The sequence below is a fragment of the Schistocerca nitens genome, chromosome 8 (assembly GCF_023898315.1).
Source record: "Schistocerca nitens isolate TAMUIC-IGC-003100 chromosome 8, iqSchNite1.1, whole genome shotgun sequence".
NCBI lineage: Eukaryota > Metazoa > Arthropoda > Insecta > Orthoptera > Acrididae > Schistocerca > Schistocerca nitens.
The window spans coordinates 237,353,079-237,425,167 of record NC_064621.1 but is presented as its reverse complement, the minus strand read 5'-3'; the positions used below and the strand labels follow the sequence as shown (position 1 = coordinate 237,425,167).

Below are 72,089 nucleotides of genomic sequence, written 5' to 3'. Positions count from 1 at the left end.
TGAGTGAGCTGATGGTTAATCAACTGATAACAGTAACTGTACTTATACAGAGTGTTCAAAAAATGTGTCGACTGCTTTGAGAGGTGGTAATACTCATCGAAACAAGAAAACTAAATCCACTAAACATGGGTCCAGGAACGCTTACTTTCCGAGATAAAAACGTGTTTATAGGAAGGGCTGTGCAAGGCTTGATTGCTGATATTAGCACTGTCGTTGCAGTGGCGCTCCGTCAAATGTGTCAGAAGGCTATTATGATGTCTTACTCACAGTGTGTATTGTGTATTGAACCGGAGATCTAGAAACGACGGAGAGGCTTCATCCCGCTGTAGCCCTCAGTAGTTCAAACCGCACAACAGGCCACAGCAGTCCACCCACCCTACCGCCGCCCCACACCCCACACCGAACCCAGGGTTATTCTGTGGTTCAGCCCCAAGTGTACCCCCCCTCCCCCCCCCCCTGCGCGCCCCCGGGAACGTCTCATACCAAACGAATATAACCCCAAATGTTTGTTATGTTGCACGTGTACATGGAGACGGTGTCTGCGCAACAATCGCCCGCACAGTGTAACTGAGGCGGAATAAGAGGAACCAGCCCGCATTCGCCGAGGCAGATGGAAAACCACATTAAAAATCATCCACAGCGCCGGCCGCGGTGGTCTCGCGGTTCTAGGCGCTTAGTCCGGAACCTACGGTCGCAGGTTCGAATCCTGCCTCGGGCATGGATGTGTGTGATGTCCTTAGGTTAGTTAGGTTTAAGTAGTTCTAAGTTCTAGGGGACTGATGACCACAGATGTTAAGTCCCATAGTGCTCAGAGCCATTTGAACCATTTGAATCATCCACAGCGCGGCCAGCATACCAGACCTCGACACTAATTCGCCGGGTGGATTCGTGCCGGGGACCGGCACGCCTTCCCGCTCGGGAAGCAGCACGTTAGACCGTGCGGCTAGCCGGGCGAGTCACACTTACTCACAGTACTCTACCTAGCGATAGGTGATCTGCAGTCAGTTGTGTGGTTCGAGTTGTGTTGTAGGCTACCTTAGTTTCCGTCGTGTTTGTGTTCCTTATTGTACAGTACTGTCAACCCTGGGCAGGCATCATGGTGTTTTACCTTCTTCCAAACGCGGATTCGGTTATGTGTTTTCTATTATTGCGCTGTTTGTACGTACAGATGGTGTAGTACATTTACATTTTCTCTCTTCCACCACTTGTTAGCAATGGAAGGAAGCCTTCTACTCAAAAAGTGAAATGGCGGATATGATATTCTGCTGTGGTTTAGCAAATCGACGTAGCCTACTAGCCCATGCCCTCTGCGCCGGAAAATATCCACATCACAGAGTGCCCTCTGATAAGCTGTTCGGTAGAACTTTCCAGCGTCTGTGGGACACAGGTACCCTTGCATCTCGAAAGACTGAAGTGGATGGCCCCACACAGAGAAGCCTGTGCTACGCTTGTTGGAAGAAACCCCTAGGACCAGTGTGCGACGACTTAGCAGCATCAGAAGGCGAGTCTCACACTCTTGTCGGTGGGAGGGGCGTACTTCGTGGTCAACTGCTGTACCCACATCCTTTACAGCGCTTTCGTGCCCTAAGGCCACGGGATCATCATGGCAGGCGGCGGTTCTCTCAATGGTCGTTGCAGAAGTGTGCCGCAGATCTACTGTTCACACCCGAGATCTAATTTACTAATGAGGCAGGGTTCACAAGAGATGGCGTTGTGAACTGAATTTCCATAACCAGCATGTATGGGCAGATGTAAATCCCCAAGCAATTCAGGAAAGAGGACATTACTACCGACTCACAATCAACGTATGGGCAGGCGTACTTGGTGATACATAAAAAGTCGCTCTAATCCTGTAACTGATTAGGTCCTAACTATTCATGGAATGTGTGGCCAGAATATATGATTTTATTTATTGACTGTTAATATGTTGCTTAAACGTTTTCTGTGGGAGACATATCACGATGTATGTAAAGCTCTCTAGTGGTTAAGGATTGCATTTTAGAGATGGGTGTGGCCGGTTTTAATGTTTCACGTCGAGGTTGGAGCAGATATCCACCTTGGCTCCTCCAGAGGCCCAGACTGAGTTTAGATTTGGCAAATTTTTGAAAGACAGTACATCAGATTTTACTTTCAAATCTTTGTTTTTTAACATTTTAGACAGGCATCATGATTTTACAGTAGTCTACACTGATGGATCCCAACAGGGGGATTTTCTTGCCTGCTCAGTCGTGTTCCCCGAACGTGTCATCAGGATTCGCCTTCCCCAGGAGTACACTGTTTTTTTCCGCAGAACTTCACGCGATCCTGAAGGCAATGGAGCAGATACGGTTTACTCAGGGCAAACACTTCCTAATTTGCTCTGACTCACTGAGCGCATTACAGTCACTGCAGAACCTGTACCCAGCGGAGAAGTTGGAACAGCTGATTTACGACCAACTGTACATCCTCCAACGAAAGGGAAAGCAAGTGTCCTTTTGCTGGGTGCCAGGGCATGTGGGCATACGGGGAAATGAACAAGCTGATAGAGCTGCCAAGGATACCTGCAGATTACCGGAGGTGACACAGTGTTCTATTCCTTTGCAAGGTGTCGTTTCTGTGCTGCGGCGGAAGTATATGCAATTGTGGGAGGAGGAATGGCTGGCGGTGAGGGAAAATAAGCTGCGGTTGGTGAAACCCACCATCCAGCCGTGGTGTTCCTCCTGCCGGCCACCTAGGCGGGACGAAGTGACCCTTACACGTCTTCGCATAGGGCACTGTCCTCTTACGCATGCCTTCTTACTACGGCGAGAGGAACCCCCGCTGTGTGATGCCTGTGGCGTACGAATAACTGTTCGCCATATTTTAGTTGAGTGTGATTTATATCGTTCTGTCAGGGCGGAAGTTAATATTAGTGGGGACCTGCCCTCGATTTTAGCCGATGACGAGGCGAGTGTCAAGAAAGTTTTAAGGTACTGTGATGTGTCTGGGCTTCAGCCTAAACTTTTAGGTTGGAATTTTTAGTGTGTTGCCGAGTGGCTTACCACTCCTTTTTATTCTTGTAATAGGCCAGTTCCAAACATGTGCTATGTGTTTCATTTTAACCCCTTCCCCTACGTTCTCTTTCAGTTCTCCTCTTTATGTGCTGCTTCCCACTTTGTTACTGTTGACGTGCAAACTGCCTATGTAGACTTTCACCTTTAATTTTAGTCCTATTTTTGCACTTGCCGCATTTTAGTGACACTCGTCCGTTGTTGTTTCCGTTCGGGCGCTAAAGACTACACTGTTGAGCGCCCATAACACCATATCCATCCATCTAGTGGTTAAGTTCTTACGATCAGTGCGCGCCTAATAACATCCTGACAGCCGACCCAACAGAGGGCAATGATCATTGATCTGTCTTTTTCAGCTGTCATATAGACATTTTATGTTTCATAGGTAATTTATAGGTTTCTACAGGCAATGTATCACGTATATTAATTTTTGACCGTAAATTCACCAAAAAGGGTCGGACCTGTTCTCTTCATATATTTCCTTTTCATAATTTTAAATGGGTAACTATATTCGTCTTTTGCTGTATCACAATTGGTTTCTATGATAGTTATCAATATTTAAAAGTGTGCTACATATATTTTACCTAATGTGTTCTTATCAGATTATGTTTCTTGCGTAAATCATGACTACATTTAAGCTCACATTAGCGACATCTAGGTAGGATGTAGGGAAACAGATTTCTGGTAGCTACTGTGCTTCAGTAGCCAGTTGCAATAATGACTGTGTGGACGATGTGGCCTATTCTACACCTCATTTTAGATCCATGTGACGATGCTGTGCTGATTATATTTATATGTTTTGACGATGCCATTACGGCTTTATCACTTCAGGACATGGTGTAGAAAAGGTACGTTTTACCGTATTTTTTCTGTACATTTCCCTGGTTGTATGATAGTATATTGCGATACGTATTTCTGTATTGTGTTCAAAGACACACTGCTCACTAGGTGTATATATTTTTATATTGTAGATCTGAGGATGGTCATTACGGACTGAAACCGGTCATCGTCAAAAGAATTGATATTGTGATCAAACACTGGAATAAAAAACATTTGATAGATAAAAATAGCTATACATGCTACCGCAAAGGTTAATTGGGGCACTTTATCTGGAATTGCCACGCCAGTCATTCCTTACGCCGGAGGGCGAAGGGTGCACGCTTGTCCAGATCAGGCGTGCGGACACCATGTAGAACACCTCCGGTAAATACGTGTATATCGCAGAAAGTATGCATTTCCAGAACCATGTTTATTGGACTTATCTCAGAAAGAATGGATTTCCGGATCCAAGTTTATTGGATTTATTTTTCTTGTTTCGATGAGTACTCCCACCTCTGAAAGTATTCGACACTTTTTTGTACACCCTGTTTTTAAATGCATTGTATAATATGGGACTCGATAACAAAGGTTTACTAAATGCTTAGAATGTCATTTTTCTTCTCTTCACTGCGTGGTATTAAACAGTCTTAATTAATGTAATGTTCCTTGCCACAAATAAGTACCGCGTTTAAAGGTGATCGTCTCTCTAATGTTCATTCACGAATCCATGTTACTTCCATGTAAAATTTTATACAACAGCAGCTGGTCCATAAGAACCGCGCACCTCCGTGAGAAGACAAACAATAGAACATTTCTCCTCTCACATCCTGTAACGCTGCAGTGACCTTGCTACTTACACGTGTACACCTGAGATAAGCGGCCAACTTTGCTTAGTTGACACCGGAATTCACCTACGTCCATTAAAATTAAGCACATCTCAAAATATTATATTTTTAATTGTCACTGAGCATGAAAAGTACACTCTTCAGAAGTTCTTAACCGTTAGCTGACGTTTTAGATTCGACTGTTGGTTGTTAGCTGCATATTATTGTAAAAAAAACTGGTGAGAACCGCGGACCGCACGAAAACATGCATCGGGCCACTGATCTGTCACAATACGGTTAAAAAGTATCTGGCGCTGTTGAACAAATTATAGCACACAAGCCTACGTACGTGCATCGGAGCTATGCTTTCCTTCCCCACTAACGCCTTTCTTCTGGAAGCAACATCTTTGCAGGACAATGCTGTGTGATCATGTTTTACACAGAATGGTAGATACTTTCTATCCACTGATCACAAAGTCGGAAATGCTCTCTCTCTCTCTCATCGGGAATAATAGGCATCCAAGGAAAACAGTTTTTTCACTATGAACGATACGAACACTGAAAATACCTGCAAACTAAATTCACGTAACTGACGTCGTTCCAATGTTCTCGTATGATTATCATGGCTCTTCTCAATTCAGTCATGCAACCTACGTTGATTGTTCCAGCAACGGAAAAGGATATGGGCAGTTTTCACCTATGTCGTACCGGAGAAGTGGGCAAGCTATACTCAAATGTATACCAATGGCTCAAAAATGGATGCGGAACCTTGTACGAGATGCGCTTTCTTCTGCGCACAAACAGCGGAGAAAGAAAGTTTCAGCTGTTAGGCGATGCTTCGGTATTTCTCGTTGAAATGTTCGCTGTTCTACAGGCGGTACAATACGTAAAATCTCTCAAAATCCTCAAAGCAGTAATAATCACTGATTCGCAAAGCGTTCTGAAATCTGTTAGCTACCAGAACTGGCACAAAGATACTTCTAAATACACCCTCGACCAAATGGATTACTATTCTCAAGCAAGAAAGTCTGATCACGTTATAGAATTCGTTTGTATACAATCAAATTCTGGCACTGAATGTAAGGACAAAGCAGATCAACTAGCGACAGAAGCGAGTAGCAGCGGAAGACCCATGGACATAAAACTCCCGTACACAGATTACCTTTTGCAAATAAAACGACAAGCGATTTTTTCTTGGCAGAAAGAATGGACCGATAGTCAGAAAACAAGGGGTTATAGCTGCACAGCCCATCATATCAAGACAGCCATGGTTTCTACTGTACAGTACAAACGCTCAAGGAAAATAATACCGTATATCGTGCGCATGCGTCTCAGCCCTGGATCTCTCCCTGACCGCTCACAAAGAATCGGCGTATTGGATACATCCTACTGTCAATGTGATGACTCACAGTTTCTGATGTAAATCACATTCTATTTCAGTGCAACCGTTTGAAACTGGCAGAGCCAAATTTTTGCAGGAACTTTCGAGACTTGGTCACTGCCAACCACTCAGTAGGGGCTCCTATCCCAGTTCTCGAAGATACAGTCAGTAGTGCATATGATGCCGTACCCAAGTTTATAGCTCAAGAAGATCATCATCATCATTTTACTTTCACGGATAAGGCTGCTGCTAGATCAGTACTCACAAACAAACTAATTCCCATCTTTTACGAGGTCTTCCAATATCTCTTTTTCCCATTCGGCTTGTAGTTTTAGGATCTTCTGGGGAATTCTGTGAGCTGGAATTCTCATGAGGTGTTGTCTCCAATATTCATGAATTTTTAATTTTTTTTCATTCGTAATGTAGGGAGCGCTCTAGAGGCGCGGTGAAGCCATCTTCACTAATGGGGACAACCCCAACAGAAAATCAACCACGTCGCGATACCTTAATCTGCACAGCGCTCGTAACGCGCGAAGTGTGTCTGATCAAGGTAATACTTTAGATTCCTATAACTGTCATTTTTTAAAAATTATACAAAAACAAAAAAGTAATTTGTGGCCTCTCTGCATAGTCTTTCATTGTATCTGCTTGTGGCTGCCAGTACCTGAGCAGTCTCCTGTTGGCTGCAAAGCATGTTCCGCAAAAACTGATATGTTTCTCCCCGTCTACAGTTGCTCTTGGATATTCGCCCACTGAGATAAAAAGAAAAAGTGTTAAGCCAGCCAGGAAAAGATCTTAGCGATTTACAGGCATCAGCAAAACCCAAGGTTTTCCTGCCGTTCCAAACACGGATGCGACCATCATGATGCTGTAAACAGAACCTGGACGTTTTGCCATTCGTGCACCCAGGTTCGTCGTTGAGTACACCATCGCAGGTGCTCCTGTCTGTGATGCAGCGTCAAGGGTAACCGCAGCCATGGTCTCCGAGCTGATAGTCCATGCTGCTGCAAACGTCGTCGAACTGTTCGTGCAGATGGTTGTTGTCTTGCAAACGTCCCCATCTGTTGACTCAGGCATCGAGACGTGGCTGCACGATCCGTTTCAGCCATGCGTATAAGATGCCTGTCATCTCGACTGCTAGTGATACGAGGCCGTTGGGATCCAGCACGGCGTTCCGTATTACCCTCCTGAACCCACCGATTCCATATTCTGCTAACAGTTATTGGATCTCGACCAACGCGAGCAGCAATGTCGCGATACGATAAACCGCAATCGCGATAGGCTACAATCCGACCTTTATCAAAGTCGGAAACGTGGTGGTACGCATTTCACCTCCTTACACGAGGCATCACGACAACGTTTCACCAGGCAACGCCGGTCAACTGCTGTTTGTGTACGAGAAATCGGTTGGAAACTTTCCTCATGTCAGCACGTTGTAAGTGTCGCCACCGGCGCCAACCTTGTGTGAATGCTCTGAAAAGCTAATCATTTGCATATCACAGCATCTTCTTCCTGTCGGTTAAACTTCGCGTCTGTAGCACACCTTCGTGGTGTAGGAATTTTAATGGCCAGTAGTGTAGTTGCCACTATTTAAGTTCCAACCCTCGTACTTTGCAGCCAGGACACCACCGGATTTGATTTGACAAGACTCATGTGCTGGCAGCCACAGGCAAATATTACAGCAAGACTATACAGACAAGTCATAGAGACTTACTAACCACCCTAATAATTTTAATCTGAAAGAGTAAGGTGTGAAACTGAATGGTAAATGTGTTCATTGAATTTAAATAATTGTGGAACTACCAAATGCTGGTGTAACGAGTAAATATTTCCAGACAATTTCAGTTAAGCGACCATCTTTAAGTCACCACAAACATTACACCAAGTTTATGGAAGCTTCCTCGGCGTCAAATACATAACTCTTTTACAGTTGCAGCATCTGGCACGTACATGTGCGTCTTTTATACATTATTTGATGCCAAGAAACATTCTGTAAACTTGACGTGTTAATACGTGAAGTGCTCGCTTGACCGAAGCTTATTTGTCTGGAAGCAAATATTTCTTGCAACAACTTTTGGTGGTTTCACGGTGCCATTCTTTAGATATGGAACTGTTGAGTACCTTTCGTGGCCAAACCACAAACATCCAGCGATTCCTCCTTCTCTGTTCAGCATTTTCCTGTTTGGAATGTCACAGCTATTCTATACTGCACTGAGCAAGGAGCTGCGACTAGCACCTGGCGTTTTTCCTTGAGCGCGTTTAATGTTATTCATACCGTAACACCTTTAGGCTGTTGCATGGTTAAACCTGTGTTCAACAGTTCTGTCTGTAAACTGCCTCTGAGTACAGTAGATTTAATAAATCACTTAAGCGGCAGGCCAAAATGGTCTCTTTCAATTAGACAATAGATTTCTTTGATCCCCATCACCAGCTGAGTAAATGCTAGAAATGGTAAAAACTGACCGGTTAAAATCGATACCAGTATTTTAGCACTGAATAGTCGGTACTTTTCATTATTTGTTTGGTCTCGGTTTTAACAAGTTTTTTATTTTTATTTTTTCTAATAACCTTATAAAAAAAGCGAAGTAGTCGATCTATTACTCAAAGCAACAGTGCTAATTTTTTCGTTTTTAAATTAACATTTTTAAAAAACGAGCAATTTTTATGCATAAAATTTCCATTGCTTTGAAATATTGTGTTATTATAGAAAATGAGAAATGCGGTCATTGCTGTTTGGTAAAACGTTGCTGACGCAATAATGTAGCTATTATCTCTGCCTTGCTGACGCAATAATGTAGCTATTATCTCTGCCTTGCTGACGCAATAATGTAGCTATTATCTCTGTCGTGGCCTATTGGATGGTACACTAGATCACGCAATGTGCGCGACTTGCCCCATCTGATTTATATGATACACTGAGTGACAAAAGTCATGTGCTAGCGATATGTACATAAACAAATGGCAGTAGTATCGCGTACACAAGCTGTAAAAGGCAGTGCATTAGCGGAGATGTCTTTTGTACTCAGCTGATTCATGTGAAATTGTTACAGACAAGCAAAACTGCTTGAAATGACCACAGAAATCAATGTGGGACATAGGAGGAACCTGTCCTGTAGAACAGTGCTGCAAAATTCGGCGTTAATGGGCTATGGCAGCAGACGACCGACGCGAGTGCCTTTGCTAAAAGCACGACATCGCCTGCAGCGGCTCCTGGGTTCGTGACCGTATCGTTTGGACCCTAGACGACAGGAAAACCGTGGCCGGACCAGACGAGTCTCGATTTCAGTTGGAAAGAACTGATGGTGTTGTCAATAAGGCACTGTGCAAATTGGTGGCGGCTCCGTAATGGTGTGGGCTGTGTTCGCATGGAATAAAACACATCATTGACTGGAAATGGTTATGTTCGGCTACTCGGAGATCATTTGCAGCCATTCACGGACTTAATACTCCCAAACAACGGTGGAATTTTTATGGATGACAATGCACCATGCCACCGGGCCACAATTGTTCATGACTGGTTTGAAGAACATGCTGGACAATTCGACAAATTGATTTGGCTGCTCAGATCGCCCAACATGAATCCCAGCGAATATTTATGGGACAAAATCGAGAGGTCAGTATATGCACGAAATCGTGCACCGGCAACGCTTTCGTAATTATGGACGGCTATAGAGGCAGCATGGCCCAGTATTTCTGCAGGGGACTTCCAACGACTGTTTGAGACCCTGCGACGTCGAATTTCTGTACAATGCCGGGTAAAGGGGGGTCGACACTATATTGGGAGGTATCCTATGATATTTGTCACCTCAGTGTAGGTTCATCCTGTTGTCTTCGGTCATTAGTTGTCTTACAGAATGGCAACATCTCTAGTCTGGAATAATTTTACGAAGTGCGGTGCCAACGAAGTACAATGCTCCATTTCCTTTAACACCTTAAGAACCGGAGGAGCCCCAACATACTTACATAGTAGAAGAAGAAAACTTACAACTTAACAATTCATTCATAGTATACGGTAAAAATTGAAAGCCGACCTGGTGCCTGTGTTTACGTAATATGCTCTTATCTGCTTGTAGCGCTTGAAAACGGACAAATTAACACGAAAAATAGAGCCTTTAGCACTGACTATTCGTAATGCCGAAGTATACGATAAATCGCACAAATCTAATGGCTGTCAATTCCACTAAATACCTAGGAATTACAATTACGAGCAACTTAAATTGGTAAGACTACAGAGATAATACTGTGGGGAAGGCGAAACAAAGACTGCGCTTTGTTGGCAGAACACGTAGAAGATGCGACAAACCCACTAAAGAGACAGCCTACAATACGCTTGTCCGTTCTCTGCTGGAATACTGCTGCGCGGTGTGGGATCCTTACCAGGTAGGATTGACGGAGGACATCGAAAAAGTGCAAAGAAGGGCAGCTCGTTTCGTGTTATCGCGCAGTAGGTGTGAGAGTGTCACTGATATCATATGCGAGTTGGGGTGCCAGTCACTGAAACAAAGGCGGTTTTCTTTGCAGCGAGATCTATTTACGAAATTTCCATCACCAACTTTCTCTTCCGAATGCGAAAATATTTTGTTGACACCCACCTACGTAGGGAGAAATGATCATCATAATAAAATAAGAGAAATCAGAGCTCGAACGGAAAGATTTAGGTGTTCCTTTTTCCCACGCGCCATTCGTGAGTGGAATGGTAGAGAAGTAGTATAAAAATGGTTCGATGAACCCTCTGCCAGGCCCTTAAGTGTGAATTGCAGAGTAACGATGTAGATGTAGTGGTGTGATCCTCGATTAGAACGTGGTTTTTGAGCAGTTTCAGAAAATTAGAATCAACAGAAGAATGGAATGGGAATGAAGTCTCACGCTTCTCAACAGAGCGTAGGGGAACGATGCGGAAGACCCGCACCGCCGTACTAGGCAAGGTCCTAATAGAGGTGGTTTCCTGTTTCTTCCTCCGACTGTCCCTGACAGCGCCGGGAATCGAACCCGGGACCCCGTGATCGGGAAGCGAGAACGCTACCGCGAGACCACGAGCGGCGGACAACAGAAACATATTGGTGGTTTTTTATAGTATTCAGGCATTTATCAATTTTCGAAAAGAGCAGTGAACGGTGGACAGACTTATTTTTATTTGCTTGTTTCATTTAGTATTTTGATTCCACGTGTCTTGAAACTGAGGAAGGCAAGATTTTTCTATCTTTGTTCGATTTTTACTTTATTTCATGAAATAATGGAGATAAAAAACCAAAAACCGTTTATTTCAGAAACCTGTTATTTTAGGCGGTTTTAACACTCGGGTTAAACATACGTTGAAAAATAACAATATAACCGAAAACCGGTTGTTGTAGCGATTCCGCCATCCATATTAAATGATCCTTCTCTAATGACCAGACTGTCGACATGACATTAATGACGTTAAAATTTTAATCTTGTTTTCTTTGCGCTAAATGAGATCAGAGTTTTTGAAATCCCAAGCACTGTTAAAGAAATTGTTACTTACAAATCGACTTGTACGACCTTTATATCTAAAGTCCATGAGCGATTTTATTCTCAAGTATTTAAATTGTGACGGTGTTGTGGTTGCTCACCATTCATTCAGTCGTGGTAACATTCCTTTTCACGTTTAATAATGGAGACTAATTCGCCATTCTCCCTCCCTCCCCTTTTAGTTTTCAGCGTCGATCATTCCATGATGATTCATTCGGCAGCTCTCCTTGCAAGAGTTTCTTAGTAACTCGTTACTCAACTCGAGTGGAAAAAATTCTACCGCAGTCGAGTTACATTTCTAAATAAGTGAAAGACGCAACCGATTTCCAGGTTAGTTTGAAGCGAAGACAGTGACTGTTCGTAAGTTGTGGACTACCTGGAAACAACGAGCATAAATAAACTGAGTTGAAATCCTTGAGTGTCTTTTCGAATATTGTCGACAGTCGGTGTTGTGCTGAAGTCGACTCACAACAGGTCGTCTTGCAGTTTCTCCGTAAAAACCATGACATGAGCATCCGCCAGTGCCGAATGAGCTTGCGTTGCAGAACTTTAGACTGATGTGGATGTCATTTAGCAGAAGTTTACTCTTCACTGCTGCGAGTGAAACAGGTTTCAGGGGCTCCGGAACGCCCTATACTTGCAATGTTAAAATAACGCTTATAAATTACATCTTTCCTCACAAAGTATTTGAGGTAGGAAGTTGAACTTTTTACAGATTATTTATTGGAATATAGGCTACAACTTAACACAGGGATTTTACAAAATTTTAGTTCAGTTATTAAAGATTATTTTTTTTCAATTGTAATGAAAATTCGCAACATTTTTTTGCAATTTTTTATTTATATATTCAAAAATATACAGTTTTTTGGAAAAAGGCTGTGTTAAATTATGCAGAAGGTACTGTGTAACATTTACTGAAAATTTGAAACAAATATGTTTGGAAGATCCTTAGAAAACATGTAATTAGTATGAGAAAATAAAAGTTTTGGGAATCGAGCGACAAAGATTGGATTAACTTTTTAGTGCATTCCAGGTCCATAGGATGGATTATCTTCATCCTCTGCAAACTCCTCTTCCAGCTTCCTCTTGTTCCTCCTCCCGTTTACTCTTGCTTGTATTTCTAGACTCTTTACAGCCCTGTCTGCAGCCCGAAGGCGTTCCTTGTCTAAAGCAAGCATCGCTCGTACCATGTTAGAACCTATCTTCATTCCCATACGAGGTGCGGCTAGAAGAAAACCGGACTGATGCTGGAAAAAACATTTATTTACAATTATTTACAATTTCATGTTATCTCCTTCAATGTACTCTCCTCCTCGGTCTCTACACCGCTCCATACGAATTTTCCACTGTTCATAGCAATGCTGCAGATCATTTTCGGTAAGTCCATACATTACTTCCGTCGCTTTTTCTTTTACTACTTCAACAGTCTCAAATCTAGTTCCTTTCAAAGCTGACTTGACTTCAGGGAAAAGAAAAAAGTCACAGGGGGCCAAATCAGGTGAGTAGGGTGGATGATCTAAGATGGGAATGTTGTGTTTTGCCAAAAACGTCTTCACTGACAACGCACTGTGATCTGGGGCATTGTCTTGGTGAAGGATCCATGACTTTTTTCTCCACAAATCGTTCCGTTTTCTCCGTACTCGCTCACGTAGGGTAGCCAGGACGCTAATGTAGTAACGCTGATTCACTGTTTGTCCCTCTGGTACCCAATCAATGTGCACAATCCCTTTGATGTCAAAAAAAAAAAAACAATCATCATTGCCTTGAATTTCGATTTTGACATCCGTGCTTTTTTTTGTCGTGGAGAACCAGGAGTTTTCCCATGCATCGATTGGCGTTTAGTTTCGGGATCGTAAGTAAAAAACCACGATTCATCGCAAGTAATAACATTTTGTAAGAAGGTGGGATCACTTTCAATGTTTTCCAGGATGTCAGAACAAATCATTCTTCGGCGTTCCTTCTGTTCAATTGTGAGACACTTTGGAACCATTTTTGAACACACTTTGTTCATGTTGAAACTTTCATGAAGAATCTGCCTAATACATTCCTTGTCAACTCCTGTTAACTCAGACACTGCTCTGATTGTTAAACGGCGATCTTGTCGAACAAGTTTACCGATTTTTTCAATGTTTGCATCAGTTTTTGCTGACAATGGTCTGCCAGTGCGAGTGTCATCACTGGTGTCTTCGCGGCCATCTTTAAATCGTTTAAACCACTCAAACACTTGTGTTCGCGATAAACAATCATCGCCGTACACTTGTTGTAACATTACAAACGTTTCACTTGCAGATTTTCCTAGTTTGAAACAAAATTTGATGTTAACACGCTGTTCTTTCTGTACACTCAACATTTTCCGACGCACAGACAAAACGTCAACTACTTAAAACAGACGCCACGGGCAGACTGAGTGCAGGAGGCAGATGAAACTCGAGCAGTAGGCGGAGCGAGAGTCACGTGACAGGCCACGCGACTTTCAGCCTTATTGCATTCGTTTTATTGTTTCACCAGTACATAGGAGTTGCCAGGCGACAACTTGAAAGGGGAGTGCAAATGCAAGATTTGTGTACAGTGTGCATCACAATTAGTGGCGAAAACTGAAATGGATGAGAGTGTCCGAGGGAAAAAGAAGGGCGTCAAATCATAAATCGCGTCTGTGGAAAAATGTTCTCGAACCAGCCCTGCGAGAGCCACCATATCGAAGATTTATATCGCTTGCAGGGATAGCAGAAAAATATCATACGTTAAGTCATAATGCGGACGAAAGTGTGTGCTGAGTGGTCGTGAGAGCCGAGCCATCACTGAAGAGAACTGTGACGAAAAATACGAGGACGACAGCTGCAAAAGTCACTGCATATCTGAAAGTCTCACTCGCAAACCCTGTCAGCACCAAAACAAAAGGAGCTCCATAAGTTGGAAATTCCAGGGCGAGCTGGAATTCCAAAACGGTATATCTGTGATGCAAATGACTGTGACAGGAAAATATGGTTCCAAAACAATAAAACCTGGACAGTGGAGCAATGGAAGGAAGTAATTTGGTCGGATGAGTTTTGTTTCACACTGTTTCCAACTTCCGGCCAATTTACGTCCAAAAAGAGAAACTTGGCGCGTTGATGATTTGGTGCTCCGTCGCTCTCATGTTTAGTCTGCAACGTCGTATTACTGTCAAGGATTATATGATCATTTTGACTGATCAGATCCGTCCGATGGTACAATGTTTGTTCCCCAGGGGTGATGAAGTGTTCCAAGACGACAGGACCCCTGTCCACTAAGCTTGCATAATCCATGACTGGTTTTATGAGCACTAGGATTAATTTTTGCATCCAGATCCCAATATTATTGAGCCTTTGTTGTCTGCTTTGGAAAGAATGGTGTGTGATTGCTGTCCACTTGCATCATTGTTACCTAAACTTGCACCTATTTTGCAAGAAGAACAGTATAACGTTCTCTTGAAAACTTACAGGACCCATATTTATCTATTCAGAGTCGACTGGAGGCTGTTTTGAACACCAACTTTTTTCCTACACTGAATTAGGCATGGTAATGTGTTGTTTTGGTGTCCCAAACATCTTACATAAAATATCCTAACACACTTTCCATAGCTCGGGAAACAAATTCTTTCATCACATCAATAATATTAGTTTTCCCAGCCCTATCTTGATAAACATGAAGGAAGCGAGATGGGTGTCCAGCTGTTTCGGCAAGTTTTAAGTCGTCTCCATGAAACAGTTCTTTAACCGTACCACGTTCAGAAATTAGTAGTCTACCAATAGAATACATCGTTGTATACCATTCGCAGTGGTTTGCAGCATTTCGAACTATGCATGAAGTTTATTTAGGTTAAAGTCTGTGGTGTTTGTACTCCAAGAACTCGTCCAAAAATTACCTAGATGGAAAATTTGTTTCAGAAGACGTAACAAGTACAGGGTGTCCGAAAAGTCTTTCCCTGATTACATAAACTGATAACTCAGGCTAGAAGTATGACACACATATGACACTGGTGTCTAATTGTTTACAAACTATCAAAGTTTTTTTCACACATCAGTAAACTTCCACATGAGCACCCTTGGTAGCACGTAGCACATCTAGGCGTTATTCAATTTCCATCCACACATTAGCCAACATCACTGGAGGGATAGATTCAACGACTGTGGTTATCCGTTGCCACAGGGTTTCAAGATCTGGTACACGTGTTCGGTAGACATCGTCCTTGACATAACCCCACAAAAAAAAGTCTAATGGGGTTATGTCAGGAGAGCGTGGAGGCTAAACCATTGGCCCATCACGACAAATCCATCGCCTAGGAAAGGTCATATCGAGATAGGCACAGACGTCCAAACCCCAATGAGGCAGTGCATCATGTTGCTGAAACAAGACATCGGGGTGATACTGAAGCAGCTGAGGAACAGCATACAGTATCAACATGTCCAGATACACTGCAGATGTGATTGCAGCCTCAGCGAAGAAGAATGGCCCGATAATTCGATCGTGCAATAGCGCGCACAAAACATTCACCTTTGGACTGCCTCTGGTGCACTCCATGACCTCGCCAGGAGGTTGTGAACCCCAAATGCGCACATTATGGCGATTCACTAATCCACAGACAAAAAAAGGTCGCTTCAGCGGAAAAGGCAATTCGTCTGAGATAGCCATCATCGTCCTCAATACATGATAGCATTTCGACGGCAAAGTCATATCGACGTGTACTGTCATTGGGCAACAAGGCCTGAACGATTTGCACTTTGTATGCAAGAAACAATAAACGTTTGTGTAAAATGTCATGAAGAGCGCTTCTTGACATCTGTAATTGAAGTGAGGACCTGCGCACCGATTTCTTCGGACTTCGCAGAAAAGTCTGCCTTACAGCTTCCACCCTGTCTGCTGAGCTTGTTGGTCGACCAGGCATCGGAAGGTCAGCAACCGATCCTGTGTTCTTGAACTTCTCATACCAGGCTTTAATGCTCTTGACATCAGGTGGATTCCTTCCAAATGTTGTCTGGAAGTGTCTCTGCACTGTGGTTGGTGATCGTATCTCATGGTACCACAGGACACACTGTGCCTTCTCCTGATTGGTTAACATGGCTTCTTGGGCACTGCACCTCATCCACTACTTACGTACTGCGAACCTAAAACAGAAACAAACTTTGATAGTTATAAACAATTCAACACAAGTTTTATATTTGTATCTTACTTCTAGCCTGAGTTATCAATTTATGTAATCAGGGAAAGTCTTTTCGGACACCCTGTGTTTCTACAACTAAGAATATCCGCTTCACATCCTTATGGCTGAACCAACACTCAATCTCGTTCAGAAACAGATCAAGAATTTCAGCGAAACGTTTCTTAAATCTTCATTCATGATACAATTATGCAGAAACAGACAATGTTGCTGCGTCTCTTAATCTCGCTGGGAGTTTTCATGCCCATGAGATATTTGGGTTTTGCAGAGATAGGGTCTTCCAATAATCTTTGGCTTTCTCTAGTAGTATCTCCAACTTTTTCACAGTCATAATATTCGCAAGAACTGCTTTTAAAGGATCTACACAATGTTTCATTCTGGATGCATTAAAAATTGGATTCTGTTGAGATACGACGAGTTCTCCGCATGGTTCAAACAGTTCAAAAGGGGCTCTCATATAAAAAAAGTCTCAAACTTTTCGAGCCACTTCGCATAGCCCCACAGGACTGACAATTTTTCATCTCTAATTGACCTCTATGCATTCAATACATTGGTCACTATTTTCTGGACCTGATCACTGCTTTCCCTGAAATGTTTCAAAGGTGTTACAGCTTATCACACACACTGATATCAGTTGTTGAGCTTTCAGATCTGGATTCGTCTTGTCGGCATCAAATAATAGTGTAACACCAACATATACGTTTCTGCATAATTATATTTGAGACGTCTACCGCAATTACAAAGACACCAAACAATAGATCACAGCTTCTTCAAACTACTATTTTAGTGGAAGTAACAGCTCCTTGGCTGGCCTTGAAGAATAATTTTCTTCAAACTCTTGTTCCACCCAGAAATATTAGCTCCATCATCGAAACAATGAGCGCTTGTGTCTTGGAGGCTGATGGATTCTGTAAACCAAGGAAAGATTTTTACCTTCAAGTGTCTCAGGATTCCTGAAATGTACAAAAAATGTTAACTGCTCCTAGCCAGCCATGTGCGGCATTGAATCTGCCGTAATTCCATAAATTGGAGAATTTCTATTTGAAATGCAGTGTCTCATGTGAGCCATAATTTCCACTATTTCGTTTTGTATCGATGGTGCCAACCAACCGTCGCAGCACTTCAACCTCATCTTCATTTTTAGTATGTCATCCTTCATCTCACTGCGAAGTGTAATGAGGTTTGCAATGATCTTTTCATGACCTCTCAGTGCATTTCCTTGTCAATCCAGGAATCTGATAGAAGTGGTAATTAGAAGTAAAGCAGCTCTATCTTTCTACTGATTGGCAAGCAGATGTTGCATGTGCTGGCAGGTCGCAGGTGTGCTATTTTCACTTGGTGAATTATTGTGACAGACTCACAATAAAAGGCAGTCATAACAGAGAACACCATTTCTTCATAATGTAGACACAAGTAAGATACAAACCATTTTGATTTGCAAGATCTTCAATTCCTTCATGGAAATTTATGACATGCTGGAGGGTAGTTCGAATTGTAAGATGTGTGGTGGCATCGAGCTTGGCAATCGATATACACACAAAATTGACATTAAGAAAATGAACGAGTTTATCTCTTTGTGTTGATTATTGTTTCATATGTTTATTTATTAACCATTCAGCATGTTTACCATGCAATTAGCTTCTTCAAAATACATTTTACATATTCGTAATAGTTGTCACTTCACCCATTACAGGACCTCACACTTCATGGGCGTTTGGTGAAATGTGAAGAACCTACAGATGAGTAAAAACATTCATAAATAATTATGGGGATGACAATGAATGTATTATTTGAACTAAATGGACCCTAAATGTGACAACATTTCTCCTGAAGAGAAGCTGTGCAAACCGGTCAACATCGTATCACTTTCATTTCCTCATTTAAGTGCCCTATTTGGAAAGAATCGCAGACCTGCACCTGCACAACACAGTTCTTATATTCTTGTGCATGTTCCAGTGTTTCTCGTGCTCTCCTTACTGTTGGGCTTTGCGTAATACTTCCGTAATTAAATGTACAACATACTCTTCTTCATTTGTATTCAAGGCATTGATAACACACACTCCTTGTGTATTACATACTAGAATGTATGTTCCCTTTAGTGCTTCTTGCTCTGGCTTTATAATTTCTTCACCGTCAGAAATATTCCCGTGTTTCTTTATTCGCATCTCATGACTTTCTCTTCCGGTGGCCCGAACATTCCCTTCCAGTTGCGAAGTTCACTTTTCCTACTGTGCCTCATCCCATATTACTCTCTCTCACCTGACCGATGCTTCAGTCTGTGCTTTCACTGACAAAATTCTGCCATAACAAATTCCTTTGGCCCTACTGTTCAACCGTCCTTTCCCCTTGTATGTGTTTGGTGTCTCATTAATCATGCACTAATCATCATGACGTCCCTTTCACCTATCCTGCACATAACCATTCCACAATAATACCCTCTCATGGTTCCATTGGTGCTACTGGTGCCTCACTTTTGGGTACCATCAACAATGGAGGGTCCCATCCTTTGACTTCTAACCCTCTGGACTTAGAGCTAATGATCACTCTGTCTTTTTACGAAATCCCTTCCTATCAAACCATTATAAGGGATACATTAAATGTATTAGCAGTTGCGAATATGGAAATTCATTAGCTGTAGAATGGAATGACAACAATGGAAATCTGTGCCACACTGGAACTTGAACCTGGATTTTCTGCTTATCACGAGTAGTCACCTTATCGTCTGGCTATCCATGCACAACTCACGGCCAGAGCCAAACTTCCTTATGTCATCAACCATGTGTCTACAACCTGTACTTCTATATCCACTGTTCATGTTTCTGTATAGGTGAGACATTTTACTTGGAAGTTGCTCGCCCAGTGTCGGTGGATAAATATGATATTGCAGTGCCTGTGTTATTCTGAATTACGATGTGAAGTTCCTTTGGGCATGCATATATGCACAAAGGAAGAGGCACTATGGCGACTACAGGCATTATGAAATACATTAAATGTATTTGCAATTGCAAATATGGACAACCATCAGCTGTCGATTGGAATGACAACAATGAAAATCTGTTCCAGACCAGGACTTGAACTCAGATTTTCCACTTATCACGAGCAGTCGCCGTACCATTTGGCATGACTCACAACTGTGGCATGACTCACAACTAGACCTAAACTTCCATAAGTCATTAGCCATGCATCTACATGCATGTCCAAAGGAACTTTGTATTGTAATTCAGAATAATACAGGCACTGTAATACAGTATTTATCTGCCGACATGAGCAAGTGACTTCCAAGTAAAATGTCTCACCTGTACGGGAATATACATAATGGATGTGCAATTACAAGCCAGGAGTCGTGCATTGATAGCCAAATTGTAAGCCAACCGCTCGTGATAAGCAGGAAATACGGGTTTGAGTCCTGATCCAGCACAGATTTTTCATTGTTGTAATTCCACTCTACAGCTGATAGTTGTCCATATTCACAATTGTGAATACATTTTATGAATTTCATAATGGCTGTAGTCGGCACAGTGCCTGTTCCTTTCGGCACGCATGCTCTCCTAAAAACATTACCTGCTATTCTTAACTTGAGTATCATCCCAAACATGCTCACTGTTCCACGTGTGACTCCTTGCAATCTTTGAACCTCACAACTATTAACTAGTATATGTACATTCATAGCTTTTTCCTGTTATGTGCTACTGCATCTAATAGAAAAAAATCAAACTCTTTATATAATTCTTTGCAATTCACCTTCACTACTACATTCTCTCCTTCAGTCTATAACACATTTAATTTTTCATCTTTTTTTCCAGATTCCTTCTCAGATTTTTCCTACATTGGGATCCTATGTGTTTACACTTATCGCATCTGTAACATTTGAAAGTCCAACATTCCTGTAACTTCGGCCTAGAATCTCACTGAATGGAGCAGAATCGTCTACAGTGATGAGTCCTGCTTCGAACTGAGCCCCAATGACGAGCAAAGACATGTCTGGAAACACCCCAGACTGTGGTGGGATAGCAACCTGACTGTCACTGGTCTTATGGCCCGACAACCAGTGTCGGTTTGGGGTGGTGCCACTTCATTTCATAGCAGGACCCCTTTGGTTGTAATCTGCAGCATCCTTACAACACAGGAGATCAATGATACTCTATACCCCATTTCGTTGCCCTTCATGGCAAGCCATCCTGGGCTTTCATTTCAGCAAGATAATGCCTGCCCACACACAGCAATAGTTTCTACTGCTTGTCTTCATGCTTGCCAGACCCTACCTTGGCCAGCAAGGTCACCAGATCTCTCCCCAATCGAGAACATTTGGAGTATTATCGGCAGGGTCCTCCTACCAGCTCCGAAGTTTGATGACCTAACACACCAGTCAGATATAATTTGGCACTATATCCCTTGGATGATATCCAGCAGCTCTATTAATCAATTCCAAGCTGAATAACTGCTCGTATAAGGGCTAGAAGTGGACCATCATGTTACTACTTGCTCAATCTGTGAAGCCTCTTCTCTTGAATAAACCATCAAATTTTTCTGAAACAGTAATCATTTGTTTGTCTGTGCATGTACATCACACCTACCAATTTCTGTCTACATTTGGATAATTCCTTTGCAGTGTCTCTCTTTTTGGTCTTAATGTATTTTAACCTCTGACATTTACAATGCAGTCACAAGGAAAGAGAATGTCACAGCTGTCTTTCTTGATGTTGTAGGTACAGTCCTTTTTGGCTGAGCTAATTATTACTGTTGTTTTGTGTAGTATTAGCTACACCATTAACTAACTGGCTGAAGGAAGATGCTGCATTTGAATGGACAGAGGAGTGTGACGCATCCATGAGGATAAATAAGTATGTTTTGACCAGCTATCCTTTCTACTGACACCTTGGACCTCGGATTATGTTGTTGGAGCTGTTCTTAGACAGGAATGTAATGGTGAGGAAAGACCAGTAGGTTATGCTTCTAGGGTAGATGAACCCAGCAGAAATTAATTACAGTAACACTGAGAAGGAGATGTTACCACTTATTTTCGAGTGAACTAATTCAATGCTATTTGTATTAACAAAAATTCATTTGTTCAACTGACCTCAATGCCCTTTTGTGAATGTTGAGTTTGAAGGACCACATTAGTCATTTAACTTGTTGGCTATTAAAATTATGAGAATATGATTACAAAGTATGCTACAAAAAAGAGCGTTTACACCAGAATGCTGATTTGTTAGTCAGAGTGATTCAGACAAGCACACAAGGGAGACATGTAGAATGTTACCAAAACACTTCCCTTCCAGATTTTGTTATAGAGGATGGTATTCTATATCATAAGACACCCCTGGATAATGGAATAGTAATTCCTAAAGAGTAGCAGCAGCAGCAGCAGCAGCACATAACAGCTGAGTGTCATGAAAGTTTGCAGACATGTCACAATGAACGAAGGGACATGAATGCCAGACCAGCTTCAATGTTTTGGTGTAAGGGCAGACAAACTAATGTTTGGAAGTTCATACAAACTTGCTTGCTTTGTGCCTGGAGGGCACCCACGCCAGTGACAAAATTCCCTTACAAATAAATAAATTAAAAATAAATAAATAAATAAATAAATAAAAACCAAACCATTTCAAAATATCACTTTGCCTATCATTAGGCCATTTCTGCAGAGCACACAGAATAAGAAATACATATTATCTATCAACAATCACTTTTCCAGGTACATAATTCTAGTACTATTTGCAGATGTGACTGCAGAAACGGTTGCATGTGCCTTTGTCAATCATTTACCATTTGGAAGTCTGGATTCTATCTTGACTGATCAAGAAGTTAATTTCATGTCTACCCCATTAGTACAATTGTGAAAATTATTGAGGATCAAAAAAATGGCGACCAACACCGTTTTAGCCAAAGGCTAATGATCATCTCGGAATTGAGCATAACACAATCATTCGAATACTGTCTTATTATGTCAGAGATCACACACCAAAAGGGACCGGTATATTCCTTATGAAGCTGCTGAGTACAATAGTGGTATAAGTCCTATGAGGCAGTGTATAGAGGACCCATGAGCTTCCCATTAGAACTGTATAAATTGCCACCTGGCATTGATATGGCTGAGGTTAAGCTGTTGGCACATTGCTTTAAGGCTACCTGGAAACAAGTTGAGCAAAATAATCCCAACGCTACTCAGACAATTGCAATGAAGCAACAAAGGAGTTGCGCTCCTCCAGCACAAACCCAGAGACATAGTTCTGCTTTGTAATCCTGAGCTTATGAAAGGAAAAACTACAAATTCATGCCGCAATATCAGGGCTCATATCGTACCATACTGATCACTTCTCCTGCTAATGCGGAGGTCTAGCTGCCTGATTGTAATGTGTTTGTACATTTTGATCAATTAAAGCTGTATCACGGTCAAGTTCCACCACCCCTTGCAGTACCAACAAGTCCACTTCAAAATATTTCACCACATAGTAAAGATGCTGTGGTAAAGAAGGTTAGGAAGAAGAAAGATAAGTTACTGCCATCACACCTTGGGTATGTTCTAAGAAACATGCATCCCTATGCCCTGAGAATGAAGCTTTGTTCAATGAGTGAATTTATTTCACGATGTCATGTTTATTTCTGTTGTATGGTTGCTAATTTAGAATTGTGAATTGTCATTTTGTGTTTGGCATTGTAGAAGAATGACCTTATATTAGGTGGTTAGAACCATAATTTGAGAGGTTGATTTACCAATTTTTTGTGTGACTTCTTCTGTGTAGGAAGCTGTATAAATTGCTTTTAGGAGGTAAGGCACTATAAGAAATACAGTTAATAGTCAATAACATGAGCAGTGACAAGCAATAATGTATGTTTGCAATTTGGTAAATAGAAGTAATTGTTTTAAGCTATGGACAGCCAAGTAATAGGAGTTAATTAAGTTGTATGATACCGATATCATTTCCAGTAAAAAAGAAAAAGAAGGAATCATGGACAAACTACTAGATTACATGAATGTGAGCTAGATGAGAACCAGTAAAAATGTAAATGCTTTAAAGTAGATGGTGCACCGAGGTAATACACTGGATACCAAATAGTTCTGTGTTGCACTCAGTAAAGACCTGCACATTATGAAAGATAGGCTGTTCAATAACTCACTCACACTGCTATAGGCCACATTTTAACCAATGTCTAACTACTGTGAAACATAGATTATAGCTTTGAGGTAGAATTCTTTGCTGTGCCAGTCCATTGAACGACATTAAGAATGGATATTCACTGGGATATGTAGTAGTGTGCCTCTCAAGTACCTGCCGAAGGTCAGTTTGTACATGAGTATACATGCTCTTGGTGAAGATTTCTATAAATGTCTGCATACACATGAACAAATGGCACATTGCTAAAATTTGCTAACAAAGGTTACTATTGAAACAACAGAAAAGGAAGTAGAGGATTTGTCGTTTTCTTACGTGCGAGAAAGAAATGAAGTACTTATTAAGCATGTGACTGCAATAGCAGACAAAAGATTAAACTATTATGTCTCTTACTTGCTCATATGGTTTATTTGAAATTACTGTACAACACAGTTTTACTGTATGCTTTAACTGAATGTAGGTCTTAGATTTTAAAAATTTTGTGCTGCTTAGTAGTTTTGCAGACATAGTTACCAATTTCATTCCTCTGCACGCCAGATAAGTGAACTCATTTGTGATGGCCAGAGAACCGTTAGAACAGGCATTTGAAGTCAATTTCCAAATGACTAAATGACACGGGAGGATTACAATTACTTGAACAGTCTGTAAACAGATGATAAAACAACACTATTTCAAAGTTGTGTCGACCTCTTACAAATGATGAACAACTCATACCATACAGGTAGCAATTTAGTAATGATCAGGCTTTCACACAACATTTGTTGCTGTTTTGCATCAATTTTGTCATTAGATGATACATCTCTTGTAAGTTAAGAGGATGTAGAAAATACGGTACCAGTGGGAATGTGGTAGAAAAATCCTTACATTATTTGCTGGACAGAATTACATCGTGGTCACTACTGGTCAGAGGATCGACACATACTAAACTGTCACAAATATTACTGTTCACTCTGCTGCACAGGGCAGTGATGTTTATTCAGTCAGTCAGAGGCGACATATAGTTGTTATGTCACCATACAACCCTCCCCCTGTACCCCAGGGTGTGCGATACTGTGGATGAGATCGAACATTGTTTACGAAAACTTTCAGGCTGACTGGTTGGACCCAGTCATGGCACACATCGCACTAGACGAGGAAAGGTATGTTGCTTAAGTTTGAGGCCTGTGTCTAGGTCATGAAGGAGGTTCTGTGAGTCTTGTGCTTCAGCAATCCAGTTGTAATTGAGCCGGGCAGAGGAATGATGATAAATAGTCAGCGACGATGTAGTTAGCACCTTTGATGTATCGCACATCAGTTATTTTTATTTTATTTATTTACACGTCAAGTTCCGTAGGACCAAATTGAGAAGCAAATCTCCAAGGTCATGGAACATGTCAGTACATGAAATTACAACATAAATGTAATAACGGATAAAAATAAATGTTTATGAACCCAACAAAAAAGTCAGTCCATAAGTTTAAGTAAACACAATCAACAATACAACAAGAATCAGCTTAATTTTTCAAGGAACTCCTCAACAGAATAGAAGGAGTGACCCATGAGGAAATTCTTCAGTTTTGATTTGAAAGCGCATGGATTACAGCTAAGATTTTTGAATTCGAGTGGTAGCTTATTGAAAATGGATACAGCAGTATCACACCTCTCTGCACGAGTTAAGGAAGTCTGATCCAAATGCAGGTTTGATTTCTGCCGAGTATTAACTGAGTGAAAGCTGCTTATTCTTGGGAATAAGCTAATATTGTTAACAAGAAATGACAGTAAGGAATATATATATATTGAGAGGCCAATGTCAAAATACCCAGACTCGTGAACAGGGATCGACAAGAGGTTCGTGAACTTACACCACTTATTGCCCAAACCGACCGTTTCTGAGCCAAAAATATCCTTTTAGAATGGGAAGAGTTACCCCAAAATATAATACCATATGACATAAGCGAATGAAAATAAGCAAAGTAGACTAATTTTCGTGTCATATGATTACTTACTTCAGATACCATCCAAATAGTAAAAATGGCAGCATTAAGTCTTTGAACAAGATCCTGAGAGTGGGCTTTCCACGACAGTTACTATCTATCTGAACACCTAAAAAATTGAACTGTTCAGTTTCACTAACCAAATGCCCATTCTGTGAAATTAAAATGTCAGATATTGTCGAATTGTGTGTTAGAAACTGTAAAAACTTAGTCTTACTGTGATTTAGCATTAGTTTATTTTCTACAAGCCATGAACTTAGCTCATGAACTGCACTATTTGAAACTGAGCCAATATTGCACACAACATCTTTTACTACCAAGCTAGTGTCGTAAGCAAACAGAAATATTTTAGAGTTACCCGTAATACTAGAGGGCATATCATTTATATAAATAAGGAACAGGAGTGGTCCCAACACTGATCCGTGGGGCACCCCCCCCCCCCTCCTCACTTTATTGTGCCCCACTCAGACTCCACATCACAGCCATGCTCAACATTACAAATAATGACCTATTGCTGTCTGTGAAATGAAATAGAGGTATCGCCCCAAATGCCTGCTGGTGGAGTCCTCAGATGGGTTGTGTAATATGTCAGCCAGGGGACAGTGATCCACGTAAACAGTAAGAGGTACGGCGAGTAGCTCATGGTCAAAGGTTGACCACTTACAATGGATGTCTGAAAGCCACAGAGGCTGGGGAATGCCAGTTATCTCCTGTCTTAACATGGCACTAATAGCGAGCTCACTCTTGTCTGCTGTTATAGTACGACTCGGAGTCCGATAGGTGTAGTGATCACTGTCTTCGGTATGTCATCTTCCACCATGGGAATCTGGAGGTATGCTGTTTTACAGTCAATAACACTGAATGTTTTGGTAGCAGCCAACATTGAGTGATGTCCTATAAGTTAGGGACTGGATAACTGTCAATCATAGCTTGGTCATTGACCCACAAGTAGTCGCCACACAGGTGCCACGATTTGTCTTTATAGGAGACACCCAGAGACTGTCTGACGGGCGGGCAATGCCTGCCTCTATTAGTTTGTCCACAGCGGCCGTCGCCTCTATTCAGTTTGTGGGGAGGGAGGCGTCGAGGTCTATATCAGACAGGCAGGCCAGATGTACTGTTTTTATGATAAACAGCACCACTGTGAACAGCACAAACTGCTTTTGGCCTGATAGTAGGGTGCACAGCTGTTGCCAGAAACATGCCACAATGTAGAGCAGTGTCACTGGACAGAGCAGTGGGTACACTGTCAGAGTCATGCACTGAAGATGGATACAGCATTTCATTAACCTGTTCAGATTCCTTGCAGATAGGCTCTGGAAGTATGCTGGCATCCTCCAAAGAGACAGATGTGCTGTATGGCTGTTGCAAACATTGTAGGGCAGCAAAATTGTGCTTGACAGCATGAAATGATGCTGCAGTGTCAGCAATGCACTGCTGAAGATCCATGTTTTCGCATCTCCTAATGTCATTTGCATAGCAAAGAATGGTTGGACATCCGAGAGCGAAGCTCATTGACGAGAGGTGTGCACTTTACGAGGAGGTCCATTGTTTTATCACAGTGTGATTAAGTGATGGGAGGTGGACAACAGTGTTTGGTGAGAACTGCACTGATAACACCAATGATTGACTGCTGACCATTATGGCATAACAACAAACCATGGGCAAGGTCAGGAGGCAGGTGATAGTAAAGCAGAAAGTCTGCTCCCAGAACCAGCTCAACCATCTCAGCGACAAGGAAGGTCCACTGCATGTGACTCTGCCCCCAAGTCCAAAGTGATTGAGGCAGTGCTGGTGACCATGACAACAGTGTTATTTGTGGCTCATAATTGGAGCTAAGATGGCGGCGAGAGAGTAGTCGATGATGAGAGCTGGCAGGAAGATGCTGATGTCAGCGCCCAAGTCGATAAGGAAGTAGGTTCAACAGAAACAAACAACCATGAGCCACTGAAAGGGCAATGTGAGGTGGCAGAACTGCGGAGGTGCAGTTGATTAAGGTGTCTTTGGGTTGTAGAATGGCCTGATGCGCCTACAGCAGGCCACTCCTTGTTTGGGTAAGCTGGCTCTGAGCACTATGGGACTTAACATCTATGGTCATCAGTCCCCTAGAACTTAGAACTACTTAAACCTAACTAACCTAAGGACATCACACACATCCATGCCCGAGGCAGGATTCGAACCTGCGACCATAGCAGTCGCGCGGTTCCGGACTGAGCGCCTAAAACCGCTAGACCACCGCGGCCGGAGTTTTGGGTAAGCGCAAGGCGCTGCAGTTGCTAGCATCCTGACCGAATCTGCTATGGAACCAACAGTATCACTTGGCTGTCAAAGGGGTGAACGCAGGTGGTGGTGATCTCTGAAGTGGCATCTGTTTGTACTCAGTGACAGGGGGGAGGGAGGGACAGCTGGCTGGGAAAGTGAGTGTATTCACTGTATCATTCAGCGATTGTTGTGTGTCGGCACTGTGAAGGTCGCACAGCATGGCATTGGGAGGGGGCCCGGGCCGGATCTGCCAGTCAGCTGACCTTGGATGTGCCATGACTGCATGGAGCAGAGGCAGTGATGGCAGCCGGCGGTGATTGGGGGAACTTGAGCCACCTCAGCAGTAGTCTGTTATCGTCAATCACGTCAGAGTAGCTGTTGTTGAAAGTAAAGTTCAGTCTGTGAGGTGAAGTCTGGCATCAAGGGCATCATCCTTGTGTGACAGCATTACGGTCTGGATGTGTGTGGGAAGTTTCAATAGCCACAGTTTCCAGAACATGCAGTCAGGCCTCAGTGTAGGATCAACCTGTGTCCGTAAGTGGCGCCACAGTAAGGACGTGAGGTTGTTTCTGAAGGTTTCTTTGTGCATAACTCCATGTAGTTGCTGTTTAGGAGAGTGTAAGATGTGCTGGAGCAGCAAAGTCTTAGTTGTCTTGTGCTTTGGTGAGTAGATGATGCCAGGAATTGGTAGCCGATTATGACTGTGTTGTCACAGAGGTGGCTGAGTAAGGTCATAAATCTTGCATTATCCTCAACGTTCCCATGGGTGGACATCAAGCACTCACTCAGAGTGAACCATACTGCTGGTAGGTCGGTATGGAAAGGGGGTAGTTGAAAATGAGGCTGGGTAGTGTGGAGCCTGTCCATGGGTTGCACATGCGGGACCAGCCAGAGCATGGCATTGACCGATGCAGGAATGACGGAGTATATAGTATGCGGTTGCAGTTGCTGCATCTCTTGGAGGTGCCTGTCATCAGCAACGTGGAAGCATGTGACATGAATGGCGTGGATGTCACATTGTACATAGCATAGACATTGGGCGACGTACCGTGCCGATGGGGTGGTTGCAGAAGTGTGGTGTTGCGTGGCTCGAAAACCGAAGTAGCAAGCACCGGTTGTATAATGCTCGGTTGATCAGACAGATGCGTCCTGTCTCCGTGAACGGCATATGAGATGTCAAAAGTGCGTGGCACAGATGTGACGTCAAACATGGATTGTCATAATGTAGATAAAACCTGAAGTGATGAATGCTGCAGAATTTATGGCCTGTGGAGCATTTAGCACTGTATGCAGAATGTACCTGAGAGGTTTGTGGCAACGGTTACATAAAACATGGTACGCGGCATGGGAGGTGCAGCAGGAACAAGCGTGATGTCACTGTCCAATGCACCAGGATCACTTTTTAGCAGAATGAGCAGTGTGGAAATAGTTGTCACGCGAAACTCTGACACTAAGGCAGCATTGGCCATTGTAATTTGCTGTTCGTACATCAAAGCAGTAGATGAGGTGATGGCAGGAGTAATTGACAGAATCCATTGTTGATGCATTGGAAAGGTGCCATTAGGAGTGTATGTATAGCATTGTGGCTGGAGAATATCACTCAAGAAGTCACTGGAAAGGTTAGGAAGTCTGTGTGTAGGTGCAGGAGCCCAAACAGAGGAAAAACTAGGAACATATGAGGTAACAGTTGCAGAATAAAGAGGATGTCATTGTTCGTTACTCTATTTGGCATTGTTTCTGTCTAAATCACTGCACTGAATTTCCTCTAGTCCAGGTATGTTAATTTGTAAATTGTCACATGGAATGTTCGTTATCACATTGTGGTACCATTTGTGAAATACTGTCAGCACTGTCATTGATGTGGTGAAGCAAACATTGGCAGCATTGCGTAGTACCCAACCAGCACGGCAGATTTGCACAGAGTCATGATGTGGCGCAGTAGATGGGGTCACCACTGTAAGAAATATGGTGCCAGCAGGAATGCATAAGTAATAAACGGCACACGGAGTCTGGTAAGCAAATCCTTACTTTATTTGCTTGATTTAATTACATCGTGGTTCACAATAGTCAGAAGTTTGACACATACTAAACTGTCACAGGTATTACTGTTCACACTACTGCACGGGGCATCGATGTTTATTTTGTCAGTCAGACATGATATATAATCACTATGTCACCACACTGTCAACCAAGGTAAGTGTTTGTCTACATTACTAGTGAAAGTTTAACGAAAACAGTTTGGTGAATCACACCATGTAATTAGGAACACATTTGGTACGCCCTGCAAAACAATTCAATATTACTCTGTTGCAAAAGGAAAACAAATACACAAATTGGAAGGTTTTAGACATCATCATGAGTGAGCCTCTTTGTGTTGATGTCAAAGTGACATGATGGTATGGAGCACGTGGGTTTCGCACAACTGTTCAGTGCCATTGCACTTAAGCAGTGGCTCCGCCAACCAGAACATGCCCAATAGTGTGTGTTACTGTCTGGCTCTGCCCTATGCTCGGAGTATGTGGCTCGCCAGGCCAAACCACCACTCCGATTATCATTTTATTAATTGATGGTCATGTTGTAAGGATAAGAATTTCTGACAGCAATAATTGCATATTTTCTAGATATTTGTCATCCCTTACAGATATCTCATGCTGATACCTACTTGCCAATTTAACTGCTTGCCCTCTGATCCCTGGATTATTCAGTGCTTATTGTGACACCAGCTTGTATACCCTTGCCAGTAATCTACCTGAATGACTTATTTAAAATGACTCAAATAACATATTTTACAGAACATGGTTTTATTTAAGTAATTTTGCTTGTCTGTGAAGAGTAAAGTTTCCTCGACTTTCATAACAATGATGACAGCTTTGTTGATCCTTATTGGGACTAAAAGATGTTGACAATCCGGCAAGTTCAGGATGCTTTATCTGTCAGCCATACCAGGAGCTTACCAGAGGTCCATATGTCCAGTGAAGATGGCCACTACAATATGTATTTTTGCAAGTCCACACGCTATGCGTGAAGAAAGGCTAATCCCTAGACGTTACATGGAAGTTTTGATGCCACGTAAAATTCCTTCCATAGAAATTTGTAGTTGTACCTGCAACTCTGTCCAATAATACGCTAATACCACTTCAAAATTTTCATCAAATTTGTGGATTTAAATGGGAAATCTGCCATACCAAAGTGAGGTCTGTCATTTATTCATGCTATTCTTGTCAAATATTTGGGACTGGTATGTTTCCATTAGGGGATCAATATAAATTTCATTGTTGCATTAGGGATACTAGCTTTGTGAGCACTGAACACTCAAAGGAAATATCCATATGTTCCACCATGATGCCTTAGCTGCAGTTAATAATTATTCCCTTGAACCTTTTGAAGATTGATGTACTTTCAAGCACAATTGTACTTGAGAATCAAGTGAATAATTTCTGCTTGTTACTACGAACAAGTATGGGTCCTCCGTTGTTTAATGAGATAGTGCCAGCAAGATCACAGCTACAGACTGTGCGGCACGGGCACATCGTGAAGTGGTGCTGAGCCATGTATTCTTGTGTCCTGATAAGTGACACATTGCGTCACAGAATCACATTGCAAACTGATGATAAGACACTGTATGATTCACTTAAGAACCTATAGTTGTTAAAATTTCCAGATGTCCCCATAACTAGACAGTTATTGCTGTATTCATTACTGGTCCAACTACCCTTAACTACAAACTTTCCCTCTCTTAGTTTGTTGCAAGAATTTTTACAACTTTGTAGTGATTCTGTGTAGGCAAACACCAGTAGCCTCGCACATGCCATAGACTTGGAGCCTACCTCGTTTGACCACCTCCAATGGGGAGGGCCACCTGTGCCAGTTGTTTAGATGAAATGCAAAGCGGCACAGCTGCACAGGTGAGATGAGTTGCCCCCTCTTTGTGAAAGAGGCACCCTGTGTTTTTCAGCAGTTTAACACCTGTATCAGATCCCCTGGTATGTAGGGAACCACCCCCACCCCCTTTCAAGATCTGGGGACAGTGCTGTGTGTACCTCATGTTAAAATGTTGAACATAACATGGAGCTCTAAGACCAATATAGCATTAAAGTAACTACCATAAAAGTATTAGTTACATGTGGGGACAGTGGTACTACTCACAGTATCTCATATTATTGTAAAAAAAAAAGTGCGATACTAATAACAAGACATGGAATGTAGCTACATTCAACCATCACATGGACAAATCATAGTCATGTTCATGTGCCTGCTCCTTGCTGCACACTGTAGGATATTGCCCAAGAATTTGCACGAATTAGACCAAGGCAATTTGCAAGTGTATATGCTACTGCCTGTACAATGAGTTTGCGGCAGTACCAGAAAGTGTAATTTGGCACGGGCTACCTCGTCTGGAAGCTGGCCACTGCACAGTTGCATCGGGCACTGCCTTTTCACACAAAGTGTACAAGAGAACAGTTTCAACTTAGTCATTTAGTTCCATCAATAGTCATTGAAACAAAATAAAGACTAACAAAAATAATGATGAACATTCTTGCTGATACCCCTCTGAGGAAGATACCACACTTTTTGTTAAAAATATATTGCTCTCTACCTTTCGCCTAATGTACTATACCTGAAACCAAGAGCATCACAGGTAAGTTTGTCATCAGAAGAACGCTACCGCTGCACATGGAGATCGCCAACCCAGAATGATAAAAAATGGAGCACGGCAGTAGGAAACTTATGAAAATACATAATTAAGGACTGAATTATAAAACACAGGTGACTCACCAAAGAGATGAGCTATACATTAATTCAGTAGTATTGGTGACTTCGTTAATTATCAAGAGGAGGCATTTAAAAGTCACTAAAGATATTAAAGTCATGAAAGTCAGTAAAGACAGTTTCTTAGTGGCAAAGTAGGTAACACTGAATTTCAGACCATTCTATGAGATGTTAAGGTACCAATCATCTCACAAGCATGAGTCAAACACCTAATGTACCTTCACTATCTTAAGACAAATAGGAATTAGTGATAATGGCTAATCTGAAACTAATGATGGTGAGCTAACTGCTCACGCCACTGCTCTGGTTATTGACAATGCATGTTATATTTACATATATATTGCACTCGTTGTCGTGTACGGCTGCTGAGCTATGCACTTATTTTGTATACAAGTTTGCTGCATTTTTTACAAAGTATTTAATGTTTATTAAGGATAAATTGATGACAGTCCCTCTCCCCTAAGCCTAGCCATAACTAGTAGACAACGAGTTATAGTATATTTTTGTATCATGCCATGAATATCACTATGAGTGGAAAGTTAGGTTTCACAGAAGTTAATAAATGTAAGGAAGAATCCTCGATGTCAGATAAGGTGTATAATTTACTAATTGTTTAAGTGAAATAGTGGGGAACTTGATACTTACAATACTTCCTCCTGATTGTGGTTTTATCTCTTTTGCTGTGAATAGTTAAGTGATCACTATTTGACATTCCTTTGGGAAAAATGCCTACTGTATGCAATACAGTGGCATCTGCTAACTTTCTATTCTGGTACCAGAAGATACATACATTCCGACACATGATGTCACACTATTCCTTTCAGCAGTTTCAATCATACGGCAACCATTCAGATGTGTAAGTGTGATAGAGACAGGTTGTTCCACGAGATCTGACAGTAGTTAACTTTAATATAGAGTCTGCATGGTTGAGTGGTCATGATTTTAGTGTTAAAACACTATACCTGAATTGTGAGTAGAGGTACAAGATAGATCAAAACATAATGACTTGCTACTGTATCAGCTAATGACGCTGTCACTAGACACAGAGGATCATATCGACCCCTGTTACCATAGTTATTTGCTGATTAATTCACATAGACATATTCATTTGTATCCACAGTAAGCGAGGTGGAATAGGGGTAGCCTCACAATGACACAGTTTCTTATGCTACTGACAAGGCAGAATGTACAGCCCCAGTCTGTAGTTACATGTCATTGCAGTTAATTTTTGAGTCCTCTACTGTTATTCCTTATGCCATGTCACTGAAGTCCACTTTGTCCTTTGCCATCCGTCAACGAGAGGCTAGTCTGGGTTGACCTAGGCTACATCACTGACAGTACCAGTTCTTTCTTACTGCATCAGCCAATAATCGAGGTATCATTCCTCCCTTGTCACAGTATCCGTCATATATTCCCCGAAGATCTATTGTGAGGTATGAACAGTATCTCAGGCGGATAGTCAAGCAAAAGGCTTATGTTAAACTAGTCTATCGATAATAAATCAGTAATTGCTCAAGCAACAAAGGACATATTACTACACCATTCATGCGCTCCCCAATTTCATGGACACCATATCACTTGTGGATGAAAATGTTCTTAAACGGTTGACAAACAGCTCTGCATCTTTGTGAAAATGTGGTGAACCTTTAATAGCCTGCAGCTTGCCACTCAATTTGCAGTTTGTTTGTAACACCGTTACTGGCTCCACATCCCTCAGCCTATGACAAGACGGTCCAGTGTCACTATTTAAGTGTGTTTCATTTACCTAGGGCAGATACGTGGTTGCTGATTACACTGACCCTCCACAGGCATGCACCTAGCACAGAGTCCCTGAGATGCTCCTAGCACTTACCTCCAATTCGTCTTCATGCTAAGATCTGCCCTACCACCTTTCATCTTGGCCATACAGAAACATCCACAACTCATTTGTACACTAGTCACTCCATCACTTCATCAAGTTGTAGCCACACTATTCACACATAACACAGCCTCCTATGAACACACAAGTCCGCTCTGGGACACTTTCGAGAGATTCCCCAATGTCGGTAACCCTTCCCCAATTCTCGTTTCCACTTTTCGGTCCAGTCAGCAACACATGAGTTATAGTTATTAGTTCCAATACTGATATGTGGATCAGTGCCACTATCAGTGTGTCCTTGTGACTTACTATACCTGCTCCACTGTAACTGCCAGCAATGCTTCACTTACACATATGACCACAGTCTGGCTGCTGAGGCAACACTGAAAATCAACAGAGATGTGGGGTGGCAGCAGCCTTAGTGATATTGTTGAACCTCATGTTTTGTTTGTTGAACCATGTATCAAGTGTTCTGTGCAAGTTTATTTACATAAGAATTTGTCACCTGTAGAATTGTATGCTGTTGTTGAGTATATGTCCATTTGTAACACCAGTTCAATTCTGATTACTTCTGGATTCAGGTGAACAGCTGTTAAAGCATGGTAGATGTTCATAAAAAGCACAGGACAGAAAAATATTTCTACAGCTGTCAACATGACTTAGTTTATTACTCACCGGCAACTCCGCTCACTGTCTTTGTACTAGTGCTAGGATCAGCTGTTTCCTTTGCTCCACAATCTGAAATCGCCAATTTAAATCTGTGCATGACATCAACTACCAAAGCTTAATCTGTGAATGTAACAGGGATGCTTTATTCAGCTATTGCAGAAATAAAAGTGCTGACCTTTGTAAATAAAGCTTAATCTGCAAATTTGTGATGATCCTGTACATTCTGAATGACAAATCTGGGGAAAAAACTGTCACATAACCAGGTAAATATGGTATGCACTTTTTTCTCAACCAGTGATTTCTTCAAAGTAACAGAAAATTTATTTTTATAGAGTTTTTTATCTTGTCCTTGTTCATTGTTCAAAATGCCAAGTGAAATATGGCATGCCAAGCAAGCTAATGCAATTCTTGTCACTACTTAACAAAACTCAGTCTCTTTGGGATCAAAATACGTGTTATTACTATATACACCATTTTGTATTTATCATTTCATATCACAACATTGACATAAGATTATTATATTGTGGAATCAAAACTAGATTTTGGAAGAAACTTTTGTAGATTTTCCAGGAAAATTCAAAGTGAAAAATCAAATGCACACGACGTGTTAAATACCATGGCTCCAATCAGAAGGACCAAAAATAATTTACAAAATTAGAACTAGGTACAGTCTAAATGCTGTTCAAAGTTGTTCTGGCAGAGCACTACACAGGTATAGAATTTGGAGGAGCAGGAGGGGCAAATTCACCCAATTCTTCATGGTAGTAAGCTCCAGCTCTGAAAGGTCTTAACTCCCATGGAACTTGATCTTCCATGTGTGTCAGTGTAACACCCAAATCCTCTAAAGTGGGAACCCCACACTCCAAAATATCCGTTGTATGCTCCTAGGGGAGAAAAGAAAAACAGTTCAGAAGAAAATCTCAACATGGATGATCAGCAAAGGGCATGTACAAACATGGAATCACAACTCACCTTTTCAATACCCTCCCAATGCAGATACCCCACAGGCCAACTAGGACACAACATTTCTGTTAAAGTTACTCTCAATGAAAACAGGGGATCATATCGCATATCATATCGCCAGTAGCCCCACTCTTCATCGCGTCGCATTACACGATGAAACCAGTCCACCAGCTCCGACAGCAAATAGCGTTTTGGACTGTAAAGAGACAAGAAAAATCTCTCTCACAATATGTACTTTTATCCCTGGCATCAGCGTATTGCTACTTGACTTAATAACTAAGCAATAAAATACACACACATGTAAAAGAACCAACAACATGCAGTTGATTTCTTCCATTTTTCAGAACACTTTAACATAATATTTCTATTACCTTGCACTTGCTATAGTAGCATTCACAGTAAATATATGCTGGTTTTGACTGTGAGAGAAGGAGCAGGTTCAGATCTACAGGGACAATCTCTGTATTCTCATAGTTAGACTCCAACTCAGGAAATACTAACAGAATTGTGAACACTTTATTCACTGATGAAAGTAGGTGTAAGTAAATTGTGCACTGGCAGAGCTGTGAAAATTTGTAAAAAGTTTACAGATTCATGAAGAACATGACTGGTCTTAACCAGCTTACTAATTTAAAAACCATTCAGTTGAATGTTGCCGACACTAACTACAGATGTTCTTCGAGTAGCTTCAATTGTGTTGCACACGAGAGCTACAGGTCAATATGGCAGCTGGCTCATTTATCACAGCAAATAAAAAATGTTTAAGGAAACATAAAAACCGAATGGGTGATTTGAATAAATGTGTCTTTCCATCAAGAATACATGATTAATCTAGAATTAATGGTGAGTGCTCATTGTGAGAACATTGCTTCCAGTTTTAAAAGAGAACATAAAATTTCAGGCAGCTACTTTATGAATGACTATCACCATTTTAGTGATATCAATATAATAGAGGGAAACATTCCACGTGGGAAAAATATATCTAAAAAACAAAGATGATGTGACTTACCAAACAAAAGCGCTGGCAGGTCGATAGACACACAAACAAACACAAACACAAAATTCAAGCTTTCGCAACAAACTGTTGCCTCATCAGGAAAGAGGGAAGGAGAGGGAAAGACGAAAGGATGTGGGTTTTAAGGGAGAGGGTAAGGAGTCATTCCAATCCCGAGAGCGGAAAGACTTACCTTAGGGGGAAAAAAGGACGGATATACACTCGCGCACACACACATATCCATCCACACATATACAGACACAAGCAGACGTCTCACAAGCAGACATATTTAAAGACAAAGAGTTTGGGCAGAGATGTCAGTTGAGGCGGAAGTGAAGAGGCAAAGATGATGTTGAATGACACGTGAGGTATGAGTGGCAGCAACTTGAAATTAGCGGAGATTGAGGCCTGGTGGGTAACGGGAAGAGAGGATATATTGAAGAGCAAGCTCCCATCTCCGGAGTTCGGATAGGTTGGTGTTGGTGGGAAGTATCCAGATAACCCGGACAGTGTAACACTGTGCCAAGATGTGCTGGCCATGCACCAAGGCATGTTTAGCCACAGGGTGATCCTCATTACCAACAAACACTGTCTGCCTGTGTCCATTCATGCGAATGGACAGTTTGTTGCTGGTCATTCCCACATAGAATGCATCACAGTGTAGGCAGGTCAGTAGGTAAATCACGTGGGTGCTTTCACATGTGGCTCTGCCTTTGATCGTGTACACCTTCCGGGTTACAGGACTGGAGTAGCTGGTGGTGGGAGGGTGCATGGGACAGGTTTTACACCGGGGGCGGTTACAAGGATAGGAGCCAGAGGGTAGGGAAGGTGGTTTGGGGATTTCATAGGGATGAACTAACAGGTTACGAAGGTTAGGTGGATGGCGGAAAGACACTCTTGGTGGAGTGGGGAGGATTTCATGAAGGATGGATCTCATTTCAGGGCAGGATTTGAGGAAGTCGTATCCCTGCTGGAGAGCCACATTCAGAGTCTGGTCCAGTCCCGGAAAGTATCCTGTCACAAGTGGGGCACTTTTGTGGTTCTTCTATGGGGGATTCTGGGTTCGAGGGGATGAGGAATTGGCTCTAATTATTTGCTTCTGAACCAGGTCGAGAGGGTAGTTGCGAGATGCGAAAGCTGTTGTCAGGTTGTTGGTTTAATGGTTCAGGGATTCCGGACTGGAGCAGATTCGTTTGCCACGAAGACCTACGCTGTAGGGAAGGGACCGTTTGATGTGGAATGGGTGGCAGCTGTCATAATGGAGGTACTGTTGCTTGTTGGTGGGTTTGATGTGGACGGACGTGTGAAGCCGGCTATTGGACAGGTGGAGGTCAACGTCAAGGAAAGTGGCATGGGATTTGGAGTAGGACCAGGTGAATCTGATGGAACCAAAGGAGTTGAGGTTGGAGAGGAAATTCTGGAGTTATTCTTCACTGTGAGTCCAGATCATGAAGATGTCATCAATAAATCTGTACCAAACTTTGGGTTGGCAGGCCTGGGTAACCAAGAAGGCTTCCTCTAAGCGACCCATGAATAGGTTGGCGTACGAGGGGGCCAACCTGGTACCCATGGCTGTTCCCTTTAATTGTTGGTATGTCTGGCCTTCAAAAGTGAAGAAGGTGTGGGTCAGGATGAAGCTGGCTAAGGTGATGAGGAAAGAGGTTTTAGGTAGGGTGGCAGGTGATTGGCGTGAAAGGAAATGCTCCATCGCAGCGAGGCCCTGGACGTGCGGAATATTTGTGTATAAGGAAGTGGCATCAATGGTTACAAGGATGGTTTCCGGGGGTAACAGATTGGGTAAGGATTCTAGGCGTTCGAGAAAGTGGTTGGTGTCTTTGATGAAGGATGGGAGAATGCATGTAATGGGTTGAAGGTGTTGATCTACGTAGGCAGAGATACAAACGCTCCCTTCCCTACAGCGTAGGTCTTCGTGGCAAACGAATCTGCTCCAGTCCGGAATCCCTGAACCATTACACCAACAACCTGACAACAGCTTTCGCATCTCGCAACTACCCTCCAGACCTGGTACAGAAGCAAATAACCAGAGCCACTTCCTCATCCCCTCGAACCCAGAATCCCCCACAGAAGAACCACAAAAGTGCCCCACTTGTGACAGGATACTTTCCGGGACTGGACCAGACTCTGAATGTGGCTCTCCAGCAGGGATACGACTTCCTCAAATCCTGCCCTGAAATGAGATCCATCCTTCATGAAATCCTCCCCACTCCACCAAGAGTGTCTTTCCGCCATCCACCTAACCTTCGTAACCTGTTAGTTCATCCCTATGAAATCCCCAAATCACCTTCCCTACCCTCTGGCTCCTATCCTTGTAACCGCCCCCGGTGTAAAACCTGTCCCATGCACCCTCCCACCACTACCTACTCCAGTCCTGTAACCCGGAAGGTGTACACGATCAAAGGCAGAGCCACATGTGAAAGCACCCACGTGATTTACCTACTGACCTGCCTACACTGTGATGCATTCTATGTGGGAATGACCAGCAACAAACTGTCCATTCGCATGAATGGACACAGGCAGACAGTGTTTGTTGGTAATGAGGATCACCCTGTGGCTAAACATGCCTTGGTGCACGGCCAGCACATCTTGGCACAGTGTTACATCGTCCGGGTTATCTGGATACTTCCCACCAACACCAACCTATCCGAACTCCGGAGATGGGAGCTTGCTCTTCAATATATCCTCTCTTCCCGTTACCCACCAGGCCTCAATCTCCGCTAATTTCAAGTTGCTGCCACTCATACCTCACCTGTCATTCAACATCATCTTTGCCTCTTCACTTCCGCCTCAACTGACATCTCTGCCCAAACTCTTTGTCTTTAAATATGTCTGCTTGTGAGATGTCTGCTTGTGTCTGTATATGTGTGGATGGATATGTGTGGATGGATATGTGTGTGTGTGTGTGCGCGCGAGTGTATATCCGTCCTTTTTTCCCCCTAAGGTAAGTCTTTCCGCTCCCGGGATTGGAATGACTCCTTACCCTCTCCCTTAAAACCCACATCCTTTCGTCTTTCCCTCTCCTTCCCTCTTTCCTGATGAGGCAACAGTTTGTTGCGAAAGCTTGAATTTTGTGTTTGTGTTTGTTTGTGTGTCTATCGACCTGCCAGCGCTTTCGTTTGGTAAGTACATCATCTTTGTTTTTAGATATATCACCATTTTAGAAATTAGACTGTAAAATAATAAATGGGAAGATATTACTGAAGGAAAAAGAAGACATTCACAAGAAACAATTTCAGTATACTCAAAAATACTGAGACTTTTTTGCATTTAATATTGTGTATCTTCACCTGTATATGTTTATGCCATTAATTGTGACACACCCTGCACTTGTGCATAAAGAAAATAACAACTGCAATGGATAATGCACTTAAAATAGTGTGAGAAATGTTTTGTGTGGTAGGTGAAGGCAAGTAGGCTTTAGATAAGTCACATTTAGTACCATGATGTATATGCGCCATTTGATGCTCTAATATTTTTAATGAGGTTAGAAGCAGAGTTAGACACTCTCCAATCCACTTAGGGTTGCTTTCTTCCCCTCATACACAGCTCTCAGATCTTTCTACACCATACTTTTCTTACATGTGATATGGAACCACTTCACTAGAAAGTTACGGCTTCAGAATATTTTTGCCAATATTCAAAATTATTACAGTCATTACTATGTATTTCAACTGATACTTTACTTCAATGCTTGAGGAAATATAAGCATAACATTTAGTAGTTTTCACACTAATATCCACAGTTTTGTGTCATCTCATATAATAAACATGACACAGGGTGTTCATAATTGAAGTTCCAGTTTCAAAAAATGGTTCAAATGGCTCTGAGCACTATGGGACTCAACTGCTGTGGTCATCAGTCCCCTAGAACTTAGAACTACTTAAACCTAACTAACCTAAGGACATCACACACATCCATGCCCGAGGCAGGATTCAAACCTGCGACCGTAGCAGTCGCACGGTTCTGGACTGCGCGCCTAGAACCGCGAGACCACTGCGGCCAGCGAAGTTCCAGTTTCAAACCACTGTATAAAGAGATCCACTGATCTTTTAGATAAAACCACAGCCAGAAGTCATATGGATTAAAATCAGGTGATTTGAATAACCAGGCTGTAAGGAAATGACAACTGATAATTCTAGCATTTTCGAAATGCTTCTGCAGCAGCTGCTTCACTGGCTGAGCAATGTCCAGAGGAGTGTCATCTTGCATAAAAACGATCCTACCCACACACATCCTTGCTGTTTAAGCGTTGGAATGACATTGCTGCGCAAAGGACTCTCACAGAGTTTACCAGTGACAGTACAAGTAAAGGACCTACAGGACTTGTCTCCATGAAAAAATACAGCCCTATGATAAACGATGTCATCAACCGGCACCATACAGTCACCTTTGCAGAATGAAGTGGTACTTGTTGATGTGTGTGAAGATTTTCCATTGCCCTATTCTGCAATTCTGTGAACTGACACAGCCTCAGAGATGGAAATGGGCTTCATCTGTCCATAAAATAATTTACAGCTATTCATTATCCATTTCCGCGTGAAGTCCAGACTGAACGTTTGTCTTGCTGGCAGGTCTGCAGTAAGCAACTCCTGAACATGCGTGATTTTGTTTGGATAACACTGCAGGATGTTTTGTACAATTTTACACACTGTGCTAGCAGGTATGTCCAATGTTCTGGCAATTCCTTGTGCACTGCATATTTACACACCACTACTTCACCCATCCTGCAATACTGTGTAAACATCTTCGACAGATGATAGAGTGACTGCTTTCCTTCCTCCGCCACATTGCATTTCACGACAACCTGTCTTTTTGAATTTTGTAATCAGTTTCTCCAGAACCTTATCACATCTTGGATCAATGCCTTTTTTCATACCACTGAGTGTCCGAAACTTCTGCAGGGCTACTAACACACATTCATTCTTCTTGTAAAATAACTTTACCAGCAGCACGCAATCCTTCACGGAGACAGACATGTTGGAGGTCTTGGACGCAAACTGAGGAACAGCTGTGCGCTGTGCATCTGTGATGCGCATATTCTGACACTTATAGTTCCACATGTTTGTCAAATTTTCATTTAAGCTGTTGCGTTCCATAACATTTCCCCTTGTGTCAATAATATGCTGTTCAAATTTGACATTATTCTGAGCAGTGTTTTAATTATGTGCACCCTGTACTTATTCTGTTCATCACTCATCAAAGCTCTAACAGACCGATCTTGTACTAGCAATAGTGCATTTCATATACAGTTCTCACTCTTTTGTTCTTAGCTAATGTTACATTAAACAAATATTTACCACATTGTAATGTTTCTCATGTTGTATTTTTATTGACTTGTGTGACTTTTAGATTGTACCAGTGTTAGTAAATTACCAGAAGTTATTTTAACTGGTGGGTGATTCCATCTCAAATCATACAGACCAAGAGTGAATGTTTGCTGAAAAAAATGTGTGTTGAAGTTCCACTCCACAGGATACCTCTCCAAAACTACAATATTTTGATTTTCTGATGATTTGTTAAAATGCTACACACCTCTCTAACTGAGAGTATTTGTGAAAATATCACAATGAAAGGGAAAATTGAAAAATTGTAATAAAGAAACCAAAAGCGACAGATCTGAATTTTGACTAAATACTTTGTTCCAAGTACTATGAGACACGATTAATACATACACACTTCCGAGCTTTTTTTTTTTTTTTTTTTTTAATAAACTATAAAAATGGGTAACTTTTTGCGAATTTCAAAATTATGTTTTGAAAATATGAGTAGTCACGTGGTGTCAACTGTCTTGAAAAATGGTGAAGTGGAATGACTGCTGACTGTCAGCTATGACGTTGTTGTTGTTGTTGTTGTGGTATTCAGTCCTGAGACTGGTTTGATGCAGCTCTCCATGCTACTCTATCCTGTGCAAGTTTCTTCATCTCCCAGTACCTACTGCAACCTATAATCCTTCTGAATCTGCTTAATGTATTCATCTCTTGGTCTCCCTCTACGATTTTTACCCTCCATGCTGCCCTCCAATGCTAAATTTGTGTTCCCTTGATGCCTCAGAACATGTCCTACCAACCGGTCCCTTCATCTTGTCAAGTTGTGCCACAAACTCCTCTTTTCCCCAATTCTATTCAATACCACCTCATAAGTTATGTGATCTACCCATCTAATCTTCGGCATTCTTCTGTAGCCCCACATTTCGAAAGTTTCTATTCTCTTCTTGTCTAAACTATTTATCGTCCATGTTTCACTTCCATACATGGCTACACTCCATACAAATACTTTCAGAAACGACTTCCTGACACTTAAATCTATACTCGATGTTAACAAATTTCTCTTCTTCAGAAACGATTTCCTTGCCATTGCCAGTCTACATTTTATATCCTCTCTACTTCGACCATCATCAGTTATTTTACTCCCTAAATAGTAAAACTCCTTTACTACTTTAAGTGTCTCGTTTCCTAATCTAATTCCCCCAGCATCACCCAACTTAATTCGACTACATTCCATTATCCTCATTTTGCTTTTGTTGATGTTCATCTTATATCCTCCTTGCAAAACACTGTCCATTCCGTTCAACTGCTCTTCCAAGTCCTTTGCATCTCTGACAGAATTACAATGTCATCGGCGAACCTCAAAGTTTTTATTTCTTCTCCACGGATTTTGATACCTACTCCGAATTCTTATTTTGTTTCCTTTACTGCTTGCTCAACATACAGATTGAATAACATCGGGGAGAGGCTACAACCCTGTCTCACTCCCTTCCCAACTGCTGCTTCCCTTTCATGTCACTCGATTCTTATAACTGCCATCTGGTTTCTGTACAAATTGTAAATAGCCTTTCACTCCCTGTATTTTACCCCTGCCACCTTCAGAATTTGAAAGAGAGTATTCCAGTCAACATTGTCAAAAGCTTTCTCTAAGTCTACAAATGCTAGAAACATAGGTTTGCCTTTCCTTAATCTATCTTCTAAGATAAGTCGTGGGGTCAGTATTGCATCACGTGTTCCAATATTTCTATGGAATCCAAACTGATCTTCCCCAAGGTTGGCTTCTACTAGTTTTTCCATTCGTCTGTAAAGAATTCACGTTAGTATTTTGCAGCTGTGGCTTATTAAACTGATTGTTCGGTAATTTTCACATCTGTCAACACCTGCTTTCTTTGGGATTGGAATTATTATATTCTTCTTGAAGTCTGAGGGTATTTCGCCTGTCTCATACATCTTGCTCACCAGATGGTAGAGTTTTGTCAGGACTGGCTCTCCCAAGGCCGTCAGTAGTTCTAATGGAATGTTGTCTACTCCCAGGGCCTTGTTTCGACTCAGGTCTATCAGTGCTCTGTCAAACTCGTCACACAGTATTGGATCTCCCATTTCATCTACATTCTCTTCCATTTCCAGAATATTGTCCTTAAGTACGTTGCCCTTGTATAGACCCTCTATATACTCCTTCCACCTTTCTGCTTTCCCTTCTTTGCTTAGAACTGGGTTTCCATCTGAGCTCTTGATATTCATACAAGTGGTTCTCTTTTCTCCAAAGGTCTCTTTAATTTTCCTGTAGGCAGTATCTATCTTACCCCTAGTGAGATAAGCCTCTACATCCTTACATTTGTCCTCTAGCCATCCCTGCTTAGCCATTTTGCACTTCCTGTCGATCTCATTTTTGAGACGTTTGTATTCCTTTTTGCCTGCTTCATTTACTGCATTTTTATATTTTCTCCTTTCATCAATTAAATTCAATATTTCTTCTGTTACCCAAGGATTTCTACTAGCCCTCGTCTTTTTACCTACTGCTATGACATTAATGCATGAAATTCTTAAATTATCAAAATATTTGTATATTTGTACATAAAGATGAAAGAATCTTAAATTTTTTTGTTATTTAGAAATCATTTTCTCCAAAACCCCCCATCCTAAATGTTCTAAAAATTTCATTGTATGTTAGTTGATCATTGTACCAAGGGAATGTACAATCAGAATGGGCAATACTTGTATGTACAAAATTTGAGAGATTTTTTAGGTAGTCCTAGCTCTACTCTCAGGGTCAAAAAAGTCGTGGGCACTTAAATATTTCAACTACGTGCTGATTTTAAGTAAATGTCATGCAAAACTGGTATTTCTGAATCAAAATAATTACTTTACAATGTTATAAGTGAGTGGGAAAATAATTCATAATCTTATTTGAAAGCATTCTATTACACAAATGAGATATATAGAATATTTATACTCATTTTTCTTTTCATGATATTATTCACAAATTATTATTGTCTTCTGTCATGATTTTACTTCTTCATGACTTTCTATGAATTAAAATTGCCTACACTGTAACAGTCAATACTGCACTGTTGAAAAGAGTTCATTCTGTTTTTTTCATCTGTTTCTCATTTAACTTGTAGAGTCGAGCTGAATTTACACATGGACAAGGATGATCCAAATAAAACAGTACTTGGGAAATGGGAACTGCATACTAATCTTTTGATAATGGCCATTTGAAAGCATTAGCACGACCATGAGGTGTCAAAGGTGGCGGTTGTATCCTGCAGCTCATGAGAGGCACTTATTATCTGTCACACCCAGCACTGATTCTCATTACAGCACTGTCTCATTACAAAGTCTTCTAATGTATAGTGTGGTCTCTGCATTTCAAACACAGTAACAGACTGCATTTTGTGGAGAACTGTTCTTGCAATGTATGTGCCACTCCAGGATGCATCCCACTATGACATGATTGAATTCCTACCACAGGCTTCATAGCAGACCACTCTTCTCTCTTTTTTAAACATAATTCCCTTTATGTACTTTCATTCAGAATTAAGAGTTTCTTGTTTGTTACTACTGTTGATATGGTGTGTATAAATTCAGTAGCATCTCTTATAGTATCATGCTGTAGATTAAATCTTGTTGCAAGATGTTTATAGATACCTCCTACCCCATCACATGCACTTTTTCCATGACATGTTGCTGAAAATATCCATTTTTTGTCTTATTCCTGTACTACATTGTTGACCAAGCACATAAAGCTGAAAGCAGGTTTTAAAATGAGATGTTGCACCATCAGTCACATAAGATCATCACTGACAATAGCAAAACAGTGTGATGTTCCAAGGAAATGAGCAACACGTGAATATTGATACCTGTGATGTATGCCAGTGGTAGCTTTGAATTTCGTTCTGCAAAGAAACAGACCAGTTCTCAGCAAAGTCGAAATGAACAATTAATGTGTCAGTATTCTGGAATGTGGCTGATTTCACTTGTCGTATGGCCTATCTCTGACTCCTCAAGATATGATGGTGAGCTATTCCTTTCATGACCCAATGCCTAACCTCTGTAACAAACTTCTCTGGCTCTACTGTCTTCTTCACCAACTATCAAAAATTTGTGTGAAATCTTATGGGACTTAACTGCTAAGGTCATCAGTTCACCAACTATCCTCCCTCTTGCAATGCATGGGTTACTTGCTTCAACAGTTATCACTTCAGCACCAGGACACATTGCACACTCCTGCAACCAGAATTTTTCTTGTGGTTCTTGACATATACACAAAAGCATCAGGTCCATCTCAGTGTACTACTTTCCTATGACACTGCTTATAGCGAAACAAACAAGCTTCAAATTAGTGCAGCAAATACATAAGCATACGTCTGTCCTGAGACGTCATGACCGGCCTCATTTGGACTCTTCTGTTGGGAGAGTTAATTTGGAGTTGGAACGGCTGCTTGGGTCGGGTGCGGGGGCTCATATTGGTGTGGTTCCTGTTGATTATCTCAGTAGGTGGGACTATACCAGGCACGGCCTACATCTCAACAGGAAAGGGAAGGGGAAACTGGCTGGGGTAATAGCAGGAAATTTAAGGGGGGGAGGCACTGCCATGAATGGTAAAATACCAGTGGTTACAGGTGTTGGAGCAGCACCTTTTTTAGGATAGGTAAGACAGAAAGATGTCAAGTTCTACGAGAGGTCAGGATTGAAACAAATCTTCAGTTTAGGAAAGAAATTAAACAGCACAATTCTAGCACATTGGATCACCAATCACAGCTATCAATTATAAATTTTCACCAATCACCAGAAATTTTATTTCCACCAAGTTGTAGCTCAGTCCTAGGTAATTGCATTGATGAATTAAAGTCACCCAACCCAGTTGACATAATCTGCCTCTCTGAACACCGTGTGACCACTGGTATAGGAACTAGGCCTAAGCACAATGAGAAACTCAGACAGGAGAGTACTGCAAATGTTAGAATAAGGAAAGGTTCTCATAAAGGTATAATTAAAAATAATGTAAGTATATTTCATCAAAATATTGGGAGTTTAAAGAATAAAGTAGATCAGCTTCTGGTTTGTTTAGAAGATTTAGAAGCTGAGAATGAAATAGATATACTATGCCTGTCTGAGCATCACATTGTTACTGATATGGATAAGGTAAATGTAAGTGGATATAAGCTCTCTGCACATGTAATGAGAGAAAATATGGAGAAAGGAGGAGTTGCCATATATGTCAAAAGTTATCATTGTGCAAAAAGTATAGAAACAAAAAAGTTTTGTGTAGAGAAACATATAGAAGCATGTGCCTGTGAGCTTAAATTAAATAAAGGCACATTTATAATTGTAACTGTATATAGGTCCCCATCAGGAAATTTTCATCTATTTCTGAAAAATTTGGACTCCTTGTTGTGCTATCTGTCAGACAGGGGGAAGCAAATTATTATTTGTGGGGACTTCAATGTAGATTCTCTGAAAGAGGGTAATAGGAAAAATGACCTTGAAGTATTACTCGGTTCTTTCAATTTGACACCCGTTATTGATTTTCCTACTCGGGTGGTAAAGGATAGCAGCTCACTGATAGATAACTTCTTTATAGACCAAGATAAGTTTAACCAGATAAATGCTCAGCCTGTTGAGAATGGTCTTTCTGATCATGGTGCACAGCTAGTTACAATATATGACATAGCTCCATTCAGCAATACTAAACAGTCCTCCAAAGTGGTACGTTCAGTCAACGATTTAACAATTGCAAATTTCAGGGAAAGCCTACAGCAGTTAGACTGGGATGAGGTGTACCGTGAACCTGATGCCAATTTAAAATATAATTTATTTCATGACATTTTTGTAAATGCATTTGAAAACTGCTTCCCCAAGAAAATAGTTAAATATACTCGTAAGAAACCTTGTAAGAAACCATGGCTTACTAAGGGTATAAAAATATCTTGTAACCGCAAAAGGGAAATGTATCTGACAGCAAGAAAGAGTAGTGACCCAGAAACTATCAAAAATTATAAAAACTACTGTGTTATATTAAGAAAAGTTATTAAAAAATCCAGGAGTATGTGTATCATGTCTGAAATCAGCAACTCTGATAATAAAATTAAAACAATTTGGAATATTATTAAAAGAGAAACAGGTCAACCAAGAGCAGAGGAAGACAGTATTACCATCAAATTGAATGAAAACTTTACGAACAAAAAGTCAGAAGTTGAAAATATTTTTAATAATCATTTTCTAAATGTTGTGGATATAGTAGGATCCAGGTGTTCATTAGAAGATGCTAGGCTGTTAATGGAAGAGGCCATACCTATGCAATTTGATACAATTGAAATCTCACCCACTTCTCCCTTTGAAATTAGGAAAATAATAAACTTGCTTAAAAGCAAAAACTCACATGGAATTGATGGCATTTCCAGCAAAATACTAAAAGCTTGTTCTCAACAGATAAGTAAGATTCTCAGCCACCTGTGTAATAGCTCTCTGGAACAGGGCATTTTCCCTGATAGACTGAAATATGCTATTGTTATACCTTTGCATAAAAAGGGGGATAGATCTGATGTCAACAATTACCGTCCAATCTCCCTTCTAACAGCTTTATCCAAAATTTTTGAGAAAGTAATGTATTCAAGAGTAGCTTCACATATCTGTAAAAATGAAGTACTAACAAAATGTCAGTTTGGTTTTCAGAAAGGTTTTTCAACAGAAAATGCCATATATGCTTTCACCAGTAAAATTTTGAATGATCTGAATAACCGAACACCACCCATTGGGATTTTTTGTGATCTCTCAAAGGCTTTTGATTGTGTAAATCATGAAATTCTGCTAGACAAGCTCAAGTATTGTGGCATGAGTGGGACAGTGCACAAATGGTTTAATTCGTACCTAACTGGAAGAGTGCAGAAAGTTGAAATAAGTAGTTCTCGTAACATGCAAAGATCAGCACATTCCTCAAACTGGGGAACTATCAAGAATGGGGTTCCACAAGGGTCAGTCTTGGGTCCTTTGTTGTTGTTATTATATATTAATGACTTGCCATTCTATATTCATGAAGAGGCAAAGTTAGTTCTCTTTGCTGATGATACAAGTATAGTAATCACACCTGACAAACAAGAATTAACTGATGAAATTGTCAATACTGTCTTTCAGAAAATTACTAAGTGGTTCCTTGTAAACGGACTCTCACTGAATTTTGATAAGACACAGTACATACAGTTCCGTACAGTGAATGGTATGATGCCATTAATAAATATAGACCTTAATCAGAAGCATATAGCTAAGGTAGAATATTCAAAATTTTTAGGTGTGTCCATTGATGAGAGATTAAATTGGAAGAAACACATTGATGATCTGCTGAAACGTTTGAGTTCAGCTACTTATGCAATAAGGGTCATTGCAAATTTTGGTGATAAACATCTTAGTAAATTAGCTTACTACGCCTATTTTCACTCATTGCTTTCATATGGCATCATATTTTGGGGTAATTCATCACTGAGGAATAAAGTATTTATTGCACAAAAGCGTGTAATCAGAATAATAGCTGGAGTCCACCCAAGATCATCCTGCAGACATTTATTTAAGGATCTAGGGATATTCACAGTAGCTTCTCAGTATATATACTCTCTTATGAAATTTGTTATTAACAACCAAACCCAATTCAAAAGTAATAGCAGTGTGCATAACTACAATACTAGGAGAAAGGATGATCTTCACTATTCAAGATTAAATCTAACTTTGGCACAGAAAGGGGTGAATTATACTGGCACTAAAGTCTTTGGTCACTTACCAAATAGTATCAAAAGTCTGACAGATAACCAACAAGTATTTAAGAAGAAATTAAAAGAATTTCTGAATGACAACTCCTTCTACTCCATAGAGGAATTTTTAGATATAAATTAAGAAAAAAAAGAAAAAAATATTAAAAAAACAAAAATAAAAAATAAAGAAAAACAAAAAACACAAAAAAATAAAGTTGTTATATTAACTTAAGTATGTTGTTAAATTAACCTAATTATGTCATGTATTGGAAAATTCGACTCGTTCCACATCATTACGAAATATCGTATTCATGATCCATGGAACTAGTACTAATCTAATCTAATCTAATCTAATCTAATCTAATCTAATACTGCCTTCAATGACTGGCAGTTTACCTATTTTGGTCGTAAGGAGTAGAATTTTTTGAGACCAATTATTAAATTCGGTTTCTCCGTTTTTATTAGGAGATATGCTTCTCTTATTGGTCTTGTCACATATCTTTTTACCTTTTTAACTTTTTCACCATTTTCACCAACAGAGATAACATCAGCCTGGTTAGGACTTTGCCTGCTGAAATCTTTGTCATCACTTAGGTGATATTCCAGGGCAATAGTAAGCGTATCATCTTGCAATGGATGCCCACAATAAGAATCTGGGCATACCCAAATACCTTTCACGTTCTTTATTTCACAAGCTTTTGAATAACGTGAGGGAATGGATATGTATTTCTGTATCTGCTGCTTAGAGTAACTACCTGGTATCAGTGTCAGTAATTGTGCCTTCTTAGTATAGGTAGCTGCTGAGATAGCAGTATTTAGGTTTTGAAACCACACATTACATTTCGTGTACATATCACCAAATGCATCTACAGTATACACTTCACAAAGTTTTGAAGATGTTGCTTGTGTAAACCTTGTTTCAATTTCTTCCACTTTTCTTTTTACATACTGTTTTCTTCTTGTGATTCTTACTTTTCCTGGAGATTTATGGGGAGATATATAATAGGGGTTGCAGCAGAAATGCTTACATTCAATGCATTAACAACTTCACACCCAGGAATGTAAACATCTGCACTGTCTTCTTCAGTTTCACATTCGGGTGTTGGTGATCATTTAGGTGGGTTGTCACTAAATTTCTTCTTGTAATGAGTGTAGCAATTCCTGCACAATGGTGTGATGTTAATAACGTTACTTGAGGACAAAGATATTTCTGCAATACATCTGACAGATTTCCAACAACTGTTTTTCACTTTTCTTGAACACCATCTCCTTGTGTCTTTTTTTATAGTCCACACACTTCATACTTTCACTACTGTATTTCCTCACTGACATTGTGTCTAACAAAAAGTTCAAACCAAACACAAAACTCGCTGCAGAATGGTTTACGTATGAGTTCTCACTTGTTTGTTATAAACAGAAGATTGCTGGAAACAGTGTTGCCAACATGCATATTTTACACTAGAAATTCAGTGATGCGAAATATGCACAATGTTGAAAACTTTTAAGCCTTTGCACAGAAAAATATTGCCCACTGTGTTTGCACTGATTAATAACATTTTAGCCAAACAATATTTTGTGTAGTTCTCAAAAGTTTTTGGATGGGGGTTTTCAAGTAAATAATTCGTAAAAACTCATAAAAATGCAATTTTTTACATTTTTTGTAATAAATATTTACACAATACAGACAGCTGGAGCAGAGAAGATACTGTTTATAATTACATCAGTAGCATCAGGTAATATGATAGAAAAGATAGTGTTCTACGACTTTCCAAAATTAGAAAAAAAATATTTATTAAGTAGAAAAATCAACTTAAATTTTGTACTTAAATAATTTGTAAAAAGTGAGCAGGTGTCAACTAAATTTCAACACGCCAAGAGGGAGCTTTAACTCAAACCATCGGACAGGTCTCCAGTACTTTTGGTTTAATAGTTAATTAGGACAAAACGAAAATACTTTCTTTCTTAACACTAATGATATAGAGCTCTAATATATATTTTTTCCAGAGAAATTCATGGCCACGAGTTGGCATGGCCTGTATGATTTGAGATAAAATCACCTTGGTCTGCAAATGCAATGTAAGCAATTTACTACAAAGTACATATTTAATAAAACACTAAAATTCTAGTTTTTCACAAATAGAATGAACTGAATTAATACATTTGGGAACAAATTCTTCATGCATCTGGATTACTACAATTCTACAGAGCATTAACATTGAACTGTCACAAGGCCACCTACACCAGAACTTCGCGCCTTGTGCTGACAGATGAACTTTGTCAATGGGCTCATAGCATTTAGAATAAGCTCTTACTGAACTTGCAATTAATATACTTACCCGACAGCCTGGAATACTTTCCCTGCAGCGTCTGGGTCTTTCACAGCATTGATAATTCCAGCTGCAACATCACTGACGAATACTGGTTGCTTTATCGTGTGCTCACCCTTCTTCCACAATGGTAAAGCTTGGAACTGTCTTCTCCAAACATGAGCATAATACCTACAACAGGAAATCCAACAACTTATGAATTCACTTAACCTCTTCAACCCCACACGTAATATACGACACGCAGAACTCTTAGCTTATGTCTGCGTACAGATACCATGTAATGCCCAAGATACACATGCCAATAGTTTGCTCACCTTCCATGAGATACCATGACCTACCATCGCAAGTTTCAGCACTCTGAGTGGTCAGTTACTGAGATCAGCTATAGTTAACATAACATCTGCAGTGGAAGAAAAGCAAAAAAATGTTGAAAACATGTAAGTGTGTGTTTTTATTCATGTCTTAACTACGTTGAACTGATGCTACTTTATTGTCAACAGATTGCTGATGGAATATTAGCCCTAAGCACTAAGAGAGCACTTTCCGATATTTTGTTACAAGTGTTTAACGTGTGTCACATTTGACAGTGGATTTGTATTTCATAACACTGTTTGTTCATATGTAAATATTCAGCAGTAATTTGTTATCAGTACTGGTACATTTTGCTACTGTTGAGTGGTGGTAAGTGAAGTAGACATAATAATAACACCACACAACAATAATAGTATTAACAAAAGAATAACGACTTGATTGGTGACAAAAAAGTAAAAATTTTTCCTTAGTGTTAGGAGATGAGATATATCATGAGCTGGAGAAGCCATTCAACTTGAATGGAAATCTACACAACTTGATGAAACGTCAAGTAGTGATGAGGGTGGTGAGACCTTTGTCCCACCTACAGACACAGGTCAGTAGTTTTTTCATCTCATGACAACTCAAAAGTCAAGGATCCACAATTAATTCTGCCACAATGATGAAGTAATCCTCCTTCGCACAATGCAAATGTCTCTAAACCCCAGCCACTTGCCCCAGCATTTGATGAATCAGTTTCAGGAGTAAAAGATGATCAACCACACCAGTACTACATAAAATACATCATGGCAGAGATTTTTGAACTGATTTCCACATGTTATTCATACATACTGTCAAGTCACTACAGGTAAACACAACAGCAAAATACATAAAGATACTTTTTGAAATATCTGTTAAGATATCATATTGGAGTATGCTAGACAGTGCACAACATCCTCTGTATGAAAGTATTTTTCCATGTACCATGATGTAATTAAATGACTTCTATGTACTGGTTTCCTTTTCATTACAAGTTTACAAAATATAAAATCAGCACATTACCTCACCCTAATTTTATAATTTGCTTGCCTTGAATGGCAGTTGGCCGTATACAATATCTTTTTTTTTTTTTTTTTTTTTTTTTTAAATCTACCCAATAATTTTTGTAAATAATTACATTTTCTTAATCTTGTTGGTCAAGTGACTAAATGTGATAGAAATATTAGATTGACATACATATTTTTCTGCTAACAAATCAGAAGACGTTAATAAAGATCTAGAGTTTTCATGCTGCACAAAAAATATCATCACTGAAACACTTTAAATATGGTCCGTTTGGGAAAAAGTGATCCAGTAATAAAGCTGAAGGTACATAGTCAATTGTGTTGAGAAAGAAATGGCAACATTCAAACAACCATCCAAAATAGTGGGATCAAGCAAAGTAATTTACCACAAACTAAGAAGCAGAACTGAAAAAGCTTGATGTAAAATATTATCTGCACTCTCATTTTGTAGTCAATACAAATGACTATTTCAGATGCAGAAAATCAAATTACTGATAAACATACCTTCATTACATAACAGTATCACTGGAATCAAAAGGACGATTTATGTAAACTATGGATTCTTAAGCACTACTTTACACAAAAAGGAAAAAAAAAAGGAAGCAACTTCACAGATACATTCAACATTGGAAACTTGATATAAATAATCTCCAGAGAGCCACGATTATACCATTTATTTTGGATGTAACTAGTTTTGAGAGCTCCTTGTTACATCTGAGAATGAGAGATGAACTCTCAAATCCTGTTAAGCCATAAATAAATGATATAATAATGGTTGTTTGAAGATACATATACACTCTGAGCTGTCAGTTGCCCTTCCTCGTTCTATTACCAGATTTAATCAGCTGCATGACCTCCCTACCATTTCACCGTGATGATGAATTAAACTGTTTTAGTAAATGGTGGAATTTAAACACAAACACAAACACACACACACACACACACACACACACACACACACACACCTAAATGGTACCAGCTGGATGAACAGTGCCATTGCTGCCTTACAGCAGGTCGACTAGGTTGTGGCGAGGGTTATGTCAGAAGGGGGAGGTAGGAGGTGGGAGGATGGGGGAGGGATTGAGGCTGGGCTAGGTTGTGATGGGGGTGTGTTGGATGGAGTAGGTAGAGGGAGACAGAGGTGAGATAGGCAGCAAGAGGGATATGGGGCGAGTGGCTAGCGACTCGGAAGCAGGGAGCCAGTTTGGAGCTGGGAGTGCAGGGAGGGAGGGGTGGCAGGTACATGGGCTGGGCATATGATGTACAGTTGTCAGAATTGGTGGAGATGGGCACATACTGAAGGTGATGGAACGTGAATTGGGAGGGGGTGACAGGACGGAGGAAGGGAAACCATTGTATGAAGAGAATGGAGGAAGGGGAAATTGTTGGGTGGGGATGGAGTAGGTAGAGGGAGACAGAGGTGAGATAGGCAGCAAGAGGGATATGGGGCGAGTGGCTAGCGACTCGGAAGCAGGGAGCCAGTTTGGAGCTGGGAGTGCAGGGAGGGAGGGGTGGCAGGTACATGGGCTGGGCATATGATGTACAGTTGTCAGAATTGGTGGAGATGGGCACATACTGAAGGTGATGGAACGTGAATTGGGAGGGGGTGACAGGACGGAGGAAGGGAAACCATTGTATGAAGAGAATGGAGGAAGGGGAAATTGTTGGGTGGGGTGTGGGGGCTATGGGTTACTGGAGATTTAGGCCAGTCCTGGGTGTGAAGGATGTGTTGTGAGAGTAACTCCCATCTGCGTAGTTCAGACAAGCAGGTGGTAAAGGGAAGGATCCGGATGGCCTGAGTTGTGAAGCAGCCACTGAAATTGAGCCTGTTGTTCTCATCTGTGGGATGTGGTCAACTTCATTGTGGCAATAGTTTGGCTGTAGCCGTTCATCCTGATGGGCAGTCTTTGCAGCAGAGTTGGTATACGACATGCCTGGTGGCTTGACCTCTGATGGGGATACGATCCCTGTGGCAAAGAGCTAGGATGGCATGGGAAGGACCAGTATGTTGCTGCATGGGAGGATTTTTTGGTGTGGAATGGATGGCAGCTGTCAAAATGAAGGTACTGTTTGGTTAGTGGGTTCAATGTTGACAGAAGTGGGGATGGAGCCATCAGTGAACAGGTGGTTAACATCTGCTAAGGTGGCACACTGGGTTGAGGAGCAGCAAGTGAAGTTGATGGGAGGGAAAGTGTGGAGGTTGTGATGGAATAGGGACAGGGTGTCATGGCCCTGAATCCAGATCGTGAAGACATCATCAATGAACCTGCCTTGCTGCAACTGAACATTACCTCTCCCAATGTTCTTCAGACTCCAAATACACCATCTCATTCTTTAAATGCCTCCCGACTCACAGCTACTTTTCCTTTGAAGGGAAGGTATACAAACAAATCTGCAGCACAGCCATGGGCATCCATGGGGCACTCTCCTATGCCAACCTCTTTGCAGATAATGTAGAGGAAACTTTCCTAGCTTCCCAAAACACCCAACCAATAGTCTGGTTCAGCTTTATTGACAATATCTTCATGATCTGGACTCAGCGCCACGACACCCTATCTTTATCCCTTCACAACCTCAACACTTTATCTCTCATCCACTTCACCTGGTCCAAAGTGGCAACTTTCTGGATATTGACATCCCCTTCTCAGCTAACTTCATCCACAGCTCTGCACACATTAAACCCACTAACCACAAAAAGTACCTGCATTTTGACATCTGCCACCCATTTCACAATGTACTAGTCTATCCCTATGCCACTCCCATTCCCTTGTCACAATTCACCCAATTGGCACTTCCTACTCCAGTCCTGTCACAGGTTTATTCTACCCCATCAGAGGCTGGGCCACCTGTGAACACAGCCATGTAATGAACCAAATCTGTTGCAAACACTGCAGATGTTCTTATGGCAGTATGACTACCAACTAACTGTCCACCAGGAAGAATGGACACCCCCAAACTGTTGCCAAAACCAAAGTTGGACACCTAGTGGCACAAAATGCAGCTCAACATGACATGCCGAGTTTCAATGGCTGCTTCATGAACTGTGCCATCTCGATAATTCCCTCCATCTCTAGCTTCTCTGACCTATGCAGACAGGAGTTATCCTTACAACATATCCTCTGCTCCTGTAATTGTCTTGGCCTCAATCTCTGGTAACCAAATGTCCCTACACACTCCACCCAAAACTTTTCCCTGCCTCCGTCCTGTCACCACCTCTCAATTCACATCCTGTTACCTTCAGCGTATGTCACTCCCCACAAACTCCAACCACCATGCATCACATGCCTAGCTCATGTACCTGCCACCTCTACCTCCCCACATTCCTAGCTGGCAAAAGACTGCCTCCCTCCAAGCTGCTAGCCACTCACCCCCAGTCCCTCTTCCTGCCTCTCCCCCCTTGGACCTATCCCCACCAGACACAACCTCCACCACAACTTGGCCGAAATGCAGCACTGGCATGTTTGTTCAGCAGGTGCCATGTAGGGGCATCAACTGAAAACAGTGTCAGGTAATACAGACACAGAAGATCTGGCAACCTTCAAGCAATGCCATGTCTCTTAACAGCATTTTCCTGAACTTGAGCCACACCATAATCAGAAATTTTTTATTGAATTACAGCTTCTGTTTCTGTTGGAATTAACTAATGTGAGATCTGCCAGCCTATGGCAATCTTTGCATTTCAGGAGGTGAAGAAAAGCTAAGCCTATAATTGTGTATAGATATTTTTCAGAATACTTTCAACATAAGGAACTGTAATGATTTGTTAGTTTTTTCAGTCACTAACTGTTAAAGAAAATGCCATTTATTTTGATATACAGTGACAGCACACACAATTATCTTATGGCATATCTCTATCATGTGACAATGAACACAATCTAGAGAGAATAACACAACACATCACCATAAATGACTAAGAAAAACAAAAAAATAAGTGTGTTATGTTAATTTAGGTATGTGGACAAATATACTATAGTTTTCAACATTTATACTACAAACATGAATGATCTTCAAAATCACTTTCATCTAAATTACAGAGGTGATGGTCTAGCTATAAATTAGTATGCCTTATTACTGCCACAAATTCAAACATGACAGAAAATGGCTCAAGACACCAAGTATGAACAAAATTGTAGTGTCATTTCAATCTGGTAATAAGAAAAACAAATACCTGAGGAATCTGTCTTCTTGACCATAAATGACTGAAGGACGAAATATTATTGCTTCGGGAAATGCTTCTCTTACAGCACATTCACCTCTCCATTTGCTCTGATAAAATTTTGAGCCTTTTGGGATAACAATAGGCTAGAACAAAGAGAGATTAATATATTGTGTTAATTGTTGACTACTTATTAGCAGAATGGTTATGCTGTTTCTGCTAGCCCCGTAATCTATTTATGCACTTTATAAGGTAAAAGTGGACTTAACTGTGTATGTGGCTTTTCGGCTAAAGTGCATTTATGGAGTCTTCTGTAACATGCTGCAGTTGGTAACTGCATGATGCATTATGGGAAGTGGACGACAGCATTTGTATTCAATATGGAGAGCAGGAAGAAAACTAGATGTGGTGACAGACTGAACTGTAGTGAATCCCGAGGCCAAAGTTAGATTGGAATGTGACAGTTGGCAAAGGCAATAAATGTAAATGGAAGAAAACAAAATGTGGTGACAGACTGACCTCTAACAAAGCCTGAGGCTGAGCTTAGGCTTCGATGTGATAATTTGGTTTTTATCTGGTGCAGCCAACAAATCTCAACACAAAAAATATGACAATTCATTGTGTTCACTTCCCATCATGCAGCATGCAGTTACCAGCTGCAACATGCAACAGAAGAGTCAGGAATACCATATCTGCACTTTTGCCCACTCGTCTGTCCACATCATTTATTCCAAACAAACGATATGACGAAAACATCTTCATTTCCATAAAATGGTTAATATGAAAATTAGCATGGTCAAAAAAGAACATTCATGATTGCACCTGTAAAGAAAGTTATTAGCTGCCATTTCCCTAGTGGAAGACCACAGTTAGTATGGTAATGTCTGTCAACTTTAACACTATCATCATCATCATCATCGTGGTCATCATCTGTTGTGGAAGATAACATAGCTAAATCATATGACCACCATTCATTATTTCTGAATATTTAACGTACCTCTGGATTCTCTGTTGCATTCAGCGCAGACAGGTGGATCAATTTTTCTACTCCAGCTTCACAAGCAGCATTTGCAATAGTTCTGGCACCTTCCACATTAACGTCATCAAACTTGAAATTCTTTGTCTCCCAGTCACGGCCAACAAGATTAATGACCACATTGGAATATTTTACAGCTTTGAAGACAGATTCCTTATCTCTGAGATCATAAGGCACAAACAGCACTTGGCCTAAATCTCCAACAAGTTTCAGCCTTAGTACATCATAGTGGTCCCCACGATATGGTATTATCAGCTGTGACAAAATCATGAATTATGAGAAACAAATCTGACACAAAGGACTATCTTCACATGGGATTGCTTAAATAAGTACATACTGCAAAGAAAACCAAACATTGGTTTGTAGAATAGGCAAGCTGTTGCTTACTACGAACTAAATGAAAGCTATACTAACCCACACATGAAGGGAAACAAAGTGAAATAACAAGCAGCATGTCTCAGTGCAAATAACCTGTCAGATATTGCATTTACGAGTTACATCAATTAATGAATACAACTGCTAAGTTACGCGTTTTGTGTTGGAAACAGATCTACATGTTGAATTGGAGCACTAAAATTCATGTTTTATTATGTCCAGTTTTAGCTATTACTAATCCCTCAATTCTTCATTTTACTCACTGATGTGAGCAAAAATGCAATCATCACAATTATTCTTTGGAGAATACATAATTTAACAATTAATAATTTAATCTAAAAACAGCCAAATCTAGTTGTTACTGCATTAATGGCTCCATCTTTCATGTGCTATAAGAATAAGGTCCTGTGACAGGAAACAGAAGAGTGTGCCAATAATTGATTTTATGTACACAATTACAAATATTTCACAGTGACAAATTTTGGGTCACCAGTTTTCTGACTAGTACAATGAAGCCCGCCGCAAATTCCTCTCTTGTGCCACTCTCGTCATCTCACAGTAGCACTTGCAACATATATCCTAAATTATTTGCTGGGTGTATTCCAATCTCTGTTTGGCTCTACAGTTTTTGCCCTCTACAGGTTTCTCCAGTACCATGGAAGTTATTTTGTGATGTCTTGACAGCCATATTGCCATTCTCTCCCTCCTTCTTGTCAGTGTTTTCCTTATACACCTTTCCTTGCTAATTCTCCAGAGAACTTCCTCATTCCTTGCCTTATCAGTCCACCTATTTTTTCAACATTCTTCTGCAGCACCCCATCTCATATGCTTCAATTCTCTTCTTTTCCAGTTTTACCACAGTCCATGTTTCACCAAAATACAACACTGTGCTCCAAACATACATTCTCAGAAATTTCTTCCTCAAATTAAGGTCTATGTCTGATACTAGCTGACTTCTCTTGGCCAGGAATGGCCTTTCTGCCAGTGCTAGTCTGCTTTATACACTCCTGGAAATTGAAATAAGAACACCGTGAATTCATTGTCCCAGGAAGGGGAAACTTTATTGACACATTCCTGGGGTCAGATACATCACATGATCACACTGACACAACCACAGGCACATAGACACAGGCAACAGAGCATGCACAATGTCGGCACTAGTACAGTGTATATCCACCTTTCGCAGCAATGCAGGCTGCTATTCTCCCATGGAGACGACCGTAGAGATGCTGGATGTCGTCCTGTGGAACGGCTTGCCATGCCATTTCCACCTGGCGCCTCAGTTGGACCAGCGTTCGTGCTGGACGTGCAGACCGCGTGAGACGACGCTTCATCCAGTCCCAAACATGCTCAATGGGGGACAGATCCGGAGATCTTTCTGGCCAGGGTAGTTGACTTACACCTTCTAGAGCACGTTGGGTGGCACGGGATACATGCGGACGTGCATTGTCCTGTTGGAGCAGCAAGTTCCCTTGCCGGTCTAGGAATGGTAGAACGATGGGTTCGATGATGGTTTGGATGTACCGTGCACTATTCAGTGTCCCCTCGACAATCACCAGTGGTGTACGGCCAGTGTAGGAGATCGCTCCCCACACCATGATGCCGGGTGTTGGCCCTGTGTGCCTCGGTCGTATGCAGTCCTGATTGTGGCGCTCACCTGCACGGCGCCAAACACGCATACGACCATCATTGGCACCAAGGCAGAAGCGACTCTCATCGCTGAAGACGACACATCTCCATTCGTCCCTCCATTCACGCCTGTCGCGACACCACTGGAGGCGGGCTGCACGATGTTGGGGCGAGAGCGGAAGACGGCCTAACGGTGTGCGGGACCGTAGCCCAGCTTCATGGAGACGGTTGCGAATGGTCCTCGCCGATACCCCAGGAGCAACAGTGTCCCTAATTTGCTGGGAAGTGGCGGTGCGGTCCCCTACGGCACTGCGTAGGATCCTAGGGTCTTGGCGTGCATCCGTGCGTCGCTGCGGTCCGGTCCCAGGTTGACGGGCACGTGCACCTTCCGCCGACCACTGGCGACAACATCGATGTACTGTGGAGACCTCACGCCCCACGTGTTGAGCAATTCGGCGGTACGTCCACCCGGCCTCCCGCATGCCCACTATACGCCCTCGCTCAAAGTCCGTCAACTGCACATACGGTTCACGTCCACGCTGTCGCGGCATGCTACCAGTGTTAAAGACTGCGATGGAGCTCCGTATGCCACGGCAAACTGGCTGACACTGACGGCGGCGGTGCACAAATGCTGCGCAGCTAGCGCCATTCGACGGCCAACACCGCGGTTCCTGGTGTGTCCGCTGTGCCGTGCGTGTGATCATTGCTTGTACAGCCCTCTCGCAGTGTCCGGAGCAAGTATGGTGGGTCTGACACACCGGTGTCAATGTGTTCTTTTTTCCATTTCCAGGAGTGTATGTTGTCCTTGTTTTTTTGCCATGGGTTATTTTGTTCATTGATAGCAGAATTCCTCAACTTTATCTTCTTTGTGATCACCAATCCTGAGGTTGAGTTTCTCACTGTTCTCATTTCTGTTATGCTCATTACTTTAGTCTTTATTTGATTTACTCTCAATCCATATTCTGTGCTGATTAGACTGTTCATTCCATTCATCAGATCCCATAGTTCTCTACTTTCACCGAGGATGACAATGTCATTAGCAAATCTTATGTTTGATATATGATCACCTTGAATCTTAATTCCACTCTTGAACCTTTTTTTTAAAAAAATTATTTATTTCTGTCACTGCTTCTTCGCTGTATAGATTGAACAGTTGGGGCGAAAGACTACATCCATTTCTTACACCCTTTCTAATCCAAACACTTCACTCTTAGTCTCCAACTCTTATTGTTTCCTCTTGGTTCCTGCACATATTGTATATTACCCGACTTCCCCTATAGTTTACCCTTACTTTTCTCAGCATTTCGAACATTTTGCACCATTTGACATTATTGAACACTTTTTCCAGGTCTACAAATCCTATGAATGTGTCTCGATTTTTCTTTAGTCTTGCATCTATTATCAATTGTGACGATAGACTTGCCTCTCGGGTGCCTTTACCTTTCCTAAAGCCAGACTGATCTTCATCAACAAATCCTCAATTTTCTTTCCCATTCTTCAGAATATTATTCCTGTCAGCAACTTGCATGCATGAGTCGTCAAGCTCATTGTGTGGTAAGTCTTGCATTTGTCAGCTCTTGCAACCTTCGGAAATATGTGGATGATGTTTTCCCAAAAGTTAGATGGAATATCGTCAGATACACACATTTTAGATACTAATGTGAATAGTTGTTTTGTTGCCATTTCCCCCCCAAAGATTTTAGAAAATCTGATGGACTGTTATCTATCCCTTCTGCTTTACTTGATCTTACATCTTCCAAAGCTCTTTTAAATTCTGATTCTAATACTGGATCCCGTATCTCTTCTATATCAACTCCTGTTCTTCTTCTATAGTGTCATCAGACAAGTCTATTCCCTGATAGAGGTCTTCAATGTACTCTTGTCACCTATCCACTCTGTCCCCTGGATTTAACAAGGAATTTCCATTGCACTCTTAATCTTAGCACTATTGCTTTTAATTTCATCGAAGATTGTTTCGACTTTTCTATATGCTGAGTCAGTCGTTCCAACAATAATTTCTTTTTCGATTTCTCCACATTTTTCATGTAGTCATTTCATCTTAACTTCCCTGCACTTCGGATTTATTTCATTCCTAAGTGACTTGTATTCCTAAATTTCCTTAAACATTTTTGTACCGCCTTCTTTCATCCATCAACAATGTATTTCTTCTGTAATTCATTGTTTCTTCGCAGTTGCAGTTACCTTCTTTGTACCAACGTTTTTCTTTCCAACTTCTGTGATTGCCCTTTTTAGAGATGTCAATTTCTCTCCCGCTGAATTGCCTACTGAGCTACTCATTATTGCAATATCTATAGCTTCAGAGAAATTCAAGTGCATCTCTTCACTCCTTAGTACTTGTACATCCATATCCCACTTCTTTGCACATTAATTTTTCCGGACTAGCGTCTTAAAACTTGAGCCTACTTTTCATCTGTACTAAATTGTGATCTGAGTCTATATCTGCTCCAGCGTACACCTTACAGTCCAGTATCTGATTTCGGAATCTCTGCTTGACTGTGATATAATCTAACCGAAATCTTCCTCTGTCTCGCAACCTTTGCCAAGTATACTTCCTCCTCGGGTGATTCTTGAACGGAGTATTCACTATTACTAGCTGAAATTTATTGTAGAACTCAATTAGTCTATCTCCTGTCTTGTTCCTGGTACCAAGCCCATATTCTCTTGTCAAATGCCAATATATCTTCTCTCTACCATAACACAACCCAGGGGTAAGCAATGGATTTGAATAAAGCAATACTCAGCAATCCATTGCAATGAACTCTCCTGTCCCCCCACATAATCACAACTTCAGGCCAGTCAACATATTCAAAATAATGGTGGAGAGCATGGAATGGACTCTGGACAATCTTATAATTTTGACAGAAACAAAAGTTGCATTTACCATGCCTCTAACTGGTTACTCTGAAATTATTCTCTCCTGCCTTCTTGTAACAAATGTGTTGTAATCCTCGATCCGGTAAAAGCTGTCCTGCCTGACAATTATCCTACTCTCATCACTTGCTGTTCCCATATTATTGGTTCTTTATACTACACTAATAAAAGAGTTCGACAAAAAGATTATAATCAACAAATGAGACATTAGTAACTAATATACTGAAATAATATGGTACTGTAGGCTACAGAAGGAAAATATATACCTGTGTACCTATTTTCCCCAACCGATTACAAACATATCTGCCTAGAAAACCACTGGCTCCAAACACTGTTGCTACAACTCCATTGAAGCTTGATCTCCCACCAGTTCCTCTTTTCAGTTGGGATAATTTTGGATTCTTTATTGTATGGACATCACTGCTGTATGGAGCCACATGAACAAGGTTTACCGATGTTGCTGCACCAAACTGATGCCCTACAAAACAAAAAAAATTATATACCATTAGTGGATATGTAATGCCAATCATAAAACCCAAGACAAACAATGCAATTTGATAGCGAAAATATCAGGATGAAAACACATTAAAACCAGCTGAGACAGGTAAATGCTCACCTGCAGGTAAAACAAATTGAATGTGTGTGCAACACACACAAAGTTTAAATAACCTTCAGCTTCAAAAATTTGAGGAAGTGTTTTTACTGCATCCAGAAAAAAAGACAAAAATTTTTATGTGCATCTATGAACTGCACTGCCTTTCCTTTGTAGGGTTTTTAACTGATCAAAATAAATTTGAAATGTTTTAAAGCATGCATCACTTTTCACAGAAATAATGCCTATGACTTCAGCATCCCATACAGACATACAAAATAAACGGCAATTCCAATATAGGAATTCTGCACGGTATATACTTTCCCCAGTTAATCTTATAATCAGAACATGTACTTGATTAAAATAAACTCGAAAAAACTTTACAATAATCATATAGCATCCAGTCTCTCTCGTAACATCCTTAACCAAGTTAGCATGTTTAATAAAGTGGAATATTTGTGCTTATTATCATTAACATCTTGTTAGCAGAAGTGTCACTAAGATAAGAAAGAAAACAATTTGGATTACATTTTCTATGCACCTTACTAGTTTTTCGTTTTCAATGCTTATAAGTTAATCGTACCAATTCCCTTGCTTTGTAAAATACCTTTTTGCATTAGGATTGCCACTGCGCTTGAGTAAGAAATATATCACCAAGTGTCTCATCCGTTAATGTTTGTTACACCTGGCAGCTCCGCTGTTTGACTTGGGAAATATGAAAACCAATAAAACTTTATGACATGAAGTTTCTAAACACATACTGTTACAAACAAACTATAGTCCAGGGCTCATCTCAAAGCTTTCAGAACGCACTGCAATAATTTGCATGTAGCAATGATAATTCCTATTTACCTACATTTTGAGAAAATATGTTCTCTTAACAAAACAGAACAATCCATCTGCATAGTTCAAACATACACCAGAATTTAGATAGAAAGAAACACTATAGTATGATAAACGTACTTCATTTTGTAATTTTGATGATGGGTGCCTATTGGGGAAAATCCTTGGGTATCACATTCTGTCAGCCTATACGGCTGACTCATAGTTTTAAGCTACAATTTTATTTTCTTTCAGAATTGGAATTATGGCTATCAATAATAGCAGATTAGCTCCCCCACATCCCCAAGTCTGTTTTCTAGCAAATGTGTCTTTCAAATGTAAAAAATATTTCCTATGTCTGAAAACAAGTAGAAGAAACAAGCTTACAGTATGTGTAGACACTGTACACACACCTATTACTTCTCTACGTTGTCAGTATGTAACATATGTATTTCTACATTGTGCTGTTTGGAAGACTGATCTGAAACACAAAGTTACGTACATCGCATGTGTTAAAGTAAAGCAAATTTAAAAATCGGTGTTTCCCTGGGACGGAATGAATGTATGATACCTGATCATATATTTCTTGTACCATCAGAAATGTTGGTCGGAAGGGTAAACTGTGTAATGGAGCTCGTGTAACTCTCCAACTACTGTCGCACTTTACATTCTGTCAAGTTCATGGGAAAGGAAAAGGAATAACCATAAACAAAATCTTTCCATATCGCCTACTTTTATGCTCAGAGGTGAACATCCTGTACCTTTCTCAAGCGTAAGTACGTTTACGAAAGGTCATTTATTATGTCAACAAATCAATGAGCACACATTTATTTTCGGCCATACTCACTTGCGCTCTGCAGAACCGTCTGCACGGCAAACCCTGCCATTTCTGTCAAAGAAACTAAGGGTCATCGCGGTATGGAAGATAACCTTCTCGTATGAGAATCGTATCGCTATCGACTCGCTCACCATGGCGGCCAAGGTATCTACCTATTATGGTCAATTCACACTAGTCCGTTCGCCATGCTACGACAAAAATTCCGTTACTCAAAGGAAAATCTAATAGAAATTAGAAAAAAACAGGACAAATATGCAATATGAACAGAACTTCCCTTTAAGTCATTGTTTTAAAAATTTTGTGGTAAGATTAGTTTTTGTGTGATGTTTAATATTTGTATGTACCTGCCGTTTTATCACCTGAGCTTTTTAAACAAAAAAATCAACAGGTAAATACTGGAATCACTTGTATGAGAGCAATATAGGTGCATTTGACTTTGTTTCAACTAAACTGCTTAAGAAAGTAATCTGGAAAGCAATAAAACAAGAAACTGTAAAGGCCCGTCCACACGCAACGATCTGTCTGCGCAGATGTCTGCGCACATCACATCTGCGCAGAAAGATCGTTGCGTGCAGACAGAAGATTTGCACCAATCTGAAGTGTGTGCAAACCTTGAAGTTGGAGTTGGAGGTTTGAGCGAAACCTCTCAAATCTGTGGGTTGAAACCACATCTGCGCAGACAAGTTGGAGCGTGTGGACAGGAGATCACCGCAAATCTGGCGCGAAACAGCTGTTTGCTCAGTCTAGTGTTTGTTTTTGTGCGCACAGGGCATTAAAATGGCCGATACTCGTTAGTGTTCTCGAGAGTTTGTAAAGGCCCGTCCACACGCAACGATCTGTCTGCGCAAATGTCTGCGCACATCACATGTGCGCAGACAGATCGTTGCGTGTGGATAGAAGATTTGCACCAACCTGAGGTGTGTGCAAACCTGGAAGTTGGAGTTGGAGGTTTGAGCGAAACCTCTCAAATCTGTGGGTTCAAATCACATCTGCGTAGACAAGTTGGAGCGTGTGGACAGAAGATCGCCGCAAATCTGGCGCGAAACAGCTGTTTGCTCAGTCTAGTGTTTGTATTTGTACGCACAGAGCATTAAAATGGCTGATACTCGTCAGTGTTCTCGAGAGTTTGTAAGTGAATTCATTGAAATATACAGAAACCACCCATGTTTGTGGAAGATTAAAAGTAAAGAATATAGTGACCGAGACGAAAAGACAGCAGCATACAATGCTCTAATTGAAAAATTGCGGGTAGTTGACGCCTCGGCAAGCAGAGAAACGGTAATAAAAAAATAATTTCGTTGCGAATTGGCGAAATTATTTGCGGATGGATGTCGAAACTTATAATTATCTCTTAAAGCTTGTAACCGCTCATATTATGAGAAAAAATACTTGTATGAGAAGGGCAATTTCTCCTCATGAACGGCTGGCGGTAACATTAAGATTCCTAGCAACAGGAAGGAGCTACAAGGATTTGGAATTTTCATCTGCAATATCGAAACAAGCATTGAGTGAAATAATACCCAACAGATGTGAAGCTATTTACGCTTTCCTGAAGGATGAGTTCATGAAGGCAAGTCAAGTAAATTAAGTCTGTCAGCGAATTGTTTACCGAAAAGAGTTATCCAAAGTTCAGAAATCTAGAAGATCTGGTGTAGGAGTAGATCAAGTATACCAGCCAACGTTACGGTATTTTGATCTGCTTGTCTTTCTTAGTGATCAAGAAACGCCAAGACCAAGCAGGAATACAATTGAAGATGAAATTGGAGTGCCAATGTGCGAAGAAATGGAACACGAGGTAATGTAAAACAAAACTGGTTCGCCCTGCAACTCTCGCAGTAAATTTACGTGAGAAAACTGCTTTCGCTTTAGCAGCCACTGTCTACACCATTTTGACCGCTTTCTCTGTTTCCTGCGGTTGGTCTAAATGTTTTTTGCAACATAAGTTGCGAACACAGACCACAACAGAACTTCCTCCATTTCTATATTTCAAAATAACTGAATTAAATTTTGACGTTTACGGGGATCGTAGTCGCTTGCCACTGATATTTCATTTCTAAACCGACAGATGGCAGGCAAGTAGTAGATTGGGGTTTGTGTCGTGTGAACACACCACATTTGCAGCGATCTTTTGCATGTACAGATATCTGCGCCGATGTCTGCGCAGACAGATCGTTGCGTGTGGACCGGGCTTAAGTGAATTCATTGAAATATATAGAAACCACCCATGTTTGTGGAAGATTATAGTAAAGAATATAGTGACAGAGACAAAAAGAGAGCAGCATACAATGCTCTAATTGAAAAATTGCGGGTATTATTTCACTCAACTCTTGTTTCGATATTGCAGTTGAAAATTCCAGATCGTTGTAGCTCCTTCCTGTTGCTAGGAATCTTAATGTTACCGCCAGCCGTTCGTGAGGAGAAATTGCCCTTCTCTATACAAGTATTTTGTCTCATAATATGAGGGGTTACAAGCTTTAAGAGATAATTATAAGTTTCGACATCCATCCGCAAATAATTTCGCCAGTCATTAGGTTCGCCCTGCAATTCTCGCAGAGAATTTACGTGAGAAAACTGCTTTCGCTTTAGCAGCCACTGTCTACACCATTTTGACCGCTTTCTCTGTTTCCTGCGGTTGGTCTGAATGTTTTTTGCAACACAAGTTGCGAACACAAACCACAACAGAACTTCCTCCATTTCTCTATTTCAAAATACCTGAATTAAATTTTTGACGTTTACAGGTAGTCGCTTGCAACTGATATTTCTTTTCTACACCGACAGATGGCGGGCGAGTAGTAGATTGGGGTTTGTGTCGTGTGAACACACCACATTTGCAGCGATCTTTTGCATGTACAGACATCTGCGCCGATGTCTACGCAGACAGATCGTTGAGTGTGGACCTGGCTTAAATGTTGGACAAAAACATCTCGAAACACATATTAAGACCAATTAACACTGTCCGTCAACGGCACCGTCACGTCAATGTGTATTTGCACTTACTACGTTTACAGGTGACAAATCTTCTGAAAGACGAAAACTGAATTTCGCAAACCGTTTTCCGCTGTCATGTTTACTTGTTAAGATCTGAAGGGGGGTTGCTAGCCGAATTCAATATGGCGCCTGGAAAATAGCTGACATTGTTTATGACTTAGCCAGGACACTCGCTATTTACTCGTATCTTCAACTAGATGAGGTGCCAACAGCTTCAGTCCAACATTTCTTCTGATCCTTCATTGCACAGAAAGCCACTCCCTACAAATTAACCGAAAATTTTTAAAAACAAAATGAAATCTGACACCTAAGCATGTTTCAAAACCGGTTGGCTTTGCATGGAAGAGAAAATCGATTGAGGGATTGGAGAATCGGCAGTCAGAAACGGATTTCCAGAATCGATTTTGAACTGTTTTACATGACCACCCAGAAGCAGTATTGGGAAATCTGTTTACGAAACCCGGTTTTGGAAGCCCCATGTAAATGCAGTGACTGTTCGCCACGTCACGGCGCGTCGATTCATGACACGTGATCTCAACTCGCAATGCTGTCCTTAACTGTTCTTTTCGCGAAAATTTCGATCTTCACCACAGACCACAGATAACATATATTGGGTGTGACGTCCTTACACTGAAACCGAGGCCCACGAGAAAGACAGGCGCGTGCGTCCCGAAGGTAGGCCGAGCTCGCTCGCTCAACTTAGCAGAAAAACTGCGTTTCTACACCTTTTAACTCGGAATTGGGTTTGTAAGCACAAACGAGGAGTGCATATTCTACTGGAATCCACTGTTATGGAATTTTATTGTTATTAGTCCTGCAGTGTTAGAAAATGCATGGGGCTAGTAATGATTTGTCACAGCTGTATTGCTGCACAATAAAATCTTGTATCAAATGAGGACTGTAATACAAAAGAGACTAAATGCTACAAACAAGCCTTATCATCATTTATGTCGAGAACTGATTTTAAATTTTGTTGTGCAAGTAACAATCAGTAAGACTTTATAACAGTAGATTCCAGTAGAAGATGCAATTCTCATTAGTACGTACATACCCAGTTAACAGATTTTGAAACGTATTTTGTCTGCTGAGTTAAGCGAGCGAGCGAGCAGGCTCTGGCCTATCTTCATGACGTACATGCCGTGGCCTGTCTTTCTCGTGGATCTCGACTGAAACCAACATCTAAGTCACAAGACTCAGGGCAAGAAGCAGAGTTTCTGTTGCTAAGCACTGTGTGAGGTTGAGCTGACACAGTGTTTCTCATTTATAGCTGAAATGAAGCATTGATTTTAACAAGAAAATAATTTGCCTTAGTGCTGTTGCACATGTAGTAATGCATCTAATCTGATTTCTTCGAAATTCCTAACATTAATGAGATAGTTATCATTTTTGCATGTGGCCTGGTGAAACGCACTGACAGTTCTGTTTACAAGTAACAAAATTACAGTTCTTCAGTGAATATATCCCCAGAGAACTCTTGTTTTGACCCTACACTCTTAACAAATAGATGAAAATTTCAGTTGTGAAAGGGAACTATTTCAAAATACTTGCAGAGGTATTTCCATGAGTTGAAAGTTAGGATGGATGTTGGTCCTTGGATGCAAAATTTTATGAATGACTACGATTTTAAGACAGCCCATTGCTAATATCTAGCTCACTACACAACTATAATCAACGTTTTGTAATATATTACGCTTCCTATCTTGATACGGTTTCGGTATTTGTACTGGATTGAGAAAAAGTCAGAAAATATATGAACTTATTTAGTGTAAATATCTTACATTATGCACATAAACGAATTTCCTTTCTTACAGAAACATATAACATTTCACACAGATTCTTGTGAAATCATTAGAAAACTAATGGTGTATGCCGAATTATTATATCGTCTTCCATTCCTGTGGACGTGGCGAACTACAAGAATTCACAATGCCAAAACATATAACATTTCACACAGATTCTTGTGAAATCATTAGAAAACTAATGGTGTATCTCGAATTATTATTTCGTCTTCCATTCCTGTGGACGTGGCGAACTACAAGAATTCACAATGCCAAAAAAGAGTATTCACTAAACAACAATTATTCTGTCTCTTGTTAAAAAGAACTATCAATACTTTCAATTTGACCACATGTAAAAACGATAACCATTGCTTTATTATCAGGTATTTCGGAGAAACCACGTTAATTGCAGTACTATATGTGTTAGGGTAGTACGATGGCTCGTTGAATTGTCGAAATCAATGCTTGATTTCAGCTATAAATGGGAAGAACTGTAACTGTCACCTCCACTTCACACAGCGCTTAAAGACAGGAACTCGACTTTCTGCACCGAGTCACTGGACTTAAATGTTGGTTTCGAGTCTTACCACGCCAAAGATTGGGTCATGCGTCGTCTATGTTATATATGGTCTATAATCTTCACACTATGATTTTCAACTGTTTTTACGCGCGAAGTACACATAGCCAATGTGGCGGCTTATATACGTGGATGATGGAGTCCACATTTATACGAAAATGACATTTATTGGACTTAAATGGTTTGCAGCTTGCAGGGATAGCATGTATATTAGACAAGGGAGACAGAAGGGCAAAACAACACAAAGCAAGTGCATGGATCCGAAAAAAATGTGATTATGTGGTACAGAAGAGGAATTTTACGCACTGTGTAAGGAGTGTGAGAAAGAGGAATCTGCATTTTGTATTTTGGAGAGTCGAAGCATCAGCTTTTCCATT

At 40.9% G+C, this 72,089-nt stretch overlaps 1 protein-coding gene across 1 annotated transcript; it reads right to left on the bottom strand.

The window, feature by feature from the left end:
• Positions 1–35,664: 35,664 nt before the first annotated feature.
• On the bottom strand, positions 35,665–66,478 carry LOC126198926 (NADH dehydrogenase [ubiquinone] 1 alpha subcomplex subunit 9, mitochondrial). The gene is made up of 7 exons (XM_049935562.1): positions 66,379–66,478; positions 64,384–64,595; positions 59,183–59,476; positions 58,198–58,331; positions 52,684–52,845; positions 36,339–36,525; positions 35,665–36,250 (listed from the first exon to the last, which is right to left on the bottom strand). The coding sequence occupies exons 1-7, from the start codon at positions 66,416–66,418 to the stop codon at positions 36,071–36,073; spliced, it is 1,209 nt and encodes a 402-aa protein (XP_049791519.1). The 5' UTR covers positions 66,419–66,478; the 3' UTR covers positions 35,665–36,070.
• Positions 66,479–72,089: the final 5,611 nt, after the last annotated feature.

What these genes read in the sequence shown, in the direction of transcription:
- LOC126198926 (XM_049935562.1), bottom strand. Translation starts at nt 66,418, where the DNA reads ATGGCAGGGTTTGCCGTGCAGACGGTTCTGCAGAGCGCAA. An exon ending in GACGGTTCTGCAGAGCGCAA is followed by an intron (nt 64,596 to 66,378) that starts GTGAGTATGGCC and finishes TTTGTTTTGTAG; the next exon opens with GGCATCAGTTTGGTGCAGCA. An exon ending in AAAGTATTCCAGGCTGTCGG is followed by an intron (nt 36,526 to 52,683) that starts GTAAGTATATTA and finishes GTCTCTTTACAG; the next exon opens with TCCAAAACGCTATTTGCTGT.